Source organism: Vigna umbellata, chromosome 2, assembly GCF_029865625.1.
Source record: "Vigna umbellata cultivar VRB3 chromosome 2, Vumbellata_1.0, whole genome shotgun sequence".
Taxonomy (NCBI): domain Eukaryota; kingdom Viridiplantae; phylum Streptophyta; class Magnoliopsida; order Fabales; family Fabaceae; genus Vigna; species Vigna umbellata.
Window position 1 is genome coordinate 35,125,109 of NC_142166.1, and position 72,089 is coordinate 35,197,197.

Consider the following 72,089-nt stretch of genomic DNA (forward strand, 5'->3'; position numbering starts at 1 on the left):
GAGAAGATTTATGAAGTGTAGAAAAGATTTACGCACATAGTAAATCATCTCATGGCTCTCGGCAAGGTGTTTGACAAAGAGGAGATCAACATCAAGATCCTAAAAAGTCTCAACAAGATCTGGTAGCCAAAGGTAACAGCCATATCTGAATCAAGAGATTTAACTAACATGAATATGGCAACTCTATTTGGAAAGCTCAGGGAGCATGAACTGGAACTTGGAAGGCTGAAGGAGGAGGAAGAGATTGAGGAAAAGAAATCAATTGCCTTCAAGGCCACGAGTAGAAAAACCTAAAAGAAACCTGAGTCAGAAACTGAATCAGAAGCAGAACTACAAGAAAAAGAACTCATGAACATGATGGTAAGAAAATTTAACCGATTCATGAGAAATAGAAACTCTGCTACTGAAAATACAGGTCCTTTAAGAGGAAGAAATAATTCAAAAAACAATATTGTATAGTGCTACGAGTGTGGAAAATAAGGTCACATCAAGCCTGACTATCCAGACTTCAAGAACAAGCAGCAAGAATTCACAAAGTATCCTCAAGACAAAAGCAGAAAGCAAAGGAAAACATACATAGTTTGGGAGAACAATGATATTGAATCTTCAAGTGATGATGACTACAACGTTAAAGAGGAGTCAAACTTATGTTTTATGGCATGCTCTGCATATTCAGACTATGATAGTGATGAAGAGTTCGAAAATGAGCCAATAGATATCAAGTACCACATGCTGTTGGATGCACTTCTGGAGATTATCCTTTGAGAGAAAGGATTATGAGTATAGAATTGAAAATCTTGTAGAGGAAAACGATAAATTGAAAAATGAGTTAGAAATTGCATTGAAATATAAAAAGATAGTTAAAACTTAGATACAATTTGTTGATAAAAACTGTGATAAGTGTCTCATGCATATTGAGAAAATTAATTACTTAACCAGCAGGTTAGCTAAATTTATACAAGGTAAAAATAATTTAGATGTTGTGTTAAGATCATCTGGAAGGCAATCAATCAGCAAGGAATTTGATATAAGGCTAAAAGTAATAGGATAAATTCAAAGAAGTTCATTGATCTTAGTAAGCCTATTACTAATGCATGCTTTTACTGTAATAACATTGGTCATAATGTTAGAAACTGCTATTATACAAAAGTTGGAGTTCCTAAAGGAAAATGCAAATGGATCCCTAAGGAACAACCTCCTCCAACTGACAAGAAAGGACCCAAGTTCATGTGGGTACCAGCATCAAAACCATTCAATTGTTTTGTAGGGAAGTAGCTGCAGCTGAAGCAGTACAGAACTCAAGGATGAATTACAATGAAGAATTTATAAGTTCTTGAGATTCAATTTGTGGTAAAAATAGCAAATTATTTTTCATGATCCATGCATCATAAATATTTGGATGAATGATTGTTATATGCATGTTTCTTGTATGCTTGTTTGATTGACTAAATTTGGTGAAAATCAAGCTACTCGATTTTTAATCGATTGTATTATGCATCAAGTCGAATGTGTTCTGTGTATGTTGTTGAGATTGTTGATAGGGGAAGCACAGGTTTAGCTTAACCCACAATCTCAGTGATATCTGAGTTTTTGATGATGACAACACATAATTAATAACACATGTGTATTCTGTGTTACATGTTCTATGTTTACATGTTATATGTTTTTCCTTAATGTGTTAAATCTGTTAAAGCATATCTGAAAACATGTTTGTGTTGTTCATTGCATATCACTGTGTGAAATATGTGATTTTATATGTGTATGCATGACATATGTTTTTGGAAAAGGAAAATCACAAGTAATATGGTTGAACTTTAATTGTGTGCCAAAACAACAGTTTTAAGTGATTACATTATTGGGTGAATCAATTAAAACTCGTGTGTTTGCACAAACTCTTTTGAAGTGTGCTGTGAGTTTTTTCAAAGAGAAAAGTTTTCAAAACTGTGCAAAAAGATTTCACTTAATCGAATCCATGCACTCTGTATTCAAATAAGTTAGTTGATATTTTGAAATTTTGTTAAATGCTTGTTGCAACTAACATAAAGGTCATATTTTTAAATATGTTGACCAAGCATTAAATGATAGTCGATTGCATTAATTGTACATTCAATTATTTGTTTGACTGCTCCTAATTCTGTTATAGTTGATTGTTATATTCGATTACGTTAGTAGCTCAATCGAGTAAAATGCGTCTGATATGTGTTATACTATAAATTGACGTAGATTTGAATTATATTAAAAAAATTTTGTGATTCTAACAATTTCATATCATTTATAGAAAGTTGTGATCTTACAGAAAGAGAGGAAAAGCTCCAAGAAACAAGATTGACCGTGGTGATCAACAACTTGTGATTTCTTGAATTTGTGACTGTAGGAAGAAGAACCTATGTGTTCTTGACTTTGAGGGTGCCTCACAGGGGTTAGACGGCAAGAGAAGGGATTCTTGTTGTTGTTCTTGTTGTGTATTGCCTATATGTTGATTAGAGGGTTAGAGGCGTGTTTTACATTTTTGACATGAGATCTTCTATAGAAACCTTGTTATAAAAACCTTGATCATTATAGTGCATTTGCTTCCCGTGGTTGGAAGGACACTGATGTAGGCAGGTTGGCCGAACCAGTATAAAAACGCAGTGTTTGAATTTTCTGATCCCTACTCTCTTTTATTCAATCGATTACTTTCTGTACTTATTCAATTAAGTTTTCGCTGCATTGAAAATCTTTTATCGTGCAATTCAAGAAAAGTATAAAGGCATCATTTTTTGTGGAAAAGATTTTAAAAGCTTTTGTTTTTTACACTTCACCAATTCACCCCCACCCCTCTTTGTGTGAGAAATTGAGCCATTATATTTTAACAATATACACCAGAGCTGATTTTCATAAAATATTTGAAAAACTAATCGATTACTATTTCAGATTAATCGATTGATCCTGGAAAATGGCTTATGTATCTCAAACAGGAAGGACTAGTGAATCTGCATTTGAACTTGTGCATGTTACTTGCAATGTTAAGCAAAATTCTATTACTAATGGCTTTTATGAATTTTTTGAAGCAGGTATCTCGCGAAACAAGAAAACTTGTGTTGATGGATTGGGATTCAAAGTTGAAAGAATAAATCTGCAGGCTGAAAAGTTTATGAAATTCCTCAAAAAGAAGAAAAATCACGGGCATCAGAATGACAATAAGGAGAATTTGTCTGAAAGTGATCTTATCATGATGGCCAAATCTGAAATGGCAAAAGAGTGTTTGAAACAAGAAGGAAAAGGCTCCATGTGGTATCTGGACAGCGGATGCTCAAGACATATGACAGGAGATCCAACAAAATTCGCAAGCATCTCTTGCAAGACTATTGGCCATGTCACATTAGGTGATAACAACAAAGGAAAAATCATCGGTATTGGTAAAATCCAAACTCCCTCTGCATATGAAATTGAAAATGTGCTGCTTGTTGAAGGATTAAAACACAATCTGTTTAGTATTAGTCAGTTGTGTGACAGAGGGCCAAAAATAACTTTTGAACCGAAATATTGTTTGATTAGCAATGGTTCAACTGATGAGTTATTATTAATAGGGAAAAGATACAACAATATTTTCATAATCGATTTTACAAAAACCTCTTTCAAATATGTTGTTTGCCTGATGTCTAAAGAAGATGATGCATGGTTATGGCACAAGAGACTAGCTCATATTAACATAGGTCAATTGAAAAAGCTAGTGTCTAAGGATCTTGTCATTGGTCTTCCTAATATACGCTATGCTTGTAAAAGATTGTGTGATGCTTGTCAAAAAGGAAAACAAACAAGACAATCTTTTAAGAATAAAAGATAAATGTCAACCACCAGACCTCTGCAACTCTTACATATGGACTTATTTGGTCCCTCAAGGGTTAGGAGTCTTGGAGGTAACTTGTATGGCTTAATTATTGTTGATGACTATTCTCGGTTTACTTGGACTTTCTTCATTTCTGCCAAGAGTGAAACTTTCAGGGTGTTCAAGAAATTTGTTGCAGCCATTCAAAATGAAAAAGAGCTCAGAATAAAGTGCATAAGACGTGACCACGGGAAAGAGTTCCAGAATGAAGCATTTGATGAATATTGTGCAGCGATGGGAATCACTCACAACTTCTATGCTCCAAGGACATCTCAGCAGAATGGAGTAGTAGAAAGGAAGAATAGAGCGCTAGAAGAACTTGCAAGAACCATGCTAAACGAGAGGGACTTGTCGAAGTACTTCTGGGCAGATGCAGTGAGCACAACATGTTATGTACTGAACATAACAGTGATAAGATCAATGCTCAACATTGACTCCCTATGAATTGTTCAAGGGAAGAATGCCTAACATCTCACATCTACGGATCTTTGGATGCAAATGTTTCATTCTAAACAATGGTATGGAAAAGGTTAAACCCCTTTAGTTGTCCCTATTTATGTAGAGTTTTCCTAGTTCGATCCCCGTTCTTTTAAAATTCCCAATTGAGTCCTAAATAGTGCTAATTTGAATCAATTGGGTCCCTACCGTTAAATTTGGCTTAACGGGATTAAGCTTTTGCTGAGGTTGGAAGTTGACGTGGCAAGTTTTTTAAAGCTGGCATTCAGAGAGCTCTACGTGGAATTTAAATACATTTTAACATTTTTATCAAAAAATTAAAAAAAAAGTCATCTTCCATTACAGTCAAGCACCATCCAGAACCAGAGAACCCAATCCCGCAGAACCACCATCATCTTCCTCGTGCACCATCAACCTGCAATCAAGTAACCACAAAATCAAAATCGTGACTCTGCCATGTTCACTTTAATTCATCTCCTTCCATTCAGCACCACGAAGGAAAATCACCACCATGGCCAACGTAACCAGTGCTCAAGCTCTTCGCACGCAACCGAACTCACCATCATCTATTTTCTTCTCCATTAAACCATTTGAAACCTGTAAAGGGAAAACAAAATCACAAATCTGAAAATCCCTAAATTAGTCACGAACCCTAAATCACGCTAGACACAAAACGTGAGACTTTCGAATCTCCATAAAACCAATTTCAATTCAAAGCCTACAATTGAAACCCCTACAGAAGGTAGAAACCAAAACCACTAATAGTGTTAGGGTGAACCAGTCAGAGATCGAGATTCGGCGTCGCCTAAAGCTTCATGGCACTGTAATCAAAATTAAACAATGACACAACCATTGGGATCCTCTTCCACACTTATGGCACTGTAATATGGATTGTAATGTGGTTCCATCTGATAATAATAGCCATAAGTTTGATAGAACTTGAGTGGATCTGGAACAATTTCTTTTATGGAATCTTTCTTTTCATCTTCCTTCTTTTTATCATCCTTTTAAGGTTCTTCTTTCTTTTCCTCTTTCACTGCTCCAACAGAAACTATTTCAGTGTGACAAAAACTTTGCAACTACTTGTACTAGATCAATGTCCCCAATTAAGGTTAATTTCTTATCTTTCATATCCACAGAAACTGATTCCACACCTGCAACATTATTTCAAATACGATTTTAGTAATTAAGCCATTGATGTTATATTCTCTGGACTTCATCTCTTGAAACAAAAACCAGTTTCATTCAAGCTAATTCAACCGAATTGAGTGAAAGAAAACCAGCTTTGCCTGTACTACAATATTATCTTTTCATTTTTTATATCCTCACTTTTGTCCCCTCAATTTGTTTGAGCATTGAAAGAAAAGAAGCTAAAGAGATGAGGAACTCGAGAATTTGAAATTTAGTTGAATACCTGAAATTCCAGAGGTAGCCTTGATTGCTTTTTGCTTGATTTTGTTTTCATGTACATCCACCTTCAACACAACTTTCTATTACAGCAAAATCAAGCATTTGTTGGACCTCTCTCAAAACACTCTCACAGGGGAACTACCACATGCAATAGCCTCTTTGCGTCTCTATTCTCTCAACCTAAATGACAACCTTCTTGGGGGGTAAATTCCTGAAATTTTAGCTTCAAATCCCAACTTGCATCAGCTGAAACTCTTCAACAACAGCTTCATCGGGAAACTTCCACAAGATCTGGGACAAAACTCAGACATACAAGATCATTTCGAGCGTCTGATTACATCCGCGAATCGCTTCTCAAGAACGCTCCCTCAGCAATACGATTTGACAAACCTCCAACTGCTTGCGTTTGCTGGCGGAGAAGGCCCACCGTATCGTTGACGAGGTATAAGGTAGGGCTAGGAATACTGTAGATAGAGTAAAAAAAAATTAAAATGTTTCTTTTATCAAATTCCACATTTCAAAAACTAGTCATGTCAATATTCCACCTCAAAAAATTTAACTCCGTTAAGTCAATTTAACGGTAGGGATCTAATTGACTCAAATTAGCACTATTTAGGACTCAATTAAGAATTTTAAAAGAACGGGGATTGAACTGGGAAAACCCTACATAAATAGGGACAACTAAAGGGATTTAACCTATGGAAAACCTTGGTAAGTTTGATTCCAAAGCTGATGAGGCTGTTTTTATTGCCTATTCTCTTACAAGAAAAGTTTATCGTGTTTATAATAAAAGAATAATGTGTGTTGAAGAACGTGTGTGTTCTTGACTTTAAGGGTGCCTCAAAGGGGTTAGACGGCAGGAGAGGGGATTCTTGTTGTTGGTCTTGTTGTGTATTGTCTATATTTTGATTAAAGGGTTAGAGAGGTGTTTTACATTTTTGACGTGAGGTCTTCTGTAGAAACCTTGTTGTAAAAACCTTGATCATTATAGTGCATTTGCTTCCCATGGTTGGAAGGACACTGAATGTAGGCAGGTTGGCTGAACCAGTATAAAAACACAGTGTTTGAATTTTCTGATCCCTACTCTCTTTTATTCAATCGATTACTTTCTGTACTTATTCGATTAAGTTTCCGCTGCATTAAAAATCTTTTATCTTGCAATTCAAGAAAATTATAAAGGAATCATTTTTTGTGGAAAAGATTTTAAAAGCTTTTGTTTTTAACACTTCACCAATTCACCCCCCCCCCCTCTTGGTGTGAGAGATGGAGTCATTCTATTTTAACATATGTGATTCTCTGTTTTTGTAACACTGTGTTAAACACTAAGTCGACTATACTCTTAATGTAATCGATTAATATTTTCTGTTATGGGCCTTATGTGTTTTGAAAATTTAAATGGGCTTTATACTGAATATGCTATTGCACGCCCTTTTAATAATCTGATGTGATAGTCTTTTATACACTGTGTTAGTCTCAACACTGTGAAACACAAAACCTTTATTTGAACCAAGAAGTCCTGCACATTCTTCAATATTTGTCGTGGCCGCTTCATCTTCTCGTCTTGGAAATCGTCCTGCCTCTCTGGTTAGAGAAGCAAATCCTTTTGGCTGGTTTAGTGATGATGATCAAAGAACAGATTTCATTTGTCAATGGGCCTTCAAGGAGGTAATCAGGCATAAATATCTAAGCATAGATTTCTTTTGTGATGAAGGATTTACGTTCCAAGAATGGCTAGTACATGCTGGTTTAACAAAGTTTGTTGAACTCCAAGGTGACTACTATCCAAACCTTGTGAAGGTGTTCTATGCAAACCTGGTGAAAGAGAGAAACTATATCTTCTTTCAAAAGTAAAATGTGTAACTATTCACATTGAGGAAGCAGTGTGGAGGTTTGTTGCTGAATTCCAATCGGGAGGAGTTAAATCTCACCATGGAATTCTGGACTCACACAAGACTGATTTCTACAACATATACTTAAGGAATCCATACATGATAGGAAATTATGATTCCTTCAACATTGATCACCTAAGTATGGAAGACAAGATATGTGCACTAGGGATGAAGATCAAAATGTGCTGACTACAGAGGATGTGTATCTATTACATGCACTAAGAACCAAAATTCAAACAGATTGGTCTTCAGTAATCAGTAATCACATGATGAAAGTTGTCAAGCAGAAAGAATCACACTTACCATATTCTGTGTTCATAAGTAGGATTCTAAGGTTTCATAATGTGGACCTCACCAATGAAGTAACAATCTGCTGCAACAAGAAGAATGTCATTGAAAATTTATTTTTAGATCACAGGGGTCTTAGAAAGAGTGTAGAAGGTTGGATATTTAAGATGAGTATTGTCTTGGTACTGTTGAAGCTGACCCTATAAATATTGACTCATCAAGGTACAAATCTGATTGTCATGTTGTTTTGATGTCTTATTTTGTAATGGTTGGCATTATATGCCACTTTGCTTTTGTTATCATCTGATTGTACTTTATGGATAGATAATCAATGAAATCAGATTTTATGTTAATTCAATCTGTCGATGGATGTTTATATCTATGATTAAATCAAACTAATAGTAGTATAAAATAAGGGATGAAATCGATTACACTATGAGTGTATGCAATGTGTTACATTTTACTGTTACATTCATATCTTTGCATACTAATACATTACATGTGATAATTCCTGTAATACATTGATTCTAAAATGCTTGATCTGGAAACACCATGAAAGGTTTTGCAGGAACATTGTTTTGCAGGAACATTGATTCTAAAACTCCTTTGAATGGAACGAGTTTTCTTTGAATCTGTTTTAAGTCTTTTAAGTCTGTCTGGATGCATTGTCCACCACTGTTTGGTGTTGTCTAAGGTTGCAAATGGTATGAAAAGCCATAACAAGCAATGAAATGCATCTAGCATAGCTTGGTTGCCTCATAAACAAGAAACACCTATTGTTTTTGTCTTATTTCAAGCTTTTCACCGTGCTTAAAATCCTTGGTTGTCTAATATGAATTTAATTCATTTTAGCTGATAAATTCCAGCTTGATCTAGTGTATTAAGACTTCCTTGAGTCATTTTCATTGTTGCTATAGCTTTTGAATCAATCAAACTCGATTTTGGTGGATTTATGGGGTATTTTTCTGCATAAATTGGCCATAACAAGGTTTGATTTTGATTTCTGCTAGATCTGAGCTATTTGATAGCTTGAACAAGTTTAAAATGGTGTTTAAAAGTTGCTACTAAATTTCAATTAGCAATATCTTGGCCTAAGTGCAGAGTTGTTTCTTAAACCATCATACTTTGAGTTATTAGGAAGTGGCAAGGTCAATTTGAGTACCAATATATTTTTAACTCATTGTAGAGTTTGAACACGTTTAAAATCAATAATTAAAGTTGTTGAAGTGATTCATTTCGAGTTTAAGCCACTTATGTGCAAAGTTGAGTTTCAAACCACCAAAATCAAGCCAATTTTTTGGTGCAGTGTTGAAAACTGAATCTGTTTTGGTGATTTGATTTTCAAATCTCAATTTGGATTGTAGCAAAAGCTGGTTCATTGTTTTATATTGAAAATAAATGATCAAAAGAAGTCATATCAAGTGTTAAAAAGCCTGCATAATCGTGCAATCCAGTTTCAAGCAGTTAAAACCCCAAAACACAAAATCTGATTCTCTTTGGGGCATTTAATCAAACAGTTTTGGGAAAATATCAAACAGTTTGGTTTCACCTTGATTTCAACCTGCATTTTGGGTTTTCTTGCTTTATTAATCTGTTTTAGAGCTATTGGTAGGTTTAGTTTGAGTGTCTTCTTTCTAAACCACCTTATTTGATTGCTTGTCTCCTTGGAAATTCTAGTTTTGTTCAAGTGGAAAATCTGTTCCAGCCTAATTATGCTTTAATTGTGCACTATCATTTGGTCAGTTTCTTCTTGATTTGTGGTGTTGTTCAGATGCTTATTGGTGCAGAGTTTGTGCTAGGATGATGGCTCATGCTAGTGGTAGCATCTTGAGGGGTGGAAACTTGTATAGCTCTTGATCCAAGTGCCTCCACAGCAAGGAAAAATAGCTTCCAGAAACATGATTCTACAGTGAGAAAAAGAGTGAAAATTTGGCAACTCCACTAGCCAAATTTTGAGACACAAGCCAAATAGCTGAGGGATTATAAGATTGAGTGTCTATCCTCTAAACGAAAGTTGCTCGAGTACTGATGAACCAATATTTTCCTCACTTCACTTAGTTTAATGTGCTAGAATTAGTCGGGAATTTTGCTTAAACGTCCGGTATTTTCCTGTTTTTCCTAATTGTGGTTAATTTGATCGGAAATTCTTATTTTAACTAATTTGAATTATCTGAGCTTATTATTTGCATTATTAATTGTAGGAAAATTGTTGGATAATATTTGGGACATTTGGAGGTCAAAAGAAAATGCCACATCAATTATACTTTAAACTAAGATGAGAGAGGAGGTGTGGATTTTTTTTTTTTTGGGGGTTGCACATGGAGAAGTAGCACACGGAGGCCCATGAGAATGGGGTGCGCCTAGCAAATGAAGTGGTAACGTGAAGCAACACCACACGACCTTCACACATCCAGCAATCAACACTTGGTCACGGTCCAACAGCTTGGCAGCAGCACTTGGATTGAAGAGAGAAGGGCGTGACCCAGCCGTGACACGGATTTTTGGTTGGAGTGTCCAGCAACACTTGGGCTTCATGCGGAGAATGGGAAGCAGTAAGGGTGCACATCCAGCTTTCAAATGGAAAAGAATTCCACGCGTTCACGGTGCATTCAGCAACTTGGAGAGATTCGGCCCACTTGGAAGCACAACCCGGCAGCACTTCACGCGCACACAGCTCTCCCATCCAGCAAGCGGTAATTAGGAGAAGATGCTTCTCGGTCCAAGCAGCCCACGCAGCAGGGAGTGACATCCAGCAAATGGGAGGCACACGGTCCAGCAATTCACGCGGACTCATCATCCAGCAGCAACACCACACGTCCACGCACACGGTCCAACAGCTTGGAGAAGGGTTTTTAAAACCCCTGACGTTGGATGAAGAAGAGTGGGGTCTCGGCCTGGAGCTGTAGCCGCCAACCTCAGTTTCTCTTTGAATGTTTTTTTTTGAATTGAAAGAAGTGTGCAATGCTGATACGGAGATGAATGAAAAAGCTTCACCTTAATTTCATTTGGCTGATTTATTCATTGCCCTTTTCATTTGGTTGATGCATTTTTTTATTGAAGTGTTGGTGTGCACGTGAATGTGACCTGCAAGCTGTTGGAACGGTGATGGAGTTTGAAAGGAGGTGTCATGGTTTGGTTGGGAGAAGCACATTTCATTCTTATGTGATATGCTGATTTATTTTGTTTGTGGCCCACATTGGTGATGCATTTTAACGTGGAGCAAGGCAGGAAGAGTGGTGTCACGGCCTGAATCATTTGTGTCATTAAATGCTCATCTTTTGCATTGAATATTTGATTTCTAAGCTGCAACTTTGGTTTGTTTATTAGTTAGCGTGGTTCCATTTTAATTTAGGTAGATGAGTTTTAGATTTCTTTTATTGCATTTCAATTCGGTTATGAGTTGTCTTAAATATTTAGTGCATTTAATTTGGTTTATATGTGCATTTTATTTTTAACCAAGTGTCTCTTATTATCTGCTGAATTTTAATTAGTTCACACGTCTTGTTTTAGGACCGTTCAGTTTATTGTTTTCATTCACTATGTTGTCTATCGTGTTCTGCTTCTTTATCTTCCTGTATTTCAAATTTCCTCGCTTGCTCTAGAGACCGTTCGGTCTCAATGTAGAACCGTTCGGTCATTTGTAGGACCATTCGGTCTTTATGTTTTGTTAGTTAATTTCAATGCTTTCAATTATGTTCGGTCGTGTTTAATTTCCAATTTTAATTTAGTTCGTTTCTAATCACAAAAATACTTTCAAAATCCCCCCCCACTGCGTGTTTGACCTAAGACTCGAACCGCAAATTGGTCCTTGAGAGACGACCTAGGAGTCACTTCCTAGTACTATACTGCATTCTGTTATGCACAACTTTTGTGGGAGGTGCGACCCTCTCATCAAAATGGCGCCGTTGCCGGGGACCAACGGTTCAGTCTTAGGTCTTTTGTTGTGTTAGTGTCTTTTGTTGTGTTAGTGTTGTGTTGTGTGATGTGTTTTAGGATGTTTAGTTAGTCTTGTTTGGGTTTACTTCTTTTATCGATTTTTGTGTTTTTAGATTTTTATCATTTTTTTTTGTATTTTGTGCATTTAGTTGTTGTTTCTGGAAGTTTCAAATTATGTAAATAATGGTTTTCCCCCATGTTATGTTTCTATATGTTTGGTTTAATCTTTGTTTGAAGTGGAAGTCCAGGTCTGAGAGAGGTTTTGCACTACAATAGAGGAGATGACAGATTCTCAAGACTGGATATATGATCTGATCCAGAGTCTTCCCAAATTCCATGGGTTGGCACATGAAGATCCATACAGGCACCTCAAGGAGTTTTGTTTGGTGTGTTTGTCGATGAGGCCTCCTGGTGTTTCAAAGGAGACAGTGTTGATGAAAGTGTTTCCAATGTCCCTTCAAGGTGCAGCAAGAGACTGGTTCCTATACCAGTATCCTTTTGATAGTTGGCAGGAAACACAACAGAGATTCCTCAACAAGTTCTTTCCAGCAGCAAAGGTAATCAGCATTAGGAGGGAGATCGCTACCATTGAGCAATTTCAAGAAGAAAGCCTGGCAGATTATTGGGAGAGGTTTAACAGGCTCTGCACAGCCTGTCCAAACCACCAAATTTCAGAGCATTTGCTCTTGATTTACTTTTATGAAGGGCTCCTGGACAATGAAAGGATATTAGTGGATGTAGCTGCTGGTGGATCTTTGATGGACAGAACTCCAACAGAGGCAAAGAAGTTGCTCTGCAAGCTGGCGGGTCAAAATCCAAGTGAGGTAGTAAAGGAAAAACCTGAGCAGGTTTACTGTGAACTTGAAATCCCTACTCATGTATCTAAGGTTCAAGTAAATTTTAATGTTTTTGAATTGGTAAAACTTGAACCATTTAAGCCTGTTCTGGATTCTGATATTGATACACATGTGCACACTCATGTTGTGGATTCATTATTCCCTGTAGAGCACATTGACATACCTGATGTTCACTATCCTTGCACTGATCTTGATTTAAATGATAGCCTTGAGGATGCAGCTGATGACTTGGAGATTGGTAAGAAAATTTTCAATGAGCAAAAACAGGTTTATTCTGAACTTGAGATTCCAAACACTTTACCTGATTTGCTTATACATTCAAATGCCTGTGATTTGATGCACACTGATTCTATAGGATTCATGACTGATACTGATACAGATTTGATTGACCATTCTAAAATTTTTGATTCAGTATCAGCCATTGAACCCATTGGTCTAAGGGTTGTTTTGAATGGACATGATTGCCGTGATGAAATTTTGAATGATAATAGCCTTGAACTGACCTTTGATTCTGTTGATGATGCATATATCAATATTGATTTTGAGGTGGAAACTGTGCAATCTGATAACTCTATAGAGTTAGGACTGAACTTTGATCTGACATAGTTCTCTAAGAACTTTGAATGTGATTGTGAATCTGGTTCTTGCCCGATCTGTATTGAAATTGATTATGTGTTACAGACAGATTCTAAGCGTATAACAGATGCTATTAATTGTGAGTTTGATGACCATGTTGCAGAATTAAATGAGAATACAGGTGCTGACATTAAGGAAATCATGATTAATGAAGGAGAGTGTACTGCTACTTCTTTGATTGAGCCAGAGATCTCCATTTCGATGTCACACACTGAACAACTGCCAATGGAAGGAAAGCTACTGATGGAACAGTTTGCTAGGAGAAGAAAGAAGAAACATCTCGTTTTGGATGATATGGCAGTACTGATGAAGTTGGTCCTCCTCAAAACTCGTTTGCTGAATCCAATGGTGGAAGACATCTCCCTGAAAGTCCAAAATTGGCAGCTTCCACCATAACTCAGGGGAGCTTTCCTTTTCTCTTCTCCCCCTTTTCCTACTTTTATTGCCCTTGTCCATGATCTATTGACTGTTTTGATTTCTGATCTTATGCTTATGACACATTGAGGACACTGTGTAGTTTAAGTGTGGTCTATTGGGGGAGATTCTGATTTTTCTTCGTTAGTTTTTGTTTTCCGTGTTAAATTTTTTCTTTTCTAGGTAGTTTTTGTTTTGTTTTGTGTACAGTTTTACATGTTTCTCTTGATTTCTGGACTTTGTTTGGGTTGTAGACTTATCATTTCCTTCACTTGATTGATACTTATTTGTTTGAAATCCTTGTTTTTCTCTGCTTGGAAGATGATTATGATTTTTGAGAGTTGAATTGATTGTGACACAAATGCCCTGTGTGAGAATTTGAGCCACTTTATGTTCTTTCTTGTGTGTGATATGTCTCTTGATTGCTTGCACATATGCCTTGGCTTGACTCTTGTTGATAATTCTTGATTGATATGCATGTTTGGAAGTGATAAAGGCAGTTTTGTTCTTGAGCCTCTCTAGCCAAATAAGCTTACCTTGTTTTGATCCTTTGATAACCCCTTTTGAGCCTATACTTTCCCCCATTTCTTTGTTTTGAAGCTCATACACTAGCCCTAAGTGAAAAACCATGATTACCTTAACCTTAGGGAATTTTGGAGCTTTGGAAGTGTTTTGGAAACAAGTGTGGTCTCCTTAGGGATTCTTATGAGTTGGCTAATTGGTTCCTCTTATTGTTTTGTTTCTGTAAATCTTGTCTTTTACAGTTTTGTTTTGAAAAGAGAGAAAAGAAAAGAGACAGAAAAAAATATGAAAAAAATGAAAAAAAAAATGTGTGAATAATGGAGTCAAGAAGAGGATTGAATTAGAGGTCTAGGTGTGATTTGACTGTGTTTACACTTGTTCCCCATTGCTCCTCTATTTCTTTTGGTTTATAGCTTCTCATCCATATGTTATCCTCCCATGTCCTTGGCCCCATTACATCCATGAAAGACCTTTTGATTTGAACATGCGTATGTGCTTGAGTGTTGATATTAGAGGCTTGCCAAGTCTATTTGTGTTTGCTTTCTTGAGTGCATTGAGTGACATTGATTTACCTTAAACACTTGAGAGAAACACTGATAGTGCATCTGTGAGGTTTTGTTACTTTTGATTCACCTCTTGAGCTGATTGATCATTTTGTCATGATTTGAATTGCTTGGATAAATTCATGAGTATCTGCTTTCTCTGATTCTGAGTTGGATATTGTCTACCTCTTTTCTTTGTCCAGATTTCTTGAGGAATGTGTAATTCTGTTTGTTTCCTTGTGAGTCTTTATTTTCTATGTGTCGACGTTGTGTCACCTTCTTAAAAGTCCTTTGAACTATTCCCTTATTTGCGTCTTGATTTTGCCCAGGAGTGCAAAAGACTAAGTGTGGTCTATTTTGATGAACCAATATTTTCCTCACTTCACTTAGTTTAATGTGCTAGAATTAGTCGGGAATTTTGCTTAAACGTCCGGTATTTTCCTGTTTTTCCTAATTGTGGTTAATTTGATCGGAAATTCTTATTTTAACTAATTTGAATTATCTGAGCTTATTATTTGCATTATTAATTGTAGGAAAATTGTTGGATAATATTTGGGACATTTGGAGGTCAAAAGAAAATGCCACATCAATTATACTTTAAACTAAGATGAGAGAGGAGGTGTGGATTTTTTTTTTTTTTTTTGGGGTTGCACATGGAGAAGTAGCACACGGAGGCCCATGAGAATGGGGTGCGCCCAGCAAATGAAGTGGTAACGTGAAGCAACACCACACGGCCTTCACACATCCAGCAATCAACACTTGGTCACGGTCCAGCAGCTTGGCACCAGCACTTGGATTTAAGAGAGAAGGGCGTGACCCAGCCATGACACGGATTTTTGGTTGGAGTGTCCAGCAACACTTGGGCTTCATGCGGAGAATGGGAAGTAGTAAGGGTGCACATCCAGCTTTCAAATGGAAAAGAATTCCACGCGTTCACGGTGCATTCAGCAACTTGGAGAGATTCGGCCCACTTGGAAGCACAACCCGGCAGCACTTCACGCGCACACAGCTCTCCCATCCAGCAAGCGGTAATTAGGAGAAGATGCTTCTCGGTCCAAGCAGCCCACGCAGCAGGGAGTGACATCCAGCAAATGGGAGGCACACGGTCCAGCAATTCACGCGGACTCATCATCCAGCAGCAACACCACACGTCCACGCACACGGTCCAACAGCTTGGAGAAGGGTTTTTAAAACCCCTGACGTTGGATGAAGAAGAGTGGGGTCTCGGCTTGGAGCTGTAGCCGCCAACCTCAGTTTCTCTTTGAATGTTTTTTTTTTGAATTGAAAGAAGTGTGCAATGCTGATACGGAGATGAATGAAAAAGCTTCACCTTAATTTCATTTGGCTGATTTATTCATTGCCCTTTTCATTTGGTTCATGCATTTTTTTTATTGAAGTGTTGGTGTGCACGTGAATGTGACCTGCAAGCTGCTGGAACGGTGATGGAGTTTGAAAGGAGGTGTCATGGTTTGGTTGGGAGAAGCACATTTCATTCTTATGTGATATGCTGATTTATTTTGTTTGTGGCCCACATTGGTGATGCATTTTAACGTGGAGCAAGGCAAGAAGAGTGGTGTCACGGCCTGAATCATTTGTGTCATTAAATGCTCATCTTTTGCATTGAATATTTGATTTCTAAGCTGCAACTTTGGTTTGTTTATTAGTTAGCGTGGTTCCATTTTAATTTAGGTAGATGAGTTTTAGATTTCTTTTATTGCATTTCAATTCGGTTATGAGTTGTCTTAAATATTTAGTGCATTTAATTTGGTTTATATGTGCATTTTATTTTTAACCAAGTGTCTCTTATTATCTGCTGAATTTTAATTAGTTCACACGTCTTGTTTTAGGACCGTTCAGTTTATTGTTTTCATTCACTATGTTGTCTATCGTGTTCTGCTTCTTTATCTTCCTGTATTTCAAATTTCCTCGCTTGCTCTAGAGACCGTTCGGTCTCAATGTAGAACCGTTCGGTCATTTGTAGGACCATTCGGTCTTTATGTTTTGTTAGTTTATTTCAATGCTTTCAATTATGTTCGGTCGTGTTTAATTTCCAATTTTAATTTAGTTCGTTTCTAATCACAAAAATACTTTCAAAATCCCCCCCACTGCGTGTTTGACCTAAGACTCGAACCGCAAATTGGTCCTTGAGAGACGACCTAGGAGTCACTTCCTAGTACTATACTGCATTCTGTTATGCACAACTTTTGTGGGAGGTGCGACCCTCTCAACAAGTACCCTAAGACAGCCAGAAGTGAGATTTGAATAGCCTTGGCCGAAAGGAAAATTCTGCACTGAAAGGTCCATTTTCTCAAATTGAATTGTGCTATGAAATTGGTTTATACAGTTTCTGATTTGAGAAACATTTTACATGATCAAAAGGATTTTGAAAACTTGTTGATTGAACTGGTTTTTACAATTGAAGGTCCAGATTTAAGCTTTTAAAAATTGTTCAAAACAGTTTTCATTACACCTTGTTTAAACCAATTTAGCTTTCTGATGTTTGGTGCAGTTTGGTGTTGTCTTCTAGACAATAACCCAATTTTCATCCAGTTTTATTTTGACCAGTTTGGTCCTTAAATTCAAGTTGATTCAATCATCAATTTTGGACCAATTGAATAAATTGATTTTCTCAACCGGAGCATTAGATTTTTTTTCTATGATAAACAGTGTAGGTCTAGAATTAAATGGTGATCTTCAAAGAGATGCAAATGGATCTATCTAAGCCGAAGTGTGATAAACAAATTTTTAATCCCCGAAAACGGAGTCAAAAACTTGTTAAGACCTCGGCAAGTGTACTGAATCGTATAAAGTAACAATAAATGGTAAGACCAAGTATCGTTTCCCACAAGACTCACGGCACTAAACAATTATGTGATTACTCAACTAATTAAGACTCTAAAGAACAAATTTTGGGGTTTTTGGATGCAAATGCAATAAAATAAAAATGAATGCAATTTGATCAATTGAGGCTAAACACAAGAATGAATGGATGAAGTTGATGATATTGTTGTTGGGTTTAGATTGCACCTAATTTACTCTCATGCATATATGAATTCATCTTCTTCATTAATGTTAATGTCACTTTCTAATTTACCTTTTCCTCGATGGCTCAGTGAAGAAAACCTACTCCTAATTACTAGTTCACAATGTCTTGTCTCCCTAGCAATTAATCATGCATTACATTCGCACAGAAGCTTAAAGGAAACCGATCCTCCTATTCCTATGTCTAGGTAATATTGCTTTCGGGAGAATTCCCCAAATCTTGATTTGTAAGATATCTCTCAATAACAATCCTAGGGAGAGAAGAGAAGAGTTGTCACATCCCCAAATCATCCAACCCTAGGAGTATGAAATCTCCTGATACTTACAAATCAAAATATTTATGCCATACATGAATAAAACAGCACAAGCATTTGAGCAAAGAAGAATATCTCTAACAATTAATGAAAGAAGCATATATCAATAATAAGAATCAATTCAAATACAAGAGAGTTTAGAGGTTACATCTTTCCCAACAACAAATAAGGTTTAGTTCTCCATCGTCATGGAAGAACTAGATAAACAATGGATTGAAAGAATGAAAGAGATAGAAAAACCCTAGAAAGAGATAGGAGAGCCATCACCATCTCCAAATCTACCCCCAAGGGGTGAAAAGTGTGTTTTTGTGCTCCAGCCATCAAAAGATACAATCTCTAGGACGTGCAACTCCTTAAATAGAACATAAAAATAACAAAAACCAGGTCCAAGCCCACATCGTCAGCGCTCAGTGGTAGCTGCGACACTCAAAACTGGCGCTCAGCGCAACTTTGGCGCTCAACACAACTTTTTCTACACTCTAATTGACTGGTTGACTTTTCTGCATTCTGGTTGACTTTTCTGCACTCTGGTTGACTTTTCGGCATTCTAGTTGACTTTTCTAAGTTAGAAAACTAAAGCAAAAACATGAGTTAAACAAGTTTCTAAGTCAGAAAGGGTGTTTTTAATATCAAAATTAAGTATAAAAAACGGTTTTTCAACCGTTATCAAAGTGCTACTGATTTGATGAGAAAATCATCAAGCCTATATCTTATTGCATCTCAAGGGCTGAATACAAGTTGTTCCAGAAGCTTGGAACCTCTTTTAGCAAGGATTGAAGGGCGAAAGCAACCAAGAGAGCAACAAAATCTGATACAGTAGAGGACTCTTTGAACTGAAAGTAGTGTATCAATTTAAAGCTTTTGGCAGACCTTACAAGCAATTCTAGACAGAACCAAGTCTCCAACACAACAGCCTTCATCTTGGAAACGTGGCAGACTTCCAATCAGTTCTTCACAGCAGATCCAAGGACCTGTAAGACCAAAGTAGCATATTCAAATACAATGCGCACATGGAGCAGTAGTAGCTTGATCTTTTGAAGTTTTGAATTTGTAACCTGTTTTACATTTAGTTTCCTTTTGTTTTCTCTTAAAAAGTCCATTAAGACTAAGTTTTTGGAAGAGTCCTTGGTCCTCTCTCCAATCTTGGCAATTTTCTTTGCTTGCATTGATAGTAGACGGTGAGTGTGTCTTGTTAGCCAAAAGCTACAAGCCTCATCTAGGATTTCCTTTGCTTTATTTTTCTTATTTCCACGCTCTAGGTTTTTGTTACATTAGAGTCCGAGTCTTTGATTATTGTGTTTGAGTCCATTCCTTTGATTTTAAAGGTAATTTTAGTTTAAGGGGTAAATAGTTAGTAACCTAAGACATTTCTGGCAAGGCAAGATTTGGTACTTAAGCAATCTTCACCTCTCTTACCTGGGACTTGTCTAAGAGCGAAGCTTCTAACCCTTTAGACTAGAAAAACTCTTAAAAGCAAAGATGTCTTGTTATAGTTCATATAGGTCATATATGATAGATAATTGTGATGAAATGTTTAATCAAGCTAGGAATCGTTCATTCTTTAGTAAAGACATAGATGCATTAACATACCTAGCTTGGGAACAAGAAATTGATAAAATACATTCTTTCTTTTATAGAGAGAGTGAATCATATGTTCTTAGCATATATCACTCTAAGCTAGAAGATCATGCAAGTGAGTAGTGGGATGAAAGACAATATCATGTTAGGAAAGATAGAAAGTCCTCCATTTGTAATTGGTAAGAATTAAAAGCTTGCATGAGAAGGAAGTTTATGCCTTCAACTATTAAGAGAAACCTAGAACTCATTAGAGATTGCATTGAAGATGGAAACATATTTCTTATGAGTTTAAATGATCATGGTTTCCTTCGTAGAGAACTAGAATTTAGAGCCAGACTTAAAGAGCTCAAGGATAAGAAACGGGAAAGAGAGATTAAAAGAAGAGAGCAAGAAAGAAAAGAGGAAGAAAAGAGAGAGAAGAAAAAAAGAGCTAAAAGAAAAGGAAGAAAGAAGGAAACAAGAAGAAAAAAGAGAAGAAGAAAGGAAAAGAGAAGAAGAAGTAAGAAAATAAGAAGAGAAGAGAGAAGAAGAAAAGAAGAGAGAATTGCAAGAGCAAGAACATAGAGAGAATGAGAAATTGCTACTAAAGGCAACTCCTACTCTTACCATAACCATGGAACCTAAAAGGGAAGGTTTTCCATTCTTTACTTCTTTTCCAATCATTGTGCAGTATTCAAATATTAACTTCTCTTTCAAATCAATTGTCATTTCATATACTATGCAAACTTTTTCAAAATATGGGAATTTAATTATGAGTTATTGTTACCCTTAAGGATACAAGAAACTCTAGATAAAAGAAAAGTGACTTTTGAATTAGGACTTTCAAATTTCTTTAAAACTATAAAACAAAGTCCTTATTCTAAAGTTACTTCCACAAAAAAATTCTTTCTTGGATTGATACTAATTGGAGATATATTTGATGCTTATTGTAGATATATTTTTGATCTAGGAGGAAAGTGATAAACCAAAGTTGTGCTTCTTTATATCTTCCCGATTTGAGGACAAATCGTTTTTTAAGAGGAAGGGTATGAAGGAAACCCATTTAGGGCATTCCATTCAAAGGAGTATCAACTTAACCTAAGGCTAAGAAAGGGAAGTTGGAGAAGGACTTTTAAAAGAACTCGTTCTTGATTTTCTTTCTCTAAAGTCTTAGAAGGATTATCTTTAATATGTTTGTATGTGTTTTGTAGGGTTTAATAAGGCTAGGAAATCATGGATCAACTAGCGAAGAAGCTTGATGAATCAAGAAGCAAGGAAACTTCAAGAGTTGAGAATCAAGTTAAATTTTCACTTGGATGCATTATACAATTATTTAGCAAGCTACTCTAGGAAGCCCAACGTGAGGCATATTCCAACAGCTTTGTTGAAGTAGAAAGAAGTCTGGCACCCAGCGGAAGGGAGTTTGCGCTCAGCGGTTGAAGCTGCATCAAGCTTGTTGTCCACGTGCTGCTGCTAGCTTGTTGCCACGTAGTCACTCACGTTTCTTCACCCTTGCACAGCTGGCATTGATTGACAACGTTAGCCAAGTGAAGGCGTGAACCAAGAGCTTGTATTTTTCCTTTAAATAGCTTGCTTAGCCATTGTAAAAAGGACCTTTGATTTGAATGAAGAATTGATTTCTATTGATTTTGTCCAGAACATTCTTCTTGTTGAAGGTCACCGAGAGTGAGCTTGAGAGTTTCCTCTTGCCTCTCTCCCTAGTTAGGCTTCAATTCCTAGCATTTCTCCACCCATCCGCATCACATTTCAACACCTAAACCTCTACCACCATTTCATTTCTCAAACACCGAACACCACCGCTATGAGAGTTCCTCCAATACCTTTTGATTCCTTATATCTTCATTCCACCGAATACACTTTCATCTTGCAATTCTCCTTCCTTCCTTTGTGTTCCATCATCAGTTCAGTCACGTCTCAGTTGTTCTTGACTTCCAATCAGCCTTGGAATCCAGAAGTCGTTGCATCCATATCCGTTCGGAGAAGAAGATTTGGTTGATTCCATCTTCCACTAGAATCAGCTGGATCGTTCTTCCATCATTGTGTGAATATGAGAAATCAACAAAGTGTTACAGCAAGAAATCGATTATGACTATGATCAAATCGATTGAGTTTCGACATTGGTTTGAAGTTTCAAAACTTGGAATATTTGTTATCTTTAAACCTTGTTTTATATTCTTATTAAATGTTTATTCTGCTTATATCTCTATGCTTATCCGTTGTATCTATGTTCGGAGATGATAAGAGATTAAATTGTGTTTGATGATTGAAATTGTAACAACTATGCTATGTTTATACCACTATACATGAGCTCTGATACAATGTTGGAATATGATATTACATGCTCTGATTTATGCTTTGATATATACTCTGATTGTACTGCATTGTGCATATGTCATTTGAGATAAATACATGCATAATGATAGGGGGAACATTGCATTTTATTCATATATCTCACATGTTTTCATTTAAAGGGAGAAAATCTTAAAATCATGTGGATATTAATGACACGGGGAGCATCATAATCTATTTTGATTATTATATCAGATGCATCTTAAGATTGTTGATTATATGTGTATCAATTACAGTGTGTTTACTTTTTTTTACTAATGCCCAAAGGGGGAGAATTATGATGTTTTTGTAATTGAAGATAATCTGTATGATATGATTTATGCAACATGGTTGTTTATTAATCATGGTTGTGCACCATCAAAAAAGGGGGAGATTGTTGAGATTGTTGATAGGGGGAGCACTGTTGTTGCTTAACACAATCTCAGAAATATATGTGTTTTTTATGATGACAACACATAATTAATAACACATGTATATTACGTGTTTATAGAAGAGGGTGTTCTTGCTGCAAGTCTTGTTGTTTATTGCCTATATTATATTAGAGGGTTAGAGAGGTGTTTTATATTTTTGACATGAGGTCTCTATAAAAACCTTGTTGTAAAAGCCTTGATCTTTATAGTGTATTTGCTTTTTGTGGTTGGAAGAACATTGGATGTAGGCTTGGTCGAACCAGTATAAAAACACAGCGTTTGAATTTTCTGATCCTTACTCTCTTTTATTCATTCGATTAAGTTCTTTATATATTCAATTATGTTTTCGCTGCATTGTTGTTCATTTACCTTATGATTCAAGAAAAGTGTGAAGACATCACATTTTTTGAAAAATATTTTAAAACCTCTTATTTTTACACTTCACCAATTCAACCCCCCCCCCCCCCCCCTCCCTCCTCTTGGTGTGAGAAATTGAGTCATTCTATTTTAACAATACACGCTTAGTTTATAATGGATATAATTTAAATATTTTAGGATAATTCTCTTGAACACTAGCTTACCCTATTATTATTTTATATTTCTTATGCTTTTTTTGTTTTGTTTGTTTCTTTTGCGATGAATCACAGTGTGAGCATATGAGGAGTTAAATGATGACATGCCACTGGTAGAAAGTAGAGATTCTAAGTACTTTTATAATTTCGTAGTAGATTTTTGTATAGGAGTTTTTTCTTTTAGAAAAACTCATCTAAATCATAGTTGTTTTGTATATATTTTTTATTATTATAGTTATTTTTTTCTAGGATAAGTGTATTAATACGTTATACATTAGGTCTATCTGTTTTGGTTTTATTGATATTGTAACATTTTATATAGTACTTTTACACTATTAAATGGGATATTACATTAAATCTTTAAATATTTGTATCGATTAATGGTACAAAAACAAAATGAAGTACATCCATACACAATAATATAAATGTTAAAAAAGATGTGATTCGTTTCTCACACCAAGAGGCGGGGGTGAATTGGTGATGTATAAAAATGATCGTTTTTGCAATCTTTTTCGCAAAACTGTAAGTCTTTAAACTTTTCTTGAATCGCACGTAAAAATGTATGCAATGTAATAGTATGCGAATTTGAATACATATATTATGCAATTGATTAAATGCAGAGAATTAGGGAGAAGAAGATTCAAACTCTGAGTTTTTATACTGGTTCGGCCAAGCCTACATTCAGTGTCCTTCCAATCAACCTTAGACCGAAACCCAATTGCACTATAAGATCTGAGTTTTTACAACAAGATTTTTACAGCAACCTCAATCGTTAAAATGTAAACAACCTCTCTAACTCATTAATCTAAAATAGCCATTTACAACATACTAGCAGCAACAACAATCCTCTCCTGCAGTCAACCCCTTTAAGATCCCCCTCAAAGTCAAGAACCACACGTTCTTCTTCCTGTATAAACCACAGGGAAACAACAACACTAAACCGTTTGCAAGAGCTTCTTCATCCAGCAGTATGCACTTCTGTTGTGTAGAATGATTAGACAGTTTGAATCAATCAATCCAGCTTCTCAAGCAACCTTCACGATTTGAACACCACAACAATTCTTGGTTCTTTGAGTGTTTCCCTCTTTTGTAAAACTTTAAAGCATTTATCTGAAACAGATATGAAAGTGTTAAAAAATCAATTGTGTTACAAAAATTCAAATCATGCGTCTATATATAGTTTAACTCAAATCAGACCCGTTTTAATCGATTATACTATTAATCTAATCGATTTCATCTCATAGTTATAAAAGGTTAACAACAGTCAAACTCATTAATTGAATGCACAATTAATGTAATCGATTTGCATTTAATGCTTGGTCAACATATTTAAAAATATGACCGTTGTTACCGTTATGTCAATCAATGAAACATTTTCAAATCTTTAACAAACTTAATTGAATACAAGATGTATGTAATCGATTAAGTTTTAACACAGTATATTTTTGAAAACTTTTCTTCTCAAAATCCATCAGAGCACACTTGAAAAAGATTTGTGCAAATACACGAGTTTTAATCGATTTAACCACTAACGTAATCGATTTAAAACTTGTTGTTTTGCCATAGTTTAAAGTTTAAGTTGTCTGATGACTTTAATTGATTATCACACCATTGTAATCGATTAAGTCATACATATATGCTTGGTGCATGTGGTTTTTCCATTTCAAAACTCATATTATGCATGCACTGATTGATGACAAATTTATGAACACCGAAAAACGGCGCCACAAACTTGTTTAACAATCGGCAAGTGTGACCGAATCGTATCAAGTAATAAACTCGATAAGACCAAGTATCGTTCTCCCAAAGGACTCACGGCCTAGTTTAGCTATATGATTTGTTGATTATTTAAGACTTAAGAACAAATTGATTATAGGGTTTAAATGCAAAAGACAGTAATTAAACATGTATGCATGAATTTGATCAATGGAAAAGAGGAATACAAACACTTTAATGAATTAGATGGATGAGTATGTTGTTGGGGTTATCAATTTCATCTTGTTTACTCTCATATACTTTAGGAATTCATCATTCTTTTCACCAATTGCTAATGCCACTCTCTAAATCACCTTGCAAGAAGGCCTATCCTTAATTACAAGTTCATACAATTCCTAGCATTCCTAGTAATTAGTTCTTAAAGTGCAGGAGCTTAAAGGCAACCAATATGCTATTGGGAGAAATTCCCCGGATCTAGACTTCCCCGTACGTTCCCGTATCGACAAAATCAATAATCATGGCAATGAATGAGTTAAACAAAGCAAGCAATAAGCAAAGAGGAAAAACCCTAGCTAAAGATGAAAGAAAGCATATATCTTAATATAAGACATTAAATCAAATTCCATATATGAGAGTTTCACAAGACTACATTGATTCCCCAACAACAATACAAGGTTTAGTTCACCATATTCATGGTGAAACTAGATGAACAATAATGAAAGAATGAAAGATAGAACCCTAGAAAGAGGAGAAGGTAGCCTGAGCATCCAAGATCTTCCTTCAAGGGGTGGAAAAGAGAGTGTTTGCTTCGTCTCTGCCAAAGATACAAACCCTAGGACGTCCTAAAGCTTATATACTATTCTAAAAATACAGAAAATTAGGCCCAAGCCCAAAAATAGGGCCGCTCAGCGGTAAGTGCGTGAGTTGTTTTTCTCCCCTCAAGGGCTATTTCACCCCTCAGCGGAGCCAACGTGGGTTCCTGAGTGCCGCTCAGCGGTAAACTGCCGCTGAGCGGCAGTTGTGGCTTCTCCTTTTGCACTTTTTTATGTCTTTTCTGATTCCATCTCTATCCTTCTTCACTTCTTTCACCAAATTCACCTTAAAACCTGCATAAAAACACTGAAATCAAGCATAAACCTGTCCAGCTCTCTTATTTCTGAAAATATAACCAAAAGCATGATTTCAAGCTAGTTTCTAAGTGTTAAAGGTTGCTTTTAGTATCAATTTTAAGCATGAAAATAACAGTTTTTCAACTGTTATCACAACCCCAAACTTAGAACTTTGCTAGCAAACAAGATGTAACTCAATCTTCTACCAATCTGTATAATGGTTCTCTCATTCAAAAATCTTCTTTTCAAGATAAGTAAACTTCAATCAAACTCATGACAAAGATTTTAATCAAGACGTACACATGCTTTGGTGTTCACAAAGTCAATTAATATCCAACAAGTGCTATTTTTCATGAATGATCAATCAACTAAACATGGATGTTCATGTGCTCAATGAATATTTCCTCACTAGGTAAAGTGTTTCACTCAAACACAAGTGTATAAGAGGTAATCACTCATTCACTCTACTATCACAATGTCACATAAATTGTCTTTGCCTTTCATTTAACCACAATCAAATAAATTCACAAGTATGCCTCATCACAAGGACTTTGTCAATGGCTTATAATGTGGCTGGGCTAACAAGAAAATAGGTTTTTCTGGATCACAAAACCCTTGAGTTAAGAGAATCAGACAATCATTCTTATTTATTCCCAACTTTCTTTTGCATTGAGCTTTGCTTTTTCTTTTCTTTTCCTTTTTCTTTTCACATTCTTAGTTCTTAGCTCTTAGCTCAATGCTTTCAATTTCCCTTTCTATTTTCCAACAACCCCAAACTTGAACATTTATCAATACCACAAAATATTTTCTACTTAACTCAAGGTACAATTTCTCAACAAGGGTTTTCAAATCATATTCAAGGCTAAGGGTTCAAAGGATATAACACAAAGTGTTCTCTTTTAGTGGCTAATCATGAAATTGGCTAATATAAGGGTTACCAACAAATGGCCTTGATCACATGATGCAATACAAGCAAGTAATTCAATCATAGAAAACCTGGGCAAAGTCATTCATGCTTCCAAAGGAATAACATTCATTCACACAAACTCTGGAGCTCAAAACCTCACATATAAGCTCATTCACATTTGACATAAACATCCTGCTTAATATCACAATCACAATCACAACATCATGCATTTGTTCACAAAGCTTGTGAATCACCTGTATAAACATGTAATGTGCACATCTCACATCAATCCATATCACAGCATCATCAAGCATTACTTATCAAACAATCACAATCATAAGCACACCATCATAACAGACAAAGTTTCCAATTGAGTACATCAAACCTAATTCTACAACAAAAGTAAATAAAACAAATCCTGCTCTAGTGCTTCGAAAAACTCAGCTCCATCAATGATGCTCTCTCCCAACCCCAAACTTAGATGGAAAGCTAGTGATAAAATGAGTGAAAGAGAGATTTTATCAAGAGGGATGAGGGAAAAGTTGTAGAGAACCTTTGAAAAAGTATGTAGGAGTGTGTGTGCAGAGAAAAATCTGAAAAGAGAAACTAAGGCGCAGCTTAGGGTATAAAAATACCCTAATGGGCTCGGGTTCCGCTTAGGGGCAGCCTAAGCCCAGTCTGTTACACTACCGCTCAGCGGTAGTTTGCCGCTCAGCGACACTTTCGGAAAGTGCTCTTCTTCTTCCTAGCTTAACCTAGGTGTCTCCTACCCATGCCTCTCACTTACTCCCTGCAATAACATGTTCAGATTACTCATGCAAAATCCTATTATGCAACTATAGCAGAACAAACAAAAAAATATAATAAATCAACTGGGTTGCCTCCCAGGTAGCGCTTGTTTAAAGTCACGAGCCTGACCCAAAATCCTCCAGCACCCTTCAGTAGATGCAAATCTTTCTTACCAACACCCATCAGTAGGTGTATACAAACATAGTATCCTTCAGTAGATACTCTTCCGCCTAACATCCATCAGTAGATGTAAACCCTGTAACAAACTTATAACAAAAACAAAAATACCCAAAAGTTCAAAATTACATCACCAAACCAAAAATTAAAAGTTCTTAAATAACTGGGTTGCCTCCCAGCAAGCGCTCTTTTAACGTCACTAGCTTGACCCAATAAAGCTCAAGTTTCATCTTCTTTTTCTTCTTCTTTCTACTAAACTTCTTCAGAAATTTGATCAAACCAGGAACCTGTTGCAATGTCTCAATCATAGGAACTTTAATCTCCAATTTCTTGAAGATTTCCATAAAGCGCTCAAATTTCTTCTTCCTATGATACTTCTTTGGATGTGGAAGAGGTTTTTCATATGATTCTTTCTTTTTTTTTCTCGTCCTCTTTTTCTTTTCTCTCACTTTCTTTTTGCTCTTTTTCTTTTCTCTTATTTTTTTCTTCCCTTCTCTTTTTCTTCTCAACTTCTTTATTTTCACACAAATTTTCTTTCTCTATTTTCTCTCAACCACTTCTTTTTCTTTTTCTTCATCTTTATCTTTCTCACTCAACTCTTCTTTTTCTTTTCTCTCTATCTTTTCTTCATCCTCCCTATTTTTTTCTCATCAAAAATCTTGTCACTTTCAATGACAAGGGCTTGACCTTCCTCCTTAGGGTTAACTTCAGTATTAACCTTAAAATCGTTCAATCTCTGACTAATGTAACGAAGGTTCATCTCCACCCTTTTACATGATGCTTCAATGTTTTTTCTGAGTGGAGCTGGACACCTGCAAAAACTGTTGAAGTGCATCCTCCAATGCTGGCATTCTTGCCGATAGAGAGGGTTGTTGCTGCCATTATTGTGGTGGCGGCCTATCAAATTCTTTGACAGCTTGAGTGCTTTTGTGATGACAATTAGATATCGGTATGTACTGTTGAAGTGCGTCTTCCAACGTTATCCTTCTTCCTGATAGAGAGGGTTTTTCCTGCCATTGTTGTGGTGGTCGATTCTTAAATTGTTCAACAGCTTTCCAAAATCGACTATTATTCATGCTTGAGTGAGGTTCCCACCAATGGTTGAAATTCCCTTAGTAGAATTGAGTGCCCATATAGTTAAATTCTTGACCGAATTGCATCCTGCAGACATTAGGCACAAACCCTAAACACAATTGTTAGCATAAAAAGATAGAGAAGATATAAAATAAGAGATAAAAATAAAAACAGAAAACAGAAAAAAATAAATAAATAAATAAATAAAAACAGAAAATAAAATAAAATAAAATAAAATAAAATAAAAACAGAAAAAAATAAAAACAGAAATTCAAAATTCAAAATTCAAGTCAAAGATAATCCATAATCACACAAATGAACTAGTTAAACCACGAGTCCCCGACAACGGCGCCAAAAACTTGATGACAAATTTATGAACACCGAAAAACGGCGCCACAAACTTGTTTAACAATCGGCAAGTGTGACCGAATCGTATCAAGTAATAAACTCAGTAAGACCAAGTATCGTTCTCCCAAAGGACTCACGGCCTAGTTTAGCTATATGATTTGTTGATTATTTAAGACTTAAGAACAAATTGATTATAGGGTTTAAATGCAAAAGACAGTAATAAAACATGTATGCATGAATTTGATTAATGGAAAAGAGGAATACAAACACTTTAATGAATTAGATGGATGAGTATGTTGTTGGGGTTATCAATTTCATCTTGTTTACTCTCATATACTTTAGGAATTCATCATTCTTTTCATCAATTGCTAATGCCACTCTCTAAATCACCTTGCAACAAGGCATATCCTTAATTACGAGTTCATACAATTCCTAGCATTCCTAGTAATTAGTTCTTAAAGTGCAAGAGCTTAAAGGCAACCAATATGCTATTGGGAGAAATTCCCCGGATCTAGACTTCCCCGTACGTTCCCGTATCGACAAAATCAATAATCATGGCAATGAATGAGTTAAACAAAGCAAGCAATAAGCAAAGAAGAAAAACCCTAGCTAAAGATGAAAGAAAGCATATATCTTAATATAAGACATTAAATCAAATTCCATATATGAGAGTTTCACAAGACTACATTGATTCCCCAACAACAATACAAGGTTTAGTTCACCATATTCATGGTGAAACTAGATGAACAATAATGAAAGAATGAAAGATAGAACCCTAGAAAGAGGATAAGGTAGCCTGAGCATCCAAGATCTTCCTTCAAGGGGTGGAAAAGAGAGTGTTTGCTTCGTCTCTGCCAAAGATACAAACCCTAGGGCGTCCTAAAGCTTATATACTATTCTAAAAATACAGAAAATTAGGCCCAAGCCCAAAAATAGTGCCGCTCAGCGGTAAACTACCGCTCAGCGGTAAGTGCGTGAGTTGTGTTTCTCCCCTCAGCGGCCTTTTCACCCCTCAGCGGAGCCAACGTGGGTTCCTGAGTGCTGCCCAGCGATAAACTGCCGCTGAGCGGCAGTTGCGGCTTCTCCTTTTGCACTTTTTTATGTCTTTTCTGATTCCATCTCTATCCTTCTTCACTTCTTTCACCAAATTCACCTTAAAACCTGCATAAAAACACTGAAATCAAGCATAAACTTGTCCAACTCTCTTATTTCTAAAAATATAACCAAAAGCATGATTTCAAGCTAGTTTCTAAGTGTTAAAGGTTGCTTTTAGTATCAATTTTAAGCATGAAAATAACAGTTTTTCAATTGTTATCACTGATATAATCAAATTTCTAACACAGTAGTATGCAACATAATATGTTCACAGTTATGCTTGTACAAATCTCACAATAAGCATATAATACATATAACACAGTACATATACATGTTTTTTTACTAACTGTGTGTTGTCATCATCAAAAACAGATATCACAGAGATTGTGGGTTCAGCTAAACCTGTGCTCCCCCTATCAACAATATCAACAAACTCCCCCTTTTTTGATGATGCACAACCATGATTAATAAAACAATGTTGTAAAATTAAACACAGTTCAATTATCTCAAAAAACATAGTTCAATTACATCAAATATTCTGCCCCTTTCGGCATTAGCAAAAAAGGCATGTAGTACACTATAATTGAAACAAAGATAATAAAGCAATTTGAGACGCATCAATCAGTATATTAGAATAATTTGATGTTCCCCTGTCAATAATCTTCACATGCTTTTATCATTTTCTCCCCCTTTCAGTAACATGTGAACAATTAACAACATATAATGCTTCCCCTGTCATTATGCATATTTAGATATCATAGCATAGATGCATAATACAGTTATATCAGAGCACATATCACTCAAGAATATTCAAGCAATGTATCAGAGAAATATTACAAACATTCTATCAGAGTAGTATTGATACATGTGTAATCATCACAACAATTTAAACTCTTATAATCTCAAATCATATTCATAGCGGATTAAGCAAAGAGATATAAGATGAATAAACATATAACAGAAAATAAGTCAAGGTTTAAAGTATCTGTTAAAATAGAATGCCTAAATTTATCACACCAACGGTGAATTGGTGAAGTGTAAAAACAAAAGCTTTTAAAATCTTTTTCACAAAATGTGATGCCTTTACACTTTTCTTCAATCGCAAGGTAAATGATTAGATTTGCAGCGGAAACTTAATTGAATATGCAAATAACTTAATCGAATGAATAAAAGAGAGTAGGAATCAGAAAATTCAAATGTTGTTTTTTTATACTGGTTCGGCCAAGCCTACATCCAGTGTCCTTCCAACCACATGAAGCAAATGCACTATAAAGGTCAAGGTTTTTACAACAAGATTTTTATAGAGACCTCATGTCAAAAATATAAAACACCTATCTAACCCTCTAAGCTAATATAGGAAGTAAACAACAAGACCAGCAGCAAGAACACCCTCTTCTACTGTCAAACCCTTTGAGGCACCCTCAAAGTCAAGAACACCATCGTTCTTCTTCCTGTAATCACAATAGGGAAACGAAGCCAATCTTCAAAAGATTACAAATCCTGATCACGTAGTAAACACCCAAATATGAAGATTGATCACACGTTTGAAACACACAACAAGTCCTGCTCCTAAATCTCATAATCCTTGATCACCATGGTCAATCTTGATTCTTGGAGTTTTTCCCTTCTCTATAAGATCACTCAGCTTTTAGTGAAAATATGAAAGTCTTAGAATCACAAAAGTTCTTCCAGAATTCAAATCAGCGTCAATTTATAGTTAAACACATATCAGACGCATTTTAATCGACTTTGCTAATAATGTAATCGAATACATCATTCAGTTATAACAGTTTAGCAGCAATCGCAACAATTAATTGAATGTACAATTAATGCAATCGACGATCATTTAATGCTTGGTCAACACAATTAAAAATATGACTGTTATGTTAGTTGTGACAAGCATTTAACAGTTTTCCAAAACATCAACCAACTTAGTCGAATAGAAATCACATGCAATCGATTAAGCAACAATACTTAGCATAGTCTTGAAAACTTTTCTTCTTGGAAAATCTCACAGCACACTTGAAAAGATTCTGTGCAAACACACGAGTTTTAATTGATTCACCCCATAATGTAATCGACTTAAAACTACTGTTTTGCCACATATTTAAAGTTCAACTAAGGTGCATGTGGTTTTCGTTTTCCAAAAATATATGTCATGCATACACATATAAAATCACATATTTAACATAGTGATATGCAACGAACAACACAATCATGTTCTCATATATGCTCATACAGATTTAACACAGTAAAAAACAACATATAACATGTAAACACAGAACATGTAACACAGAATATACATGTGTTATTAATTATGTCTTGTCATCATCAAAAACACAGATATTTTTGAGATTGGGTTAAGCAAAAGTTATGCTCCTCCTGTCAACAATCTCTCCCTTTTCTGATGATGCACAACCATGATTAATAATCAACCGTGTTGCACAAATCATATCATACAAATTATCTTCAATTACAAAAACATCATAATTCTCCCCCTTTGGGCATTAGTAAAAATAAGTAAGTGTTAAAATAGATTCGCTTAATTTTCAACACCAAGAGGGGGAGTGAATTGGTGAAATACAAAAAGAATGTTTTCTTTAAATCTTTTTCGCAAAGTATATGACTTTAAAAACTTTCTTGAAACACAAAGAAAAAGATTTTTAAGTGCATCGGAAATAAAGTTGATTAAACGCAGTACAGAGTCGATTAAGTAAAAGTGTAGGGATAGAAAAATCAAACACTGCTTTTTATACTGGTTCGGCCAAGCCTACATCCAGTGTCCTTCCTCACCAGGAAGCAAATGCACTATAATGATCAAGGTTTTTACAACAAGGATTTTATAGAGACCTCCACGTCAAAAATATAAAACATATCTCTAACCCTCTAATCAAAATATAGTCATACAACACACAAAGACTAGCAGCAAGATGTCCCCTCTCCTGCCGTCTTCAACCCTTTGAGAAACCCCTCAAAGTCTAGAACGCAGCACGTCCTCTTCCTGTAGTCACAGCAGGGCAACAACACCAATCTTCACAAGATTGAATTCCTTATCACCAAAATAGACACCTTCAGTGAAAATTTGATCAGACAGTAAAAGCATACAATCCTTGCTCTTCATGTTATCTCTAAAGATGAGCACCACGGTCTTCTTTAAGAGTTCTTGGAGCTTTTCCCAAATCTGTAAGACAAAACTAATCTGAAAATTATCACATAATTCGTTAGATTCTCAAAACTTCTTACATAATTCAAATTTGCGTCAATATATATCTTTTCACAATTTGGACGCTCTTCAGTCGACTTTGCCACTAATGAAGTCGAATACAGTCATGACAGTTATAATAGTTAGTAGTAGTCATAGTAATTAATTGATTACGCAATTAATGTAGTTGTTTCACAATTAATGCTTGGTCAAACATATTTAAAAATATAGTCGTTAGACACTTTAAGACAAGCATTAACAGAATTTCAAAACATAACAAACTCAGTCGAATGGCTTGCACACATAGTCGACTTTGTAACAGTTAAAAACATAGTTTTGAAAAACTTTCTCTTCAAAAAGTCTTACATCACACTTTCAAAAAGTTTGTGCAAAGCCACGAGTTTTAATCGACTTACTTCATAATGAAGTCGACTTAAAACTGTTGTTTTGCTACACAATTTAAGTTCAACTAAAGTGCATGTGGTTTTTCTTTTCCAAAACAAATTTCATGCAATCACAAATTAAATCTCACATATATAACATAGTGAATTGCAATGATCAACACAAAACAAACATGTTCTGATATAATCATAATCATGAAAGTAATGAACATGTAACACATAAACACATGTGTTATTAATTATGTGTTGTCATCATAAAAAACCAGAAGCTCTAAGATTGTAGGTTCAGGTAAACCAGTGCTCCCCCTATCAACAATCTCAACAGTAAGCACACTATAATTGATACACAAATAATCAACAATCTTAAGATGCATCTGATATAATAATCAAAACAAATTATGATGCTCCCCCTATCATTAATATCCACATGATTTTAAGATTTTCTCCCTTTAAATGAAAACATGTGAGGTATATGAATAAAATGCAATCCTCCCCCTTTCATTATGCATGTATGTTAAGGGTTGAAAATACTGTTATCTGTGATGCAATTTTGGTACTAAATACACCCTTTTCTGCTTATAAACTTGCTTGGAATCATTTTTTATGTTAAGTTGTGTGAATGAGAGAGTTGAGGTTGAATTTCATGATTTTATGACTAATTCCCTTTGTTTTGATAGAAAATGAGTTAATTTGGAAAGTGGGGATAAAGTGCTAATGAGATAGAGCTCAGAAAGGTCTAGAAAAAGCACTAGAAGGAAGGAAGCTCGAGGCTTGGGCGCCCTTTTTGGAGGCTTGAGCGTAGCAAACCAACGCTCACCGCTTGGGCGCCCCTTTTTGGGCGCTTGAGCGCCAACAACACGAACATTGGGTGTCCTTTGGAAGGCTTAAGCGCAGAAAGAGCCGCTCACCGCCCGGGCGCCCCTTTTTGGGGCGCTTGAGCGTCGGATGTAGAAGGCTTGGGCGTACTCTGGAAGGCTTAAGCGCTGGAAGCTTTACTACCTCTCAAATTGAAAGATCCAGGAAGCTTTACTATTCCTTGTACTATAGGGAATATCTCTGTTGGGAAGGCACTTATTGATCTGGGAGCCAGCATTAATCTCATGCCGCTCTCCATGTTTGAAAAGATTGAAGGGTTAGAACTCAAGCCTACTCGGATGACTCTTCAACTAGCAGATAGATCTTTGAAATATCCTTATGGGGTAACTGAAGATGTGCTTGTGAAGGTAGATAAATTTCTATTTCCAGTGGACTTTGTTATCATGGAGATGGAAGAGGATGCGAATGGTCCTCTTATTCTTGGAAGACCTTTCATGAATACTGCAAGAGTTTTGATTGATGTGGAAAATGGCAAGCTGAAAGTGAGAGTGCAAGATGAAGAAGTAAATTTTGATGTTTTTGAAGCCATGTCTCATCCAAAGGATAGCAAAGAATGCTTTCATCTTGGCCTTCTTGATGAAATTTGCATGATACAAGAAAAGAAAGCAAGTAATACTTTTTCTTCGGAGGACATGCTAGTTGACACCTGTAAAGAATTAAATGAAGAGGAAGAGGAACTAATTGATGAATGCTTGACTGATTTGGAAGAATTAAAAGAAGATCTGTTACAAAAGACAGAAGAGATCAACACAAAAGAAAAATTCAAGGGAAGCAAATTGGAGTTGAAGATGTTACCACTACACTTGAAATATGTGTTCCCAGAAGAAGGTGTGAATAAACCAGTTATCATCAACAATTCTCTCTCTCCCAAAGAAGAAGAAAAGTTGGTTGAGATTCTTAAAGCCCACAAAGGCGCTATTGGGTGGTCAATCTCATATCTCAAAGGTATCAGTCCAACATATTGGATGCACAAAATATTCATGGAAGATGATTACAAACCAGTTGCTCAACCACAGAGAAGGTCGAATCCACTGATGAAGGAAGAGGTGAGAAAGGAAGTGCTAAAGTTACTTGAAGCTGGTATTATTTACCCTATTTCTGACAGTGCATGGGTAAGCCCAGTACAGGTAGTACCAAAGAAAGGTGGGATGACAGTTATTTATAATGAAAAAAATGAGCTCGTACCCACAAGGACTGTTACTGGATGGAGGATGTGTATCGACTATAGAAAGTTGAACAATGCCACTAGGAAGGATCACTTTCCCCTTCCTTTCATGGATCAGATGTTGCAGAGATTGGTAGGTTAGGCTTTCTATTGTTTTCTGGATGGATATTCTGGATATAATCAAATTGTGGTGGATCCAAAAGACCAAGAAAGGACGGCTTTCACTTTCCCATTTGGAGTCTTTGCGTACATAAAAATGTCGTTCGGGTTATGTAATGCTCCAGCCACTTTTCAGAGATGTATGCAAGCAATCTTTGCAGATTTGATAGAAAAATGCAATGAAGTCTTTATGGATGATTTTTCAGTGTTTGGCATGAGTGTTTGTCTAACCTGGATGTTGTACTTAAAAGATGCACCCAATCTAATCTTGTTCTTAATTGGGAAAAATGTCACTTTATGGTAAAGGAAGGCATTGTCTTGGGTCATAAAATTTCTTCCAGGGGAATTGAGGTTGACAGAGCCAAAGTGGAGGTTATTGAAAAACTTCCACCACCAATCAATGTGAATGGAATCAGAATTTTTTTGGGTCATGCGGGTTTTTACAGAAGAGTCATCAAAGACTTTTCAAAAATTTCCAAACCACTGAGCAACCTCCTTGTTAAGGATGCACCATTTTTTATGGATGATGAGTGCCTTAAGGCATTTGATGTTTTGAAGAAAAAACTGATTTCTGCTCCAGTAATAGTAGCTCCTGATTGGAACCAAGATTTTGAGCTAATGTGTGATGCCAACAATTATGCTATAGGAGTTGTTCTTGGCCAGAGAAGAGAGAAGGTATTTCACACTATTTATTATGCAAGCAAGGTTTTTAATGAAGCCCAGTTGAATTATGCCACCGCAAAGACAAAATTTCTTGCTATTATGTATGCGTTAGAGAAATTTAGACCTTATCTCTTTGGGTCTAAAGTAATCATCTACACAGATCATTCATCTATAAAGTACTTGCTAACCAAGTCGGATTCTAAGCCGCACTTGCTTAGATGGGTGCTTTTACTAAAAGAGTTTGATGTGGAAATCCGTGACCAGAAGGAAAGTGAAAATGTAATTGCTGATCACTTATCTCGGTTGGTTAACAGTGAAGTTACAAGCAAGGAAGCAGAAATCTGGGAATCCTCCTCTGATGAAACACTCATGTATATCCAAAAAAGGTTGTGGTTTACTGATAACAATTGAAAATACCGTTATCTGTCATGTTTTTTCGTTAAGTTGCTTAGAATCATGTCTTTGAAAATACCTTTTCTGCTTAGAAACTTGATTAGAATCATGTTTTTCCGTTAAGTTGTGTGAATAAGAGAGTCGAGGTTGAATTTGATGACTTTATGACTAATTCCCTTTGTTTTGATAGAAAATGAGTTAATATGGAAAGCAGAGATAAAGTGCCAAGGAGATAGAACTCAGAAAGGTCTAGAAAAAGCACCAGAAGGAAATAAGCTCGAGGCTTGGGCGCCCTTTTTGAGGCTTAACCGCAGGAAGTGCCGCTCACCGCCCAGGCGCCCCTTTTTGGGGTGCTTTAGCGCCGGATGTAGAAGGCTTGGGCTTGGGCCTTTCTTTTGGACCTCGAGCTTCCTTCCTTTTGGTGCTTTTACTAGACCTTTCTAAGCTCTATCTCCTTAGCACTTTATCTCTGCTTTCCAAATTAACTCATTTTCTATCAAAACAAAGGGAATTAGTCATACAATCATCAAATTCAACCTCAACTCTCTTATTTACTCAACTTAACATAAAAAATTATTCCAAGCAAGTTTATAAGCAGAAAATGGTGTATTTAGTACCAAAATTACATCACAGATAACGGTATTTTCAACCATTAACAAAATGATCATAAAGTATCAGTAAAATATACAATAGAAGGCACAAAGTTAAGAATCAAGACTACAATTACAAGTATTTTCCTACATGGGTCTTTCGAGACCTTTCATCAACGAACTGGTTAGTTCCCTTGCGAAGATGAGTTTGGTGGAAAACTTCATCAACATGCACAGCTCGTCCCAACTCAATTGCCTGTAACAAATTATAAAGTTTGATATGTACATTAAAATTAAAGTTAATAAGTTATATGACTAAATGGATAATTGTTGAATGAAAATACTTACCATACGAATGGCATGCTCATGTACGGTGATCGATCCACCTGTATGGAGAACACCGCCCTTTTCTGAAGCACGATTCTTCTGGGCGATTGCACACTTGGTCCGCTACTGTGGCGAATTCCAATGCGATAGTAAGGAGGTCCATATTTGCTCCTCAATCTAGTAGGGGCGTTCTCCTCCTATCCTTGCATCTCGAAACATCTCAGAGAGCCTATGAGATGCCTTCGTGTGGAAATTGCGTTGAATTTGAACTTCATGTTCAGGTAACCACTGAACCTTCACATGTGACAACAACTCATATAAAAATTATGTAAATTACTATATGTGTTGCATTACAATTAACATAGATGATGAATAGTAAATAACAAAAGCAAGTTGATTTCCTTTAACCTTAAATCGCTGCCAAAATGATTCTTTGTCATCAGGTGGTATTGCTCCCCATGTTGCCCAAGGCTTTAGAAATTGTTGCTTAATAGACCTTGTTATGGCCTAAGAAGCAACTCTAGATGGCACAAACCTGCATATATATAGATCAAAGTAATTTCAATTAACGATAAGTTAAACAATTAATGTAAAACAAATTAGTAACAAACTTGGTTCGGTGTTACCCTTTCCCATAAGGTTCAATCATCGGTCGATCAATAGGAGCAGGGTCATCACCATCATCACCAACCGAATCGTGATCAGCAGATGGTGGGGGACGATCATCAGACGGCGGCATGGAGGATGATGAGGGTATACAAGAAGAATCTATAGGTGTTCCAAGACATGCAGGTGGGGGAAGACTAGTAGGATCTTGTGTTGGTTGTACAACAGGGTCTGATGTGGATAAAATAGCAGGTTCTGGTGAATGATGAAAAGGAGGGCGTGGTGTGGAAAGAACATGACGGTCTGGAGCATGTGAGGGCCCAACATCCGGTGTAGTCCGGGCAACAAATGTAGGAATCCTTAAGATATATTTTGGCTGTCGTTTCCTCTTAGGTTTTGCTACCACCTTTCCTTTATCAGGATGTGATGGTCGTTCTCCTGTCATTACTGCAATAAAATTGTTATGATTGAAATCAAGTTAAATAATTTACTCATGGCACAACAAATGAATATCCATTACTTTTCCATATTAAAGCAATACATCATGTTTTAAAATTAAAGTTTGGACAAAGCACAATATATGTGCACTATTGGAACATTAGAGTTTGTAGAAAGCACAATATATGTGCACTATTGGAACATTAGAGTTTGTAGAAAGCACAATATATGTGCACTTTCAATCATCATCTTCGTCTTCCTCTTCTTCTTCTTCTTCTTCTTCTTCTCCTCCTCCTCCTCCTACTCCTCCTCCTCCTCCTCCTTCTTCTTGAACATGTTCTTCTTCTTCTTCTTCTTCTTGTATTTTTCCTTGTAATTCTTCAAAATCACCATTAGGGTCATGCAATCCTGATACACGTTCAACTTCAATACATTCAATATCATGTGACATTTTGTCAACTTGGTAGGCAATGTCTTCTTCAACATCATTTGAGTCAATGCGACCCCTAGGCTTGGTTTGTATTGCAACAGACCAACCACGTTTGTCGATGCTGCGCAATGGTGGATATGGGACATAATAAACTTGTCTAACATTACTTGCTAAAATAAATGGATCAAACGGTCGGTATCGTGAACTCATTTGCAATTCGACAATGTTATACCTGGGATCCATTCTTATACCACTTCTAGAAGGATCAAACCATTCACAATAAAAAAGAACCACTATCTTTGGAGAAGTACAAGTGTTGTACTCTAACTCATATATTTTCTGTATTATCCCATAAAAGTCATCGTAACCATCATCTGTGATGCCCTTGACGTACACACCACAATTAGTTGTTTTTTTCTTGGGACCATGCATGTGTGTGGAATTTGTACCCATTGACAAAGTAGGTGTGCCACTCTTTGACGCATGTCATGGGCCAATTTGCCAAATACCTTAAATCTTGAATTGTTGGAGTTAAAGGCTTATTATAAACCTGTACATTAAGTGTAGTAATACATCTTGAAGTTAATGGCATAATGAAAGGTGACATGAAGTGTAGTAATACATCTAAATGAAGTCTAGGAAACATGTACATACTTGATATCTGAACCAATTTGAAAAGTCAGAGTGAATTCAGCCAAAAGCACTTCCTTCTAGAATATGCTCAGCCACAACAAATGAGTTGTTCAATATGATGAACATAATAAGTGAGTACATAAATGTCAACATTAGAAAGTAAAGACAAGGGATTGAGACATACTCAAGTTAGGGTTTAACTTCAATATAATTGATCAAGACATGGACATGCGCAGAGTTGAATTCAGCATCAGTCAACCAATGACTCATCTCCTTGCCTGCGTGACGTCCAACTTGTTGGAACACTGACAATGTTGAGTGAGATGTTTTGTTTTGCCACTGTGTTTCATTCCTAACATTGTTGGATGACAACGTGAAATTCTTGAAATAATATGAACAAAAGTATGTTGTCTCACGATGCAAGTAAGCTGCACAGATTGATCCTTCTACTATGGCTTTATTCTTTACTGAACGTTTTGATTCTCCCATAAACCTTTCAAATGGATACATCCACCTATATTGCACAGGTCCACCAAGCCATGCTTCATAAGCAAGATGAATTGGAAGATGTTCCATTGAATCAAAGAATGCAGGAGGGAGTACTCTTTCTAATTTGCAAAGAATGATTAAAATATTTTCCTCCAACTTTGTCAGTGAATCTGCCTTGAGCGTCGTGGAGCACAAATATTTAAAGAAGTGACTGATTTCTATGAGTGGATTTAAGACATGCATTGGCAAACAACTGAACGCAAGAGGGATTAAAGTCTCCATAAATACATGGCAATCATGACTCTTCATACCTTGAATGCTTCCCTTTTCAATATTAGCACATCTAGTCAGGTTTGAAGAATAACCATCTGGCATTGTAAGGTCCTTCATCCACCGACATACTATTCTAGCCTCGTCTTTTGTTAATGTGTAATTTGCTTTTGGTTTTAGCGACCTCCCGTTATCTAGTGCCTTCAACTCCAAGTCTCTTCGTGAACAATATAAAGATAAATCTTTTCGTGTGTTTTCATTATCTTTGGTCTTGCCACTAACATTCATGACTGTATTGAAGATGTTGTCAAAGCAATTTTTTTCTATATGCATGACATCTAGGTTATGTCTTAGCAAATTATCTTTCCAATATGGAAGATCCCAAAAACTGCTCCTCTTAGTCCAATTATGCCACTCCCCATACCCTTCAATCCTAATCACACCATTTTCAGTCACTTTCGGAAGATGTTCAACTCTTCTCCAGACTTGTGATGGATTGAGCTTAGGGGGGGCCATATATGTTTCAACTTGTCCTCTACGAAAAACTTTTTTGTTTTGCCTAAATGGATGATCACTGCATAAGAACCTTCGATGGCAGTCAAACCAAGAACTTTTGCGAGCATAACTCAAAAAGAATGACTTTGTGTGCTCCATGCAATGCGGACAAGTTAATCGACCATGCGTGCTCCAACCGGATAACATGCCATATGCGGGGGAAGTCATTAACAGTCCACATCAAAGTTGCTCTCATCAAGAAATTTTGCTTCCTAGAAACATCATATGTCCAAATACCACTCCACAACTTCTTCAAATCATTAATCAATGGCTCCAAATAAACAACAATGAATGCCTTGGGATTAGATGGACCTGGAATTATACATGTTAAAAACATGTAAGTATTTGTCATACACATCTTAGACGAAAGATTCTAGGGGGTGACAATCATCGGCCAACATGAATATGGTGATGCGGACGCCTGAATGTAAGGAGTAAACCCATCTGAAGATAGACCAAGTCGTACGTTACGAGCATCACTAGCAAATAATGGATGTTTACGATTGAAGTGCTTCCAAGCTTCACCATCAGAGGGATGACGCAACACTCCTTCAATTTTGTTACCACCATGCCAATGTCATGTGTTGTGTTGTTTGCATTGAGGCGAACATTCTTTGTAATCTTGGAATGATCGGTAAGTAGAACATGGACTTGAATGCAATTGCTTTTGTTTGCCTCCGTCCCGGATGCAATGTCTGAAATTGAGGATGCCCACAGAACTTGCATTCGACCAATGATGCATCATTTTTCCCATTCTCGTTGTCATAGAAAAGCATACATCTCAAACAACAATCGATCTTCTTTGTTTCCAATCCCAACTTTGAAACACACCTTTTGGCTTCATAAAAATTCTTTGGCAAAGAATTTTTTGGTGGTGATAACCTTAAAACAAGCTTTGTCATGAAGTTCAAGGCTTGATTGGGAACATTCCAATTAGATTTACAAGACATAAGTTGAATGTAGACTAACAATTTTGACTCAATTGACCCTTCAAATACAGGTTGATTTGCCTCTGTCAATAAATTATAAAACCGTTCAATCGTTTCATTTGGAGACTCCTCATCAGGACAATCGTACGCTTCTTCTTGACCATGTCGACCAAGACCATGGTTGACCATCTCTTGCATATGATTAATGTCATCTATCTCATATGTACGTACAAAAGTGTTCGAACCTGAAGCCAACCAATTATCGCCAACAGTCGAGGTAGAAGGTATTTCTTCTCCATGAAATGTCCAAATCTTGTAATTTGGCATGAAACCTTTCTGGTATAGGTGAACTGTGGCGACGTCATCTTTCAAAATTCGTGTACATTCGCACTTCAAGCATGGACATTGAATCCCTCCATCAATAACATAATATTTATACTGTCGAGCCTGGTGAACAAACTCTTCAACTCCTATTACAAAAGTTTCCTTCAAACCCCTTCTACCGCTATAACAACGGTCATACATCCACACACGGTGGTTCAGATCATCAACCATGTTCTGTGACAAGCCAAAACAAAATGATGTTCAGTCACACAAAAGTGAGTTCACATTCATTTACAAAATAAGTTCTACAACTCAAAATGAGATGTATTGTTTTCTTATGAGTGTACAAAGTGTACTTTCCAATCAAATATCTTGCTCAATTGGTCAATCCTATTCAACAGTGAAGGACTAAATTATTCTCTATTAATAATAGAGTGCAAAATCTGTTACCCACTGAACAGAGGAAACTCTTTCTACATTTCAGATTCATATAACATGGATCTGTTATACCTATAACCAAGTGTCAAACAACTATAACGGGTAAGGTATATAAAACTCATGCTTGAGTCAATTATGTTTGCCTTCAAACATAAATGGGTATGCTCTTAGATGATTTAAGGAGCAACATGTTCACAGAGGTAATTTAAATAATAAACATGTTAAATAAAGCAACAACATTATTGGACTATGAAATATAAAGCAACCAATATCAAATGAAGTAGGAGTTTGCAGATGAATTTAGCATCAAACAGAACATTTATAGTTACATATATTCATTTGAACCTGAAACAGTTTCAAAGTATCATCTAACATACCTAAGTTGGTACAAAATTAACCAATGATTCCAAAACAATACCAAATTTGTTTAAAGGAATTAGAAATTCATTTCCATACATGTTTAAATTGAATCAACTTATTTGGTATTCAAATAATAAGGAAAAACACGTCTGGAACAAGAAAAAGTTTCTACCCTATTCTAAAAGCATGCCATTTGTTCTCACGGTTATAAAAAAAAGAAGTAAGGAAGTATTACTACATGCTGAACCTAGTCAAAGTAAAAATAAGAACCTTGAATAATTTAACTACTACAATTTAACTTCAATGGGTACATATAAATCTAGCCAATTACAGCATTCTGAACAACACAATTCTTTTGACAAAAATTGAATCTTTATAGCCCAATTGTATGAGAAGAAATCCAGGACTTTGGTGCAAATGGGTACACAGATTTAGATTCCTTCCCGGCTTATAAATGTAAATCTCACCCTTCTTTCATATCAATCTCATAGGAGTTACAAGAAGAAAAAATTAAACAGGGAAAAATGAACATGACATTGGTTCAATCATCGGTCCTAGTGGTTGCCTTCAGCACAAAGGCACTACTTGGGGAAGCAGGTGCTGCACCAGAGCAAATTGTGGACACATCAGAGAAGTAGGAGAGAGTTGGTGAGAATTACTACATTGTTCCAGCATCCTCTGATGTAGGTGGCCTTCCTCTCTCAACCACAGCTCAATATGGCAAGCGTTTGGCTCTAACTTCTGAGCCATACAAGGTTCAGTTCCAGAAGGTTCAATACTAAATATTGAATTTCCAAATCTTAATGTGCAAAGTGTAAGGCACTACTTGCACTTTTCATACAAGATTATTCTCATGTTGAGTTCCACGAACTCAACCATACATAATGAATAAACAAAAAAATATTTTTTTATTTTGAGTCTTTTTAAGTTTGTTTATCATTAGTTTACTTGTTAAAAAAATCTATGCTAAGAATGCAAACTCCTAAAAATTTATTTGTACAAGTATTTTCCTGTGAGGAATTAACACTACCGTTATGGTTGCAAACTCACTTCATCGATCCTAAACCCATAATCCCTGAGTCCAACCTCGTCTCTCAGTTTTGTTCTTTTTTTCCTAGCCAAGTCACTCAAATAGACCTCACCAGCACCCCTCTACATAAAACAAACACTCATTGCTCATCATCTCTTTCCTTTTCACCACCTTTTATGTCCCTCATTCCATTCCTCAGAACATATCTCCATCTTACTCATCCTAACCACCTATGCATTAGTCTTCTTATCCCCACCCTGAAGCCATGTCAGTATATTCACTCCTTCCCTTATAGTCTCTGTTATTGAGTTTCAATCACAAGCATAAGGTACAACTCAATGATCATTAGGCAAATTTATTACTCCTTGCTGACCAACATTGACGATATTAGGAACTCCTCTGCCTTGACATTTCAAGGTTTCACAACGATTATAGTGCCAACAGAAGAATTTTTATTCCTCATCAGGGAAATGAAATGCAAAATTTAATTGTAAAACATAAAACTTACCTCCTAGACGGCCTCTGGATAACCTGTCTCGGTGGCAAGAATAGTAAACCACGACAGCCAACAAAACCCTACCACGGACCCTCCACCTTAGTCCCTCAACCAACACCCTACACTTGCTCTATAAATGACCCTACAATAGCCTGTAAAATGCAATACACCAACAGAGTCAACACAAACACACATTATTGGGATAACGACACACTTACAAGTGCCACCCAATAAAGGCGTTTCGCTCGAAGCCACTGGCCGAAGAACCCACTAACGAACGATACTTACCACTGGCCACGAATAAGGGCAGAATGGACGACGATCCAGAACAGTAGGAGGGACTCCGATAGCTCACACGCACTGAACAAAGAAGCACTCACACTAGTCAAGCCTTTGTGAAGGACGAGAAGTGCACTCACACTAGGGTTGCGGAGAAGAAGGGTTCTAAGGTTCTGAACGCTTCTAAAGCCTTCTAACTATGGGTTCTGTCGAAGAGGGAAAATCAACCTCCCAAATGTTTAATTTAATTTCCTTACCCCTTACCAGCGACCCCAATCCTTCGCTAATGACCTCTAATCAAATCATTGCCATTACCGACGACAACAAATCCTTCAGTTGTAGTAATTCTATTTCTCATGAATTTAGAAAACTTCTTTACCATCATGGTCATGATCTCTTTTTCTGGTATTTCTGCATCAGACTCAGTCTCAGATTCTACTTTCTTGGAGAATCTTTTGCTTGTAGCCTTGAGGGAAATTGATTGCTTTTGCTCAATCTCCTCTTCTTCCCTCAATCTACCAAGCTCTTTCTCATGTTCCCTAAGCTTAACAAACAGGGTTTCCATATTCATGTTAGTCAAATCTTTAGATTTGGATATATATAGCAGTTAGCTTAGGCTGCCAGCTTCTGTTCAGGCTTTTCAAGATTTTGATATTGATCTCTGCTTTCTCAAATGCCTTGCCGAGAGCCATCAAATGGTTGACAATGTGTGTGAACCTTTTCTGAACATCATAGATGGTTTCTTCGGCTTTCATCCTGAACATTTCGTACTCATGTACCAAAGAATTCTTTCTGGCACGCTTTACTTCAGCAGTTCCCTCGTGTGTCACTTCAAGAACCTCCCACATTTCCTTTGTTGTCTTACAATGAGAGACCTTGAAAAACCCATCCATTGTGAGAGGAGAAGCAATTACATTACGAGCTTTAACATCATACTGTGCTCTCCGGTTTTCCTCTTGAGTCCACTTAGAAAAAAATTTCAAACCAGTTTTTCCATTTATAATGTGAGTAGGTTCAAATGGACCATTGAGTGTTGCATCCCATACACCTTTATTTACTGATTCAAGAAAAAATTGCATTCTTATTTTCCAGAAAGCATAATTTTCACCAACAAATAGAGGTGGTCTATTTGTTGATGCACCTTCACCAAAATGTTTGAGAAACAAAAGCCATCACAGGATCGAATAATCGATTATACAAAAAGGTTAGTCGATTTTTTTTTTTCAAATATCTTTTGAAAACCAGCTCTGGTGCCAATTGTTAAAAAAGATGTGCCACATTTCTCACACCAAGAGGGGGAGTGAATTGGTGATGTATAAAAATGATCACTTTTGCAATCTTTTTCGCAAAACTGTAAGTCTTTTAAACTTTTCTTGAATCGCAAGTAAAAATGTATGCAATGTAACAGTATGCGTATTCGAATACAAATATTATGCAATCAATTAAATGCAGAGAGTTAGGAATAAGAATATTCAAACTCTGAGTTTTTATACTACTTCGGCCAAGCCTACATCTAGTGTCCTTCCGATCAACCTTAGACCGAAAGCCAATTGCACTATAAGATCTGAGTTTTTACAACAAGGTTTTTACAGCGACCTCACTCGTCAAAATGTAAACAACATCTCTAACTCACTAATCTAAAATAGCCAATTACAACAGACTAGCAGCAAGAACAATCCTCTCCTACAATCAACCCCTTTGAGATACCCCTCAAAGTCAAGAACCGCACATTCTTCTTCTAGTATACAACATAGGGAAACAGCAACACTAAAGCATTTGCAAGAGCTTCTTGATCCAGCAATATCCACCTTTGTTTTGTAGAATGATCAGACAATTTGAATCAATCAATCCAGCTTCTCAAGCAACCTTCAAGATTTGAACACCACAACAATTCTTGGTTCTTAGAGCGTTTTCCCCTTTTGTAAAACTTTAAAGCATTTATCTGAAACAGATATGAAAGTGTTAAAAAATCAATTGTCTTACAGAAATTCAAATCATGCGTCTATATATAGTTTAACTCAAATCAGATGCGTTTTAATCGATTATGCTACTAATCTAATCGATTTCATCTCATAGTTATAACAGATTAACAGCAGTCAAACTCATTAATTGAATGCATTTAATGTTTGGTCAACATATTTAAAAATATGATCGTTGTGACCGTTATGTCAAGCAATGAAATAGTTTTCAAATCTTTAACAAACTTAATTGAATAGAAGATGCATGTAATCGATTAAGTTTTAACACTTAGTATATTTTTGAAAACTTTTCTTCTCAAAATCCATCACAGCACACCTGAAAAAGATTTGTGCAAATACACGAGTTTTAATTGATTTAACCACTAACGTAATCGGTTTAAAACCTATTGTTTTGCCACAGTTTAAAGCTTAAGCTGTCTGATGACTTTAATTGATTATCACACCATTGTAATCGATTAAGTCATACAAATATGCTTAGTGCATGTGGTATTTCCATTTCAAAACTCATATATAATCACATTTCCAACACAGTAGTATGCAACATAATATGTTTATAGTTATGCTTGTACAAATCTCACAGTAAGCATATAACACATATAACAAAGTACATATACATGTGTTTTTATTAACTATGTGTTGACATCATCAAAAACAGATATCACAGAGATTATGGGTTTAGCTAAACCTGTACTCCCCTATCAACAATCTCAATATTAATAATTTTACAAAAAATTTAAAAGCAAACTAAAATAGGTGGAGAAAAATTATGCTTTAACATTTGGAAAATACTTTTATACCATCATACAATTACAAAACAAGCTATCATTTATCTCATAGGTAATTTGGGACAAAAATATCCTTTTTGATGCATTTTTTTTTAAATTATCAAAATAATAATAGATTTAAAAATATTACAAAAGTAGATAAATCGTGTCAATATGATATAATTTTCTTTTGAAAAATCATATCAAAATAACACTACTTTAATTCAAAGTACTTTTAAAGTTAAAAATCTTGCCAAATTGACACAACTTTAGTTTAGAATACACTAAACCAAAATTATGTCTACTTAGGAGGACTTCTACCAAAACTAAACTAAATGCACTATATTGAAATCAAGCCAACTTGGTACAATTTTAACTTTAAGAATATTTAAATTAAAATTATGCCATCTTGACACAACATCACAACAAAATTGTGTCACCTTAGTTCCACTTATCCACTTTTTTTTTTCGAAATCTTTAGGTAATTTTGAAAGAGAATGGCACCATTTTGTGTTTTTGGCGTACAATCTTATCAAAATATATTTTCAAGTTACTTTTGAATATTTAAACATACAACTTATTTTATGCTATTGATTAAACATATAAACGACTGTATCTTTTTTTTTTCATAACTATTCCACACACGGAGCACTTATTTTCAATTTTTTTTTAAACAACTGTTTAGCTACTTTGCTGATAAAAAAGGACAGTTTTCCTTGACTCGTTAACAAACGAATCCAAGAAAACTATAAAATTGAGAACGTTGCTTGGAACACTAACAGCTAAACCACATATTTTCTGGATCCTTATTTGGCTAGAAGAAGCTAGAAGAAGCAGCAGAAGCAGGAACATTGAAATATAAGCTTGAAGAAGACATTCACGCTGGTTCCATTCTTGTTGTGTCTGACAAGGGCATGGCAAGAACATAACCAGATTCTGAGCCACTGATTTTATCTAGGAGAACCTTAGCTAGATCACCAGCTATGTAAGAGACTCCACAGGTTGCAAGTGCCAAGCTAACATAATGCAGCACTGTTTTGATATAGGATTTGGGTGGTGTGCTGGTGTAAGCTTTTCCCATAGCAAGAAGAATGATGCACACAACAGAAGAGGCTGTCACAGCTGCAATATTATATTCATCATAGTAGTGCTTAGAAATTAAGAGGCTGTAGACAACAAGTGGGACAGAACCAAAAATTATGAATGATAACACAGCTAGAAAAGCATGAAGTGTGAAGTTTTCTCTACGGCCAAGTAGTTCTTCATATCGATCTTGTGATGGATTCCCTCCAGAATGACCATTTTTCAAATCAGTGAGCTGGAAAAGGAGAAAAAGGTGTTATGACATTAACATCATGCAGTCATGCACTGTGATCTAAACAATACTACCAGAATACATCGAATATATAAAAGAAAGAAGTGAGCTTCAACCATAATAGAACTGTAAATAAGCAACAAATGGAAGGCAACTCACATTATGGCCAATGACAGAAAGTCCACCGATGAGATTCGCCAACCCCAATGCTATAATATTCACTACAATACTCATAAAAGAAAAATATTTACACATTGTTACCCAATTTTAAAATGTAACATAAAAATTCTTGCAATTCAGATCACCACTCATAAAACATGGAATACAGCACAGTCTTTTCTTGTTTGTTTCTATGTTAAATTATACTTTAAGAACCAAATAAGTTTAGGGCTTAATTTTCATAGTGTCAATGTAAGAAAATTTACAGTATCAACTTCCAGATATTATGATTAACATAACATTTAAGGTGGTTATGTCCATGCAGAAAAGTTCAGATTACCATACATGATAGACTATGATAATAAGATGTCCGTGTAAAAATCAGTGACACCATAAAACCCTCCCACAGTGAGAGATAGATGGAAGCACTTACATGGAGCAGAACCAGAAGAAGCAGCAGATGACACAACCCCAAGACTAGTGATTGATTCAACTAAACCACCGTACACAATGCTTTTAAGTATTTCCCACTCTTGGTGCTCACCAATTTCAGCCCTTGGTTGTTCCCCAATATAGATTTCAGTGTGTGCTTCTGTCACAATATCTCCTTCAGTTGGAACGTAACCTGCCTGGGATGTAGAGGTTTCAAATGCTTCTGCCTCAACAAAAACTTCACATTACTAACAACATCATAATCATACTTATGGTTATTACACACACAAAATATTAACAGTGCTTACAGAACAACGAAGGGGAGTCAGAATTATTTTTAATTGATTATTAATTGGAGTTCTTTTGTCTTCATACCATTCTCTTTGTTTGCAACAGAAGGTTTTATTTCGTCTTCAATACCCGTTTCAACTTTCTTCAAATCTTGAATTGATGGAATCGAGCCATTTACTATGAAATTTTGTTTGTCTCTAGCTACATCATTTGCAACTACTTCACTGTCAAATGATTGTTCTGGTGATTGTGCTTCTTTCATCAAAGAAGAATAACTATTCTGAGCTATTTCCAATGGATTATCAATTCTAGAATCTTCAACTGAAGTGGGATCTGCTATAGAATCTTCACTAGAAGCATCACCTACACCAAGATGTCAAGAAAACAGGATTTTCAATTGAAAGAAGAAAGATCTCATTATTAAAAAATTGTCAGATCAGATATAGGGAGAAAAAGGGAAAGTTGACCACAGGGAATGTATAGAAATAGGAAATTGCAGGTTTTATTAAAAAATGACAACTATAATAAATAATACCTTGGCGGGTCTTATGTTTGTAAAAACATCACTGTGAAAATGACTGCAACTAGTAGTAATTGTTTGTTATTTATTATTAATTTACCTTGAACACTAGCTTTTCTTCCCTTGATTGATGTAAACAGAGTGAAGAACCAATTTGAATTGGAAGCTGCAACACCTGAAGGATTTTCCACGTTGGATGCAGGTACAACCGGAAGCTTTTGTGAAGCTTCAGGCATACCCCCAAAACTTGGGAACAGTTTGAATCCATTTCCTGCCAAAGTAACTAATTTTTTTAGCACAAATAGATGATTATCACATAAGCACCATAAGTATTGGGTTGATAACCATTAACCATAGCCATCTCCCAAAACATGTGAATGATATGTTATCTATGTAACACATATACTCACAAAGACACCGGACACGACACAACACTTCGACATGTGTAGTCTCCAAAATGTAGGACACAGAGACATATATATCAGATCGTTATATATTTACAACTTAAAATCATTTATAAACAAAATTAGTCAAATATAATAATCTAAACACATTGTTAGCTATTTACATACTAATATATTTTCCTCAAGAAAGGTGATCAACTTACCTATAGGAATAAAGAAGCTGAAGCATGATAAACATCTGAACACTTCTGGTTCTCTTTCGGGCTCAAAATTATCAGCAGGAGGCTCTACTCTAGCTACATCATCAGGTGTTGCAATTGCATGATCACCTTGGTTGTCTTCATCTACAGAACTATCAACTACCTCAATGGCTGACTTGTCACGCTTTGGTTTAGTGTCTATGTTAGGAATAGGAGTAGTTCTTTTTCTCTTCCTTAGGATAACCCTTTTAGTAATACAAGATTTACAATTAGGACAAAACAAGTCATGTGTCTCTTGTTTTGCCAACACTGCCTCAACATCATATTCTTTCAGTTGCTGGTCAATTTCTTCTGTCAAATTAGGTGAAGGTAACTCTGCTACGGAGGAAGGTACTTTTTCATCAACAATTTCCATGTTGTTGACTCCATTCCTTGGCAGAGCAGACATTGCACCATCAATATTGTCGCCTGCAAGCATGCCACAAACAATCATTTCAATTCCAAATTGCCACACATGACAGTTCATGTTCCGTGTATGAACAATGTTACTATCTTAGCATTATATAAATAGGAGAAGTTTATTAAAAATCATAAAATTTTGTAATCTTACTTGTTTTGTAATGAATTCCACTCATGTTTTTGTAACTCCTAAAGTGTATTAGAACATAACTATAGACATCAGAAATGAGTTCAAGTATGGGATACCTCATGATAGATTGAGCCGATGTTCTGCATATTTCTACTAAATTTTTAAACCAAAAGACGAATACACAAGTAACTGGATAAATGACCACAGTTACGAATACACAAGAAACTTTCTAACCATAAGTTTAAGCAAACTCCTAAACAAAGTCAAAATTTGCACTTAGAAAACATCTGATCAAAGATTGGGCATGGTTCATGTAGACATTCCAACAACTACAAGGGCCCTTTAAACCCAACTTGTTAAAAATTAAGTGGCATAATTAGATCCAGCAAGATTTCACAAGAAAAAGTTGCTTCTGCTGGGTAAAGTCTCTACCCTCTGGAAGTCAATAAGGAGGTCCATACCATTGGAATTTGGAAGACTGTGAAGCAACATGGATCAGATCTAACTGCTAATATGTGCCTTAGAAATCTCGGCACCTACTGACCTTTAGTTTCACACACAATACATGGTCCATGTTGAATCATAGTTTTAACATTCATGAGCAAGTCAGAGTAGCCATTAAGATTCCCACGCCGCAAATTCCAAGGACTGTCAAATTGCTTGGTCCATGAGCAGTGGTGACATTTCCACATTCCTTCATGCATAAAAAAAATGATGGTATGCTTACTATTACAAAAAACGAAATGGCAAAAAATGATTCGAGAAATTTGAGAAAAGGAAGATTTTTCAGTCCAAGGTGTGCGCCCCATGAGGATAAATTCTTCATATTATTTTGTAAAATATAGTTAACTCTACTATAGTGAAGAATGCTCTTGCTCAAAAATATTTTTTTTTATTTTTTAGACAAGTTATAGAAAGTAAAAATAAAAGGAAACATAGAGGTCCACAAAGATTGCTGTTGGGGAAGAAAAAGAAGCAGAATAAAAATAATTCTGTACCTTGTTGTTGGTCCAAATAAACACTATTCTTATGGTGTGATGCATCAGCATTTATGGTAGCACTGCTTAAAGCCTCTCCATTTATGACATTTTCTACAATCTCAGCTATGATTCCGATCCCACCTTTTTCACTATCACCGTTGAAGTTACTGCCATTTTCTGCAACAACATTGTTTGTTTCTTCAACCTTTTGAACAGGTTGTTCTGTGTGTTCTTTGTGGGTATGAAGCACTTCCTCCTTCTGAGGAAAAGAGTGTTCTCCCACTGAAGAAAAAAAGGAAGGTGCTTCAGCATTGGTAATACTACCATCTTTTCCCTGTTGCAGGGATTGTCTTCCTTTCAAAGCTGCACCTTCTTGCAGTTGTTGTTCTTCTTTCTCTTCATCTTCCCTCACTGCACAGTACAGTTGCTCCATTGAAGCTGGCTTGTTCAGAAGGAGCAGTAGAAAAAAAAAAAAGAGAAAATAAGACAAAGTTTTTATCTTTTGAAAGTTGTGAGGGTTGCATTTAACGTGCTCAACAACTATCGCGTCGCTGTAGATAGAAGCAGTCCACGCAATAGCACACACTAATCTTCTGCACATAGACAAGCAAATTAGTTGTTTTCAAATTTTGGTATATAAATAATAGACAAATTATTTTTAAATTCATATGGTAATTTTAAAGATTTTTTTTCTGTAATAATCCCATTTAATATATATATATATATATATATATATATATATATATATATATATATATATATAGTTATTCATGATAAATTTAATATAACACTTAAATTTAAAATCTCATCTAAAGAATTATGTGTGACAATGATCGTTAGAAATTTAAATACAAATTAGTCTGTATTTATTAAAAAAACTATTGATGTAAAAGTTATCAAATTTATATGTGAAAATTATAATACGAAGGGCTTCTTATATTGTGAATGTATATACTCTTATAACTTATAAAAATTATATCGCAAGAAAAATAACACTCTTGAATGTTAAATATTTATTTATTATTGCCTATTCTAATAATAAGCCTATGAAAGATGGCTGATAAAGAAAGGAAAAAAAACTCTATGAAAGATGATTTGATGTTAAAACCAAATTAGATTATTATTTACAGTAACTATAGTAATATGAGAGAAAATTAAAATAAGTCGTTTTAGTTTTTTTATTGAAAATAATTATTTTCTATTAGAAAACACTTACATTAATTTCCTATAAATGTTTGATGCTGTGTTTTTATGAAGAAAAATGAGAAACACATATTCTGCATGGCGAGCAAATCCAAAATACTATTTTGTCTTTATTTTTTGGGTTGAACTTTTTGTGTCTTGTGTGTCGAGCTGACAGCGATAAGACCGAACAATTGACACAGACCAGTAGATTTCAGAGGTGGGAACTTTTTTTCAGAGTTTTTTAAAAAAATTAACCAACTTTATTTACTCTTGTTAGAATTTTGGTTTTCCAGAACCCAATTTTAACGTTTAACGTTGATAATCAATATGCTGGAAAATAGAAAAGCTGAATTCTAAAATGATTTTCCACTTTTGAAAAATATAATTTAACAAGTAATTGTTAAAATGAATAAATAATACTAATAATAATAATTTTTATTTTATTTTATTGTTCTGGTTTTAAATAAATATTTAAATTAAAAAAAAATTAATAATAAAATAAACAATAATCAAATATGTGAAATCAATTACAGAACTTTGAATTGAAAATATATAATAAAACAATGCAAATGAAAATTTTAAATTATATTGTCAGAGTAGTTTAAGAAAATAAATGAAAATGTATTAATAAAAATAATAATATATTATGAATTAAAGAAATAATAAAAGTGTACTTTTCAAATGTATAATTTCCAACATATACATTTTAAAGTGGTTCACAAAAAAAGTTTAATATAGAAAATATGCAATTACATTTTTTTAATTAAGATGAAATTTTTTATATCAATTAACTTAGATTTAATTTAAAAAGAATTTTTTAAGTAAGTTGTAACATCAACCAACATAAAATGTTACCCTAGGTTAAGACAATAGATGATTTATTTACATTGTCTTTAGGGAGTTTGAAAAACGTCTAGGTGTTTAACGAATTTTAAAATTTATTGAAGATTTCGACGAATTTTGAAAAATTCTGAAAGTCACTGAGTGCTAATTTGTATGTTGGATCCATTTTATTATTTGGTTATTTGAAATAGATTTATAATCGATTTTATATATATTTATGATTATAGTTGTGTTGATTGAAGTGATAATATGTGTTGATAGGGGAAGCTATGCTTAGCTAAACCCATATCAGATATGTGTTGATAGGGGAAGCTATGCTTAGCTAAACCCATATCAGATATGTGTTTTTAGTGATGAACAAAATAAATGTTTCATAATTTCTTGTGTAACAAATGACAAAACCGTTGATTGATCTTTTTTGTCTGTGTGCTTAAAATGATTGGTATACATGCATTTATTGTATGAAATGAATCATAAGTTGAAACATATTACACTTTGTATATTTGAAAGAAATAATCGATTAATCTATTTATATAATCTATTATATTTCTTCATATTTCAGTATATGTTTTAAAGGGGCAAAATAGCTAGGTTTTAACCGATTACATTAGTTGTATAATTGATTAAAATACGTTGTTATGCCAACATGTGTTTGCTGAGTGCATTGATGTGTTTAGAATGGAAAATGATTTTGAAGTTTACTTAAGTATGGAACTTAATCGATTACACAAGTTTCATAATCGATTAATTGTTTATCTTGTGAAAATCATTTTCATTGAAAACTATAACTGCCTATAAATATTAATTGGTTGTTGGCTTGTATGATTTATCCAATCGATTGCATGCACCATTTATTCTGTTAAATCTGAAACATATGTAAAACTGTTAAAGTAGAAAGAAAAGCTTAATTAATTACATTAAAAGCATAATCGATTAAACTGTGTCTGGTTTGGAAAACTCTATAAATAGACGCGTGTTGCACTCATTCAAAACATTCTCTATACTTACACTTTCATAAATGATTTGTTTGTTAAGAATGATTGCAGGACCGTCCTAGACTTCTTGAAGAATCAAGATCATTCATTTCGAAAGAAATCATTTAGATTCTTGCCAGATAATTGTGCTTACACATTGTTGATCATATTGTGCACTTGATGTGTACTCTTTGAGATCAATGTCTACACTATAATAAAGAGAATTGTGTTTCCTATTCCTATGAGCCAGGAGGAAAACCTGTGTATTCTGCATTGAGAATTAAGATTGCTCTCTCAAGATGTATTGAAAGTTGGGATTGCTTCTGAGTTGTGAAATTAATTGTGAGGTTTTTTAGTTTTTGTATTAAAAATAATTATTTTCGATTAGAAAACACTTACATTAATTTCCTATAAATGTTTGATCCTGTCTTTTTATGAAGAAAGAAAAATGAGAAACACATATTCTGCATGGCGAGCAAATCCAAAATACTATCTTTGTCTTTATTTGGGTTGAACTTTTTGCGTGTCTTGTGTGCCGAGCTGACAGACCAATAGATTTCAGAGGTGGGAATTTTTTTCTGAGTTTTTTAAATAATTAACCAACTTTATTTACTCTTCTTGTTAGAATTTTGGTGGTTTTCCAGAACCCAATTTTAACTTTGATAATAAATATGGTGGAAAATAGAAAAACTGAATTCTAAAATGATTTTCCACTTTTAAAAAATATAATTTAACAAGTAATTGTTAAAATGAATAAATAATACTAATACTAATAATTTTTTGTTTTATTTTACTGTTGTGGTTTTAAATAACTATTTAAATTAAAAAAAATATTAATACTAAAATAAATAATCAAATATGTGAAATCAATTACAGAACTTTGAATTGAAAATATAAAATATGTGAAATCAATTACAGAACTTTGAATTGAAAATATCATATTAAAATAATGCAAATGAAAATTTTAAATATATTGTTCAGAGTAGTTTAAAAAAATACTTGAAAATGTATTAATAAAAATAATAATATATTATGAATTAAAGAAAAAATTAAAGTGTACTTTTTAAATGTATAATTTACAATGAATACATTTTAAGGTGGTTCACAAAAAATTAACATAGAAAATATGCAATGACATTTTTTAAATAAGATGAAATGTTTTATATCAATTAACTTAAATTTAATTAAAAAAGGTATTTTTTAAATCAGTTGTAACATCAACCAACATCAAAACATAAAACGTGACTCTAGGTTAAGACAATTGACGTATAAAGTTTTTTTAAAAAAATGAATGTATTAGTATTTTTGCAAATATGATTAACTTTTATATGATGATGGTTATAGAAATCACAGTTTACATAATGATGTCAACAAAAAAAAAAACTTCTTATGCATGACTTAGGTAAATTAATATAGGTAATTTTACTTTGGAAGTTTCTCTTGAATCTTCTACTATTTCTCTTTCTAACTACAAATTTTTTATAAATTTCAAAACTATTCTTTGTAAAAAAAATTGTATAATAATGGTTTCAAAGTGAAAACTAAATCGAGGGTTTGAAAAATGATTAGGTATTCAATGAATTTCAAAATCTATTGAAGATCTCGACGAATTTTGAAAAACGCTGAGCGACACTCTTTGCAAAAGGTTTGTCATTGAGCGTCCTATCTGAGCGCTCGTTTGTATGTTGGATTTGTTTTCTTCTTTGGTTATTTCAAATAGATTTTTAATCGATTTTATATATGTTTATGATTATTGTTGTGTTGATTGAAGTGATAATATGGTTGTAGATAAGTATTATGATGGTATTGAAAGAAGGAGAAATTCTTTGTGGTGATGATTTTAGTGTATGCATTGACATATGAATGTCGGTAATGAAGTATCCTGAACTCTAATAATTATTCACACTCAAATAGAGCAAATCAAGTTCTGTGGTGAGAGTCATAGGAAGTCTTACGTGCAAAGCGACTAACCTTGTAAGTAGTAGGGTGATAACCCCTTTGTTTATGACTCTACAAAACATAAATACTACTAGGTGTAGATGTCTATAGTGAATCTCAATGTCAAAGACATGTATCTAGTAGTTGTTTTGTATAGAAGTTCTTTCTTTTAGAAAAACACATATGAACCATAGTTGGTTTGTATATATTTTTTATTATTATAGTTACTTTTTCTGGGATAAGTGTATTAATATATTATATATTAGGTCTATCTGTTTTGGTTTTATTAATTTTATAACATTTTATATAGTATTTTATACTATTTGTTTCAGTATGTAGGGTTGAGAACTACACTTTTCACAAGTTAATTTTATCTCCTTTCTTAACTTTGTCTTTCCTTTCCTTCGAGTTTGTTGACTTTCCTCTTGTAAGGTCCAAATCCGAGCGGTGGGTACCTGCTAATGGCACTCGGATGCTCAAGTCAGTTTTCGATTATCGATAAGTTATTGAACTTGAAGCTATTTTAGCTTGTCCCCCTCTAGCTCCTTTCCCCTTAGGAAAGTCGTCTGAGTTAGAATTCCTCACTACACCACATCCTAACACTGCCATGCATTTCATCGAACACCTTGCAAGCACCACCAACTTCATCCGTGATCTCCATTCCGCTGCCACTCCTGGATCGTGAAGCTGTTCAATCTTGAAGAGTGGAGTTGCTTCCATCTAGGGTTGTACGTTTTGGGGAAGTGAGATATCTCCTTTTCTCTCCCTAGGATTGTTATCGAGAGATATCTTACAAATCACGATCTGGGGAATTCTCCCAAAAGCAGTATTTCTCAGTGATGGTGGTATGAGTTTTGGTTGTCTTAAGCTCCTAATCTTAATGTAGAATTAATTATTTGGGATGCAAGGCATTGTGACCTAGTAATTAAGGATGGATTTCTTCACCGAGGGATCGGGTTTTAAGTAATTTAGCGAGTGACGTTGACATTAATGAAAGAAGAAGAATTCTTATATACATGAGAGTAAACTAGGTGAAATCTAACTCTAACAACATATTCATCTCATATTTTCAATATCATTCATTCACCCTTGTGTTTAGCCTCAATTGATCAAATTGAATTCATTTTTATTTTATTGCATTTGCATTCAAAAACCCAAAAATATGTTCTTTAGAGTCTTAATTAGTTGAGTAGTCACATAATTGTTTAGTGTCGTGAGTCTCTTGGGAAACGATACTTGGTCTTACCATTTTATATTACTTGTGCGATTCGGTACACTTGCCGATCCATCAACAAGTTTTTAGCACCATTGCCGGGGATCAAAAATGTTGTTAACACCATCCTTTTCGCATTCATAACATTGTACAACGTTGCTTCTTGAACTCTTCTTTCCTCCTCTTGAAAAGCCTGCATGGTTAGTCGTAGAATTTTTATTCTTCATGAATCTGTTAAATTTTCTCACTATCATATTCATGATTTCCTTTTCTGGTACTTCTGCATCTGATTCAGATTCAGATTCGGCCTTCTTGGAGGACTTCTTGCTTGTGGCTTTGAGAGCAATCGGTTGTGTTTGAAAGGTTTTCAATCGATTGAAAAGTCCAATTCCAATATCTTGATTTCTAATGGCCCCCAATGACCCATTTGTAACAACTTGACTTTTTTTAGTATTCTTTTTTCTAAAAAAAAGCAATATTAATCTAAAATAAAGTCAATCATTTTTAACACGATAAGCTAATTCTTACGTTTCCACACTAAAGTGAGATATATGACTTTATTATTTGTCCATTTTATAGTTAAGGTATTACACAATTGTTTAGTAACACAAGTCTCTTGGGAATCGATACTTGGTCTTACCATTTTATATTACTTGATACGATTTGGTACACTTGCCAATAAGTTAACACACCACATCGGCCTTCACTATCGTCTTAAAGTCTTTGGGCACCTTCACCATCTTTCTTTTTCTTGCTATTAGACTAAGCCATGACTAACCCAAAACTTCCCTACACTGGAATCTCAGATTCTAGCAACCACCTCGTGCAAGCCGCCGTGACTGGCCACCACCACGTCGGTCTCTGAAAAGCGAAACTGCTTATTATCACGCTGTAATTGTGCGCCACCACCCATAACATCAATGCCGCAAAGCCTTAATGAACCGCCAGTTGCCGTCACGCACAACCATCATGGTTGCTGCAAAGCTGTCATGAATGCGCCATAGCCACCATCTCCAGCAAGCTTCGACCTCTAGAAAGCTGTAAAAGAAGAACTTAGATCATGAACACCATAGTTTCTCATGCACAACATCAGGCTGCCATCAACAGCGGTGAGTTCAACGCATAAACCTAAACAGAGAAAACGAGAATCCCACTTCAGGTACCCTAATTGCGAATCCATCTTCTCGTGAAACCTTCATCTCATTCGTGGTGCAAAAGCTTTCCCTTCACGCACTAAGCCAACACAAACCTGCAAGGAAACCAAAGAAGCAAAAACAAAAACCAAATCATGAATTCCTCCCTAAACTAACTGAAGCCACTATGAGGAAGAGGGAGAAACCTTATTCTCCCGCCATAAGAAGAAGCAGCATTCCCACAAAATTAGAAACCCTAATTTTTTGGGTGGCGAAGGGGCTGTCACGTGAACCCTCAAAACCCTAATTAGAAATGTGGCACAAACTTATCAGGGAAGCTGGCATCCCACGTGGCGCATCGTTAGACACCTCATAGAAAATCTAATGTCGTTTCTTTTTAAGGACTAAATATACGAGTTTCCTAACTAAGAGGACGAAAATGAGCAAACCTTTCAAAGAGAGACGAAACCCAAAATAGCATGATAGTTCAGGGACTAAAAGTATATTTAACCAAAAAGTGACATCCATGAACGCCTCCTATACAAATTAATCGATGTTGTCTTATATCAGAAGGTGGTCTATTACGTAGTGAGAAGATAGAATAATTTTAACTATATGATAGATAGACTAAGATGACATTATATCGATGTTCTCTGATCTTATAGTTACCACAAAAAAACTCAAGATGATGTGCAATCCTTTTCCCCCACTAAATTAAGTCATCATGAGAGGAAAATATTTCATTCATTTTAAAATTATTTTTCAAATCTTCCTCTACCACTTTATTTATTAAAGAAGAAAAATATGATATAAAGCTATAATTTATTTGAGAATTCATACCATAAGAACATTGTTCCATTTTATATTATAACCACTTAAAACATAATATCCACCCCTCAATATCTAAAATGATTCATAATAATACTACTAATAATGGCTACAAAATTATTAAAAAGCATCTAACAAATTTTTGATAAATTTAAAATAATAAAACTTTAAATTAAAATTATTGAAAAACATCTAACAAATTATTTATAAATTAAAAAAAGAAAGCCTAAAAAAATTTAATAAAACGCATATAACAAATTAATAATTAAATCAAAACAAAAATTATTTATAATAAATTTAAAATACTAAAAATTCAAAAATAATAATTGAAATCCATCTTCAATGGATTTCGAACTCCTGAGGTCTTCAACAAATTTTGTCATCTATCGAGGTCTTCAATGGATTTCAAAATTCATCGGGGCTTTCAATAGATTTTGAAATTCGTCGAGGCCTTCAACGGATAACGGATTTTGAAATCCATTAAGGCTTTCAACGAGTTTTCAAATCCGTTAAAGCTTGTGAATTCGAGTATAAGGTTTCATTCACCTATTTTTGCACGACAAACGTTCCAAGAAGTAATTTCATGAACAATGCACCAACAATTGTCTTCCTATGTTGCTCCAAGAGGACCATCAACCACACCAACAAAAAAAAACAAACGACAAGGACACAATGGACCCAAAACACCCACATTAACCAACAGTAAACAACAACAAACACAACAAGCATCACACTAAATAAGGGAACTAGTGGCAAACAAAGAAACTAATGGCAATGAAATCGTGAAATTAGTAAATGGTAAAGTGAATGGGGTTGGGTAGAGGTGCAAAGATTTAAGTAAGGGAAAAAGAAGAAGATAGGAGAGTGAATGAAGTTGTTGAAGGTTGTAAAATTTGGTAAGCAATAAATTACCGATTACCAACCTTGTTTATTTTTTTTAAATTACTAAAAACAATTCAGGAACTTGGAGGTGTAGGAAGAAATGTTTTGAGGTGTAGGGAGAAATGCTCGAAGAATTTTTCTAAACTCATCCAACACCTTACTTCAATGTGGATGCATAAGTGTGCGAAGACAATATTAATGTTTGGAATATACGATTTTGATCACACATCTTCAACACCTTTCTTTGAACTAGTGATTGAAAAAAATACCAATTCAATCCAATTATTGTTCACTTAAACTAAAAAAAATTATTTCTCAGCTAACAAAACAAAATTCAAAATCTTGTTTGTAAACACGACTTTAATGTAAATAATAAAAAAAACACTAAAATTATGCTAAAAACATGAATTTACCCGTACTTTTTTAAAAACATATATGTTGAGATTGTTGATAGGGGGAGCACAGGTTTAGCTTAACCTACAATCTCAGTGATATCTGAGTTTTTGATGATGACAACACATAATTAATAACACATGTATATTCTGTGTTACATGTTCTATGTTTACATGTCATATGCTTCTCTTTAATCTGTTAAATACGTTAAAGCATATCTGAGAACATGTTTGAGCTATGTTTGTATTGTTCATTGCATATCACTGTGTGAAAAATATGATTTTATATGTGTATGCATGACATATGTTTTCGGGAAAAGAAAAATCACAAGCACTATGGTTGAACTTTAAATGTGTGGCAAAACAACAGTTTTAAGTCGATTACATTATGGGGTGAATCGATTGAAACTCGTGTGTTTGCACAAACTATTTTGAAGTGTGTTGTGAGTTTTTTTAAAAGAGAAAAGTTTTCAAAACTGTGCAAAAAAATTCACTTAATTGAATGCATGCACTATGTATTCGAATAAGTTAGTTGATGTTTTGAAAATCTGTTAAATGCTGGTAGCAACTAACATAACGGTCATATTTTTAAATATGTTGACCAAGCATTAAATGATAGCCGATTGCATCAATTGTACATTCAATTATTTGTTTGACTGCTGCTAATTCTGTTATAAATGAATGTTATATTCGATTACGTTAGTAGCTCATTCGATTAAAACACGTCTGATATGTGTTATACTATAAATTGACGCAGATTTAAATTCTGTAAGAACTTTTGGTAATTCTAACAATTTCATATCATTTACAGAAAGTTGTGATCTTACAGAAAGAGAGGAAAAACTCCAAGAAATAAGATTGACCGTGGTGATCAAAAACTTGTGATTTCTTGAAGACCAAGACTGCTGTGTTTCAAAGACTGATCAAATCTGCACACTTGAGTGTTAATGTGTGATCAGATTCTACAATCTCTTGAAGATTGATTTGAGTTCCCTGTTGTGGCTACAGGAATAAGAGTGTGTGTGTTCTTGACTTTGAGGGTGCCTCAAAGGGGTTAGACGACAGAAGAGGGGATTCTTGTTGTTGGTCTTGTTGTTGACTGCCTATATTAGATTAGAGGATTAAAGAGGTGTTTTATGTTTTTGACGTGAGATCTCTATAAAAACATTGTTGTAAAAACCTTGATCTTTATAGTGCATTGACTTCCTGTGGTTGGAAGGACACTGGATGTAGGCTTGGTCGAACCAGTATAAAAACTCAGTGTTTGAATTTTCTGATCCCTACTCTCTTTTATTCAATCGATTACTTTCTGTACTTATTCGATTAAGTTTTCGTTGCATTGAAAATCTTTTACCGTGCAATTCAAGAAAAAGTATAAAGGCATTAATTTTAGTGAAAACGATTTTAAAAGCTTTTGGTTTTTACACTTCACCAATCACCCCCTCTCTTGGTGTGAGAAATTGAGCCATTCTATTTTAACAATTGGCACCAGAGCAGGTTTTCATAAAATATTTGTAAAACTAATTAATTACTATTTCCATTTAATCGATTGATCCTGGAAAATGACTTTCAATTTTCAAACCTTTAGTGAAGGTGCATCCACAAATAGACCACCACTATTTGCTAGAGAAAACTATGCCTTTTGGAAAATAAAGATGCAATTTTTTCTTGCATCCATGGATAAAGGAGTTTGGGATGCAACTCTAAACGGTACATTTGAGCCCACTCAAATTGTGAATGGAAAAATTGTTTTGAAAAACTTTTCAGAGTGGACTCAGGATGAGAACCATAGAGCACAGTGTGATGTTAAGGCTAGGAATGTAATTGCTTCTGCACTAACTATGGATGAGTTTTTCAGGATTTCCCAATGCAAGACTGCCAAAGAAATGTGGGAAGTTCTTGAAGGGACACATGAACGTACTGACGAGGTAAAACGTGCTAGAAAGAACTCTCTTGTGCAGGAATATGAGCTGTTCAGGATGAAGGTTGGGGAGGCATAATTCAACTGGGCTTCATTCAAAACCTTACTTGCATAATAAATAGTGTGAAATACTTTCTCTCTTCTCTGGCCAAGAACAACACCTATGGCATAATTACTAGCATCACACATCAGCTCAAAATCTTGATTTCGATCAGGAGCTACAATTACTGGAGCAGAAATCATTTTTTTCTTCAAAACATCAAACGCCTTAAGGCACTCATCATCCATCACAAATGGTGCGTCCTTAACAAGGAGGCTGCTTACGGGCTTGGCAATCTTTGAAAAGTCTTTGATGAATCTTCTATAAAAACCAGCATGACCCAAAAAGCTTCTGATTCCCTTCACATTGGTTGGTGGTGGGAGTTTTTCAATGACTTCCACTTTGGCTCTATCAACCTCAATTCCCTTGGAAGAAATTTTATGACCCAAAACAATCCCTTCCGTTACCATAAAGTGACATTTTCCCCAATTGAGAACAAGATTGGATTGGGTGCATCTTTTAAGTACAACATCCAGGTTAGACAAACACTCATGAAAGGAACTGCCAAACACTGAAAAATCATCCATAAAGACTTCAATGCATTTTTCTATTAAGTCTGCAAAGATTGCCTGCATACACCTCTGAAAAGTAGCTGGAGCATTACATAACCCAAACGACATTTTTCTACAAGAAAAAACTCCAAATGGGCAAGTAAAGGTTGTCTTCTCTTGGTCCTTGGACCGACCACAATTTGATTATATCCAAAATATCCATCCAGAAAGCAATAGAAAGCCTGACCTGCCAATCTCTCCAGCATCTGATCCATGAAAGGAAGGGGAAAATGATCCTTCCTAGTAGCATTGTTCAACTTCCTATAGCCAATACACATCCTCCATCCAGTAACAGTCCTTGTAGGTATGAGCTCATTTTTATCATTATAAATAACTGTCATCCCACCTTTCTTTGGTACCACCTATACTGGGCTTACCCATGCACTGTCAGAAATAGGATAAATAATACCAGCCTCAAGTAACTTTAGCACTTCTTTTCTCACCTCCTCCTTCATCACTGGATTTAACCTTCTCTGTGGTTGAGCAACTAGTTTGTAATCATCTTCCATAAATATTTTGTGCATGCAATAAGTCGGACTTATGCCTTTGAGATCTGAGATTGACCATCCAATAGCTCCTATGTTGGCTTTTAGTATCTCAACCAACCTTTCTTCTTCTTTGGGAGAGAGAGAATTACTGATGATAACTGGTTTATTCCTCCCTTCTTCTAAGAACGCATACTTCAAGTGTGGTGGTAACATCTTCAGCTCCAATTTGCTTTCCTTGACTTTTTCTTCTATGTTGATCTCTTCCATCTTATGTAAAGGGACTTCTTTCAAATCATCCAAGCACTCACTAATCAATCCTTCTTCTTTCTCATTCAATTCTTCATAAGTGTCAACTAGCATCTCCTCTAAAAGAAACATATCACTTGCTTTCTTCTCTTGTATCATGCAGATTTTTTCAAGAGTGTCAAGATGGAAACACTCCTTGTCATCCTTTGGGTGAGCCATAGCTTCAAAAACATCAAAATTTACTTCTTCATCTTGCACTCTCACCTTCAGTTTGCCATTTTCCACATCAATCAAAACTCTTGTAGTCTTCATAAAAGGTCTCCCAAGAATAACATGCACATTTACATCCTCCTCCATTTCCATGATAACAAAGTCCACAGGAAACAGAAATTTGTCTACCTTCACAATCACATCTTCATCTACCCCATAAGGATATTTCAAAGATCTATCTTCTAGTTGAAGAGTCATCCGAGTAGGCTTGAGTTCCAAAGCTTCAATCTTTTCAAACATGGAGAGCGGCATGAGATTGATACTGGCTCCCAAATCAATTAATGCCTTTCCAACAAAGACATTCCTCATAGTGCAAGGAATGGTGAAGCTCCCTAGATCTTTCAACTTGGGAGGTAGAAGCTTTTGTATGATAGCACTGTAGTTTCCTTGAACTTCAATGGTTTCCTCTTCAGTGTACTTCCTTTTCTTAGTGAGGAGCTCCTTCAGAAATTTAGCATATGAAGGCATTTATTGCAAGGCTTCAAAGAAAGGTATGTTAAAATCCAATTTCTTAAAAACCTCCATGAAACGCTCAAACTGTTTTTCTTTCTCCTTCCTAGAATAATTCTTTGGGTAAGGAAGGGGCTTTTCATATACTTCTTTATTTTTTCTCTCATCCTCTTCCTCTCTTTTTTTCTTCTCTTCCCTCTCTTTTTCTTTTTCTGTTCTCTCACTCTCTTCTTTTTCTTTCTCTTCTTCATCTTTTTCTTTTTCATTCAACCTTTGTTTTTCTTTTCTCTCTATTTTTCTCTCATCTAAAATTCTGCCCCTTCTGGTAGCAACAACTTTGCACTCCTCTCTGGGGTTTACTTTCATATTACCCCCAAAAACATCTAGCTTATGAATTATGTGACAGAGATGCCTCTCTATCCTTCTGAATGCTGCTTCAGTGCTTTTATGATGAGAATCAGACATCTGCATTAACTGTTGCAGTGTGTCATCCATCTTAGCCATTCTTTCTGATAGAGAGGGTTGTTGCTACCATTGTTGTTGTCCGACAACTTGTCCATATTGACTTGGTCCCATAGTTAAGTGAGGTTTCCACCCGTGGTTGAAATTACCTTGTCCGAATTGCATCCTGTATAAACTAGACACAAAACCCTAGAAAACACTGTTAGCACACAAAGAAAACAACGACAAAAAAAAACACAAATTAAAAATAGGATAAAAATAAAAAAAATGAAAAAAAGTCAAAGTTAATCAAGAATCACACAAATAGAATAGTTTAAATCGTGAGTCCCCGGCAACGGCGCCAAAAACCTTTTAACAACATTATTTATCCCCGGCTACGGCGCCAAAAAATTGTTAACAACACTTTGATCCCCGGCAGCGGCGCCAAAAACTTATTGATGAATCGGCAAGTGTATCGAATCGCACAAGTAATATAAAATGGTAAGACCAAGTATCGTGTCCCAAAGAACTCTCGGCACTAGACAATTGTGTGATAACTCGATTAATTAAGACTTAAAGAAAACAAGATCATTGGTTTCATATGCAGAGACAGAAAATTAAATATGAATGTAGTTTGATCAGTAGCGGAATAACACAGTGATGAACAAATGTTGTTTAATATGAGATGAGTATGTTGTTGGGGTTAGATTTCACCAAGTTCCCTCTCATGTATGTAGAAATTCTTCTTTAAGCATTAATGTTAACGTCACTCACTAAATCACTTAAACCCGATCCTTCGGCGAAATAAGTCTGTCTTTAATCACCAGATCATGAAATTCCTAGCATTCCTAGTAATTAAATGTGAAGATCATTAGCTTTAAGATAACCAAGAATCATACGCTCATCCCTAAGAAATATTACTCTTGGGAGAAATTCAACAAGAACCTGAATTGTAAGAAACCTCCCAGCACTCATGCAATTACTCTAACAAAGCATGTAATAAGCACAGATGAATTACTCTAACAATTAATGAAAAAGCATATGTTATTAAGAATCAATTCAAATACATGAGAGTTCACCAGGTTACATCATCCCCCAACAACAAATAGAGTTTAGTTCACCATAGACATGGTGAACCTAGATGAAAAATGGAGAAGAATGTGATAAAAAAACCCTAAAAGTAGAAGATGGAAGCTCCCGCATCCAAATTTGCCTCTAGAGGGTGAAAGAGTGTGTTGTTGTGCTCCTCAAGCCAAAGATACAAAACATAGGACGTCTGGGTCCTTTAAATAGAGCGAAGATAGAACAGAAACAAAGCCCAGGCCCGTGTCACTAGCGCTCAAGCGCCCCACTTAGGGTGCTCGGGCGGTGAGCGGTGGTTTCCTGTGCTTAAGCCTCACAGATGACGCCCAAGCTTCGTGCTTCGAGCGCTCAAGCGTCCAAAAAGGGGCACCCAGCCAATGAGTGGTACTCTTCTATGCTTAAGCCTCACAGATGGCACCCAAGCTTCGTGCTTCTAGCACTCAAGCGCCCCGAAAGGGGTGCCCAAGCTTCAAGCAATCCTCCCTTCTGGTGCTTTTCCAGGCCTTTCTAAGCTCCATCTCCTTGGTACTGCATCTCTGTCTTCCATATTATCTCAGTTCCTGCCAAAACAAGGGGAATTAGTCATAAAATCATCAAATTCAACCTCAACTCTCTTATTCACACAACTTAACAGAAAGACATGATTCCAAGCAAGTTTATAAGCAGAAAAGGGTATATTTAGTATCAAAATTACATCACATATAACGATATTTTCAACCGTTATCAAATGGTCATATCAAGGCTAACTATCCAGACTTGAAGAACAAGTAGAAAGAAATCATCAAGTATCCTTAGGACAATAGCAGAAAGCAAAGGAAAGCATACACAGCCTGGGAAAACTGTGATGGAGACTCTTCAAGTGATGATGATTGTAGTGTTGAAGAGGAGTCAAATTTATTTTTCATGGCAGGCTCTGCACACTCTGATGATAACAATGATAGTAAATTTGAGAATGAACCAATAGAGGTCAAGTACTACATGTTGTTGGATGCATTTCAGGATATTCATGCAGAAGCCATGCGACTTCAGTATAAGGTAAACCGATTATCCTTTGAGAGAAGAGACTATGAATATAGAATTGATAATCTAGTAAAGGATAATGAAAAGCTTGAAAAATAACTTGAAAATGCTTTAAAATCTGCAAAGACAGTTAAAACTAAAATACAAATTGTTGAAAAAGAATGTGGTAATTGTCCAATACACCTTGAAAAATTGACTACTTAACCAGCACACTAGCAAAATTTACATAAGGTAAAGAAAATTTAGATGTTGTGCTAAGAGCTTCTGGAAGAGCAATTAATAGGCAAGGTATTGACTACAAAGCAAAGAGTAATAGGATTAATTCAAAGAAGTTTATTAGTAAGCCTGTTACTAATGCCTGTTTTTACTGCAACAACATTGGTCACAATGTTAGAAACTACTATTATAGAAAGGTTGGAGTCCCCAAAGGAAAATTCAAATGGATTCCTAAGGAATTGACTCCTACAACCGACAAGACAAGACCCAAGTTCAAATGGGTACCAGCGTCAAAATCGTTTAATTGTTTTGCAGGAAAGTAGCTGCAACTGAAGTAGTATAGAACTCAAGAATGAACTACAATGCAAGATTCATAAGCTCTTGAGATTCAAAAAATGGTAACTGTTGAAATTCTCTTAATGCTTTATGCATCAAAATTGTGTGTATGATTGATTGTTAAATGCATGTTTGTTGTATGCCTGTTTGAGTGAATGTTTTCTGTGAAAATTAAGTTGCTCGATTTTTTATCGATTCTATTAAGTGTTTAATCGAATATGTTCTGGGCATGTGTTTCCCTATTTTTGAGATCACTCTGTTAATCATTAAGTCAACTTTGGATTTAATGAAACCGATTAATAATCTCTGTTATGGGCTTTCTTATTTTGAAAATTTGAATGGGCCTAAGTATATGTTTTTTTGCGCCTTTATAATCATCTGGTGTGATAGAATTGTATACATCGTGTTTGTTTCAAAACTGTGAAACACAAAATCCTTATTTGAATCAAGAAGTCTCTGCAAATTCTTCAATATTTGTCTAGCCACCCATCTTCTCGTCTTGGAAAACGCCCTGTCTCTTTGGCCAGAGAAGCAAATCCTTTTGATTGGTTTAGTGATGACGAACAACAAACTGACTTCATCTGTTAGTGGGGATTCAAAGAAGTGATCAAACACAAATACTTAAGTATTTTGTTCTTTCACACAAAGGGTTTCTTGTTTCAAGAATGGTTAGTTAACTCAAGTCTAACAAAAAATTTTGAACTCCATGGAGATTGTTATCCTAATCTTGTGAAAGTATTCTATGCAAACATAAAAAGGGAGAACAACTATCTCATTTCAAGAGTAAAGGGTGAGACTATCTGCATTGATGATTCCATATGGAAATATGTTGCTGGATTTCAACCTGGAGGACTGAAAGCACATCATGGCATACTAGGGTTCAACAAAGTGGATATCTATAACAAATTTTTGAAAGATCTGAATATGATAGGGAAGTATGACTCCTTTAGTATTGATCATCTTAGCAAAGAAGAAAGAATATGCACATATGTTATCACATGGATTTTACTTCCAAGAGGTGAAGATCAGTCATTGCTGAATGCAGAAGATGTGTACCTACTGTATGCATTGCAAACAAGAACACAATCATACTGGGCATTTATAATCGGTGATTATATGATGAAGGTTGCTAAGCAGAATGAATATCATTTACCATACGTTGTCTTCATTAGCAAAATTATGAGATTACAGAATGTGGACACCATAAATGAGATTATCATTAGCTATAACAAAAAGAATGAAATTGAAAAATTATTTTTGAAACATTTGGGGCTTAGAAAAAGTAAAGAAGGATGGATTTTCAAGGATGAGCATTGTCCTAGTATGGATGAAGTTAATCCTATAAATATTGACACATCAAGATATAAATTCAGACCTCAAACAAGATTTGAAGATTTCGTAGATGAAATATTTAAAAGACTTGATGAGAAAATGTCAATGCTTCAAAGATCCTTCACTAAGCTGCATAGAAAAATGGATTATGCGTTGAGGATAAATGCATTTGGTGACACCTCTGTTGATGATTCCTAAAGTGAGGAGGATAGTATGGATGAGAATATTGTACAATCATCTGAAACAGGATAAGGGTCCTGTGGTTACACTTTAGAGTCTTGGGTTGATGTGTTTTGATTGTATTGTTTTGTGTGTTTCTTTTGTATTGTTGGCTTTATATGCCAGCTTTGTTTTGTTTCAATCTGATTGTAATCCATGATTAAAATTTCAATGAAATCAGAGTTTATGTTTAACTCAATCTATGTATGAAAAATTATATCTATGATTGAGTAAAACTGATAGCACTTAAATCGATTACGCTATGCTTGTATGCAAATGTGTTACATTTTATTGTTACATTCATATCTTTGCATACTCACACATTATCTGTGATAATTCCTGTATTATATTGATTCTAAAATGCTTGATCTAGAAAGACCATGCAAGGTTTTGCAAGAACATTACTTGGTTGATAGATGAAACTGGAAAGTGAACAATATACTACAACAAGAAACCGATTCTGACTGGATTAAAATCGATTGAGTATCAACAGTTGTTTAAAGATTCCAAACTTGGAATATTTGATATCTTTAAAACTTGTTTTATATACTGTTGAACGTTTATTCTTCTTATATCTCTTTGCTCAACTGATATACATATTTAGAGATGATAAGAAATTAATTTTTTTTTGCTGATTGAAAATGTATCAAGTTTTGATCTGATATTGTTGTTACATATCTGCTTTGATACATTACTTGGAATATGCTTTTACATGCTTTGATATACACTCTGATTACTGCATTATGCATATGTGTTTTGAGATTGAAACATGCATAATGACAGAGTAAGCATTGCATGTTATTGAACTGTTTTACATGTATTCATTTAAGGGGGAGAATATCCTAAATCATGTAAATAATACTGTCGGGGGGAGCATCATAAAATGTTTTTATCTGATGCATCTCTATTGTGCTTGATTATCTGTGTATCAATTATAGCGTGCTTACCTTTTTTACTAATGCCCAAAGGGGGAGAATTATGATATTTTTGTAATTGGTTGATAATCTGTATTTGATTTGTGGAACATGGTTGATTATTAATCAT

General features: G+C 35.2%; 4 protein-coding genes and 1 pseudogene across 4 annotated transcripts; 2 read left to right on the forward strand and 3 right to left on the reverse strand.

The window, feature by feature from the left end:
• Window positions 1-5,157: 5,157 nt before the first annotated feature.
• LOC148203870 (heavy metal-associated isoprenylated plant protein 39-like) lies at window positions 5,158-12,780 on the reverse strand (annotated as a pseudogene).
• A 2,861-nt stretch (window positions 12,781-15,641) lies between these two features.
• LOC148203871 (uncharacterized) lies at window positions 15,642-37,175 on the forward strand. Its single transcript, XM_088107790.1, has 3 exons — window positions 15,642-15,846; window positions 34,949-36,075; window positions 36,408-37,175. The coding sequence occupies exons 1-3, from the start codon at window positions 15,642-15,644 to the stop codon at window positions 37,173-37,175; spliced, it is 2,100 nt and encodes a 699-aa protein (XP_087963916.1).
• Window positions 37,176-45,935: 8,760 nt separating this feature from the next.
• Window positions 45,936-46,430, reverse strand: LOC148203872 (uncharacterized). Its single transcript, XM_088107791.1, has one exon. It carries the CDS (start codon window positions 46,428-46,430, stop codon window positions 45,936-45,938), a length of 495 nt encoding a protein of 164 aa, XP_087963917.1.
• A 2,258-nt stretch (window positions 46,431-48,688) lies between these two features.
• LOC124837077 (membrane protein of ER body-like protein) lies at window positions 48,689-53,514 on the reverse strand. Its single transcript, XM_047312364.2, has 8 exons — window positions 53,003-53,514; window positions 52,549-52,698; window positions 51,419-51,883; window positions 50,912-51,082; window positions 50,376-50,654; window positions 50,002-50,223; window positions 49,569-49,630; window positions 48,689-49,412 (listed from the first exon to the last, which is right to left on the reverse strand). The coding sequence occupies exons 1-8, from the start codon at window positions 53,415-53,417 to the stop codon at window positions 48,972-48,974; spliced, it is 2,205 nt and encodes a 734-aa protein (XP_047168320.2). The 5' UTR covers window positions 53,418-53,514; the 3' UTR covers window positions 48,689-48,971.
• A 10,534-nt stretch (window positions 53,515-64,048) lies between these two features.
• On the forward strand, window positions 64,049-64,372 carry LOC148203873 (uncharacterized). Its single transcript, XM_088107792.1, has one exon. The coding sequence runs from the start codon at window positions 64,049-64,051 to the stop codon at window positions 64,370-64,372; it is 324 nt and encodes a 107-aa protein (XP_087963918.1).
• Window positions 64,373-72,089: the final 7,717 nt, after the last annotated feature.

What these genes read in the sequence shown, in the direction of transcription:
- LOC148203871 (XM_088107790.1), top strand. Translation starts at nt 15,642, where the DNA reads ATGACACGGATTTTTGGTTGGAGTGTCCAGCAACACTTGGGCTTCATG. An exon ending in GCTCTCCCATCCAGCAAGCG is followed by an intron (nt 15,847 to 34,948) that starts GTAATTAGGAGA and finishes CTTGTACTATAG; the next exon opens with GGAATATCTCTGTTGGGAAG. An exon ending in ATCAGATGTTGCAGAGATTG is followed by an intron (nt 36,076 to 36,407) that starts GTAGGTTAGGCT and finishes TTTATGGTAAAG; the next exon opens with GAAGGCATTGTCTTGGGTCA.
- LOC148203872 (XM_088107791.1), bottom strand. Translation starts at nt 46,430, where the DNA reads ATGCAATTTTTTCTTGAATCAGTAAATAAAGGTGTATGGGATGCAACA.
- LOC124837077 (XM_047312364.2), bottom strand. Translation starts at nt 53,417, where the DNA reads ATGGAGCAACTGTACTGTGCAGTGAGGGAAGATGAAGAGAAAGAAGAA. An exon ending in TGTTGCAAACAAAGAGAATG is followed by an intron (nt 50,224 to 50,375) that starts GTATGAAGACAA and finishes TTGTTGAGGCAG; the next exon opens with AAGCATTTGAAACCTCTACA. An exon ending in TTTCTGTCATTGGCCATAAT is followed by an intron (nt 49,413 to 49,568) that starts GTGAGTTGCCTT and finishes CTCCTTTTCCAG; the next exon opens with CTCACTGATTTGAAAAATGG.
- LOC148203873 (XM_088107792.1), top strand. Translation starts at nt 64,049, where the DNA reads ATGGATAAAGGAGTTTGGGATGCAACTCTAAACGGTACATTTGAGCCC.